Source organism: Ischnura elegans, chromosome 3 (genome assembly GCF_921293095.1).
Source record: "Ischnura elegans chromosome 3, ioIscEleg1.1, whole genome shotgun sequence".
Taxonomy (NCBI): Eukaryota; Metazoa; Arthropoda; class Insecta; order Odonata; family Coenagrionidae; genus Ischnura; species Ischnura elegans.
In genome coordinates this window covers 11,137,694-11,209,782 of record NC_060248.1, presented here as the reverse complement: position 1 = coordinate 11,209,782, position 72,089 = coordinate 11,137,694, and the positions used below count along the sequence as shown (strand labels likewise).

Sequence of the window (72,089 nt, the reverse complement as noted above, 5' to 3'; positions counted from 1 at the left end):
TTTCCATAAAATAATAATTGTGCAGTTGTTATTTAGGTTTACTCCTACAAATTCAATCTCATTCTCTTCAGAGAGGACTAAATCACTCACTTTGTCCATTGAAACACTGTTTTCATTAAAACTTCCACTTGTACTAGATATGCCACAATCTGAAAAAATATACATATCAATCTATCTAAATTAATGATGAAAAGTTTAAAATTCCACGAAACTATCTGTTTAAGGTAACATGATTTTTAGGAATGCCAGTTTTGTAAGACTTACCAAATGAGGTCAATGCCTTATTTTTGTTAGAAGCACTCGACTTATTTTATTTAACTGCTATCACAAAGACATAGTGAATGATTAACATATAAAAGCAATCCCTAACAACCAAACAAGTTTTGGTTGTTAGGTTGCTAGGGAACCATGTGAACCGTATCCTGCAACTTATGCAATCGTACTATAATGATGATGTCCCAACAGTGGCCCAATGATAATCCATTTCGTAGGGCCATCGTTGGGGATTTCCGTTGGGCCAACAGCATAAACCGTTTCGTTGGGCCGACGAACAATATCTGCGTTGGGCCAACAGTGGAATTTGGTAGGCATATCCACCCACAATGAGCCAACCGTGACTACGGTTCCCCAACCGAGGCCCAACGGTCAATGTTACTTGGGCGTACACTTATTCAAGGCGTTGACTGATCAGGTATCCACCGCTCTGTTTCATGTTGAAGTAAATCTCTTATTGCTGTCTAATCTTTCATGTTTTGTGCCCATGAACATTTTCTTCTTCCTCTTTATCTTCTATCCTTAAGATCAGACTGAGGATTTCGTACTTTTTCCCTCTCTTCTTTAAAATTTATTCAATCATGAATTTTAAAATTAAATTTGTTTTTTTTTTTTGATTAAGTATGGCCTTTAGGCTGTTATCTGTCAAGCAACGCTAATGCGAATTAAGATTCGTAATATCAGCTGAAAATCCATACTGTTAGTGCACGGCCATTGATGATGCGAAAAACTACGTTCCTTTGTTTCTCTCGTGCGCTCGTACCGGACGTCTTATCCGCCCGTTTTCTCAGCGGACGGAATCGTAATGAATACGCCATCCGCATGTGCTCCCACTGGTCAAAATGAATGGCCGAATCTCGAGGCCAGGACGAGTTTCACTACGACAACAGTTACTCGCTGCGAGCGTGACCTCAATTCGAGTCTAGGAATAGTTTTTCGGGGCGGCTGCAGCTTTTTTCTCTGCATCTAGCGGTGCACAGCTTTTTTTTCTCTGCCAGCTTCATGTTCATAAATATATATAATATATAATTCCGCAAGATATAAGTTTGTATGCATAGTTTCTCAAATAGAGCTTATAAATATAAATACACTTTTTTTAAAGTAGAATTGTGGTCACCGATAAGGTAGGTCGGCGGAGCCATAAATAATTTAAAGGTCAGTTTTTTTTAATACGGTGCAGCCAAATTCGTTCCAAAATGCTAGCGTGCCACGTATCTAGGTCTATTTTGATCCAAACGGCGCCTGTTGCTTCTAGTCTCATCTATGAAAGACCCCGATGATTCTTTCGTTATCAATCAAAACTGGCAAATATGTGAAAAAATATGGATCACCGCGACGTTTGTAAGAGGCAAGAAGTTTAAAAGAAATAAGCACGTTTTCCTGAAATAATTAACTAGTATACGTGCCCTTCATTTCGTCTTTAAGCCATTGTGATGAAGATTAGGTGCTGTAAGTAGCTCATGCTTGAGATATAGTTTATGTTCTATCATAAATAAAAGCACTTCAATTTTACTATTTGACTTTAATTTAATTGAAAGTATTTTACCTTAATGCTGCCACTTTTGAACTCATATATTCTCGATGATTCTACGGGAAGAATTCATTTGAGCAGTCATCGAACGACATTGTTAATTTAATTGTTGATTCTGAAGGAAATGAGATTAAAAACGTCACGTTTTTCACTGCTTTTTCTGAATGCGTACTGGGTGTCTTCGGCTACAAAACATAATAAACATCGTACAATAGCTTCAAACTTTGGTCCTTTATCTTTACGTGAATTAGAATGTAAAGTTGCATATTTTCATATAAAGGTACAGTGTAAAATATATGGACGCATGTTTAAAGTGTTATTACTGACTGTTCCATGGCGTGGGTGAAAACAACCCTAGAATAATCCGATCGTATAATTTATCGCGCTAAAGAAATATGAAAAACAAATTAAAAGTCAACTTCAAATAAAATTATAGGACTGTATTAAAAATATAAATTAAATGTATAAGCTGACTCAACAAAGACACATGAGCATCTTACTATTCTGCACTCTCTGGTTGCCACCAACAATTGATCAACAAAACACAAACGAAAGGTTCGCTCCATCCAATGGCAGGCAAAGGAGCGCAATATAAACATCTTGATGCCAACATATATATCATACTGCATATGAATATTACAAATGTAGTATTACAGAGGTAAGTCATGAAAAGGTCGTGGTGAAAATGAAATGATTTTTTCACGAAACATTCCGTCTTCGCTGCATGAATCCTCTGCTTTCCCATGTTGGATAGTATGTCCGTCAGCGACGAGTCAGTAGCAGAATCTTCGCTGCAGGCGATGTGCATTCCTATTACTTTCACTTCCTCTAGCCCACTCCCACCACTTTCTCTCTAGTTTTCGGGAAACGTCTCATACACTCGTCGCAACTATGATTAGCGCGGACGCAAATAGAAAATCTTCCGTCCCAGAAGGCCTCTCAAAACATGAGCACGTTCTCACAATTTAGAAATCTCCGCCGCCCATTGCAATTTACTTTATGCCTTGTTATGACTCCAATTTTAATTTAAGCGTGTTCCAACTACTTCTTCCTGATCGGAAACATTTGGTGAGTGATTCGTCTGTTGCGGATAAAAGGTCGCTGTTTTAAGTGCTGCCTCGGGGAAGGGTATTACATGCAACTGATGAAACTATTTTTTTAATGAAGTAACCGTGGAATAGTGAGCGTTAAACTACTACGGAGCCATCCGCATATTCACTATTGCACGTACAGGGCGCGAAAATTCTTAATAGGAAAGATTACTTGCCTCTAATAGGGAGTCTTTTCTGACTTAATGTGGTGGAATTATAATATATATAGGTAAATTAAAAGTTAATGGCAATTATCTATAATAACTTTAGTTTCAATCCACGATCTGTTTTGATCAATTTTAAATTGTCCCCAGGTTTCATTCTGTAATTCAAAGACTTGTTATGAAGTAAATATTTAAGGACGCATTACGACTGTTAAGTTTAGGATTCGAAATTGACTACTCCGAATTGCTGGAAGTACCCCATTCAAAATTGCCTCACTTATGTTTGGAATTACAGGAATAAAATGTGTGAACTTTTATCAAACCACTCCGGTTTGTAATGATGGACATACAATTAAGTATGATAAACTCTACGTTTTTCGAATCACTGACGTATCGAATGGTAACACGGACTTCAAAATCCTTACTACAGGTCGATTAAAATAAAATCTTTTTCTTTTTTTCATTTTGAGTCTTATCCTCATACTTTCAAAGCATGCGGGTAATCTATATCTGAATGGAAAATGTATTGGTGTGTAAATCTTTTTTCATAATTATTACCAGTTCATTTTTTTACTTGAAAAGTCTAATTCTGAAAGGGATTAAGATATCTTATCAGTCGCATTAATTTTTTATTGATATGGTACTTTTATTGTATTTCATGTTGATTCCGCCATTTTTTCAATTTTTATTCTGTTTTTCTATATTCTGTATCGATTAATGTAAAATTACTGTTAATTTACGAGAGCAATATCAAATGCAAAAGTTTTGGTAATCATACTACAATGAAGGAGTTACAGTGTACTCCATTTCAAAGCAATCAATGGCCGTCTTTGCATCGTGAACTTAATGACGCTCCAAATGCAGTTTTTGTTAGCTTTGTCTTCACCATTCTACACGAAAATAATCAGAACATAATTGAAGTCGTATAATGAATAGTCTTTGTGAACTCTGCATTTCATTTGTGCTACTAAACATATCCCAGTTAAGAGGAATAGTTGTTGTCAATTGCTTGGATGTTAAAAAGAATTGAATCCTCCTTTTATCTGGAGATAACAATTGAATGTCTTAAGCTACACATTCTTCAATGGCAAGTAAATTTTCGGGGCTGCGAGTAAGCATGTGTAAGTCGCCATTCGTCCGTGAAATTGATGACTAAGGTTTGAGATTTCGAAAGCATTTTTTTTTCGATTTTCGAGGAACCAACGATTGATCTTGATGATAGTCTCTGCTGCAATGCATTTTCCGCATTGTTTGAGATATGAGGGAGTTGTAGAATCAACGTTCTTATCTGCGCATAAGAGTTTCATAACCACTGACAGGGCAGTCAAAACATCTTTATTTGCCGTGAAAAAGCACAAGAATTCTTCATCTATCGACTGGAAAATTGCGAGCGTTACACCCATATTCAAAAAGGGAAACAGACATGACCCAGGCAACTACCGTCCAATTTCATTAACATCAATTATAGGCAAGATACTTGAGCATATCGTCGTTAGCAATATCATGACTTTCTTGGACAGACATAACTTCCTCCATGACTGTCAGCACGGATTCCGAAAAGGTAGATCATGCGAAACTCAGCTCGCGCTCTTACCTCACGATGTTCTAAAATCTGGAGTGTCGAAAAGACAAGTTGACGCATTACTTCTAGATTTTAAGAAAGCTTTCGATACTGTACCTCACAACAAACTTTTATACAAATTACAGCCATGCGGATTAAATGTAACAGTGGTTAACTGGATACGCCACTTTCTCAGTGATCGTAAACAAAAAGTAGTTCTTGATGGAAACAGATCTGATCTAGTTAAAATGACATCTGGTGTTCCACAAGGAAGCGTAATTGGCCCCCTTTTGTTCATCATATACATTAATGATCTCTGCTCCTGTATTAGTAGTGAAATACGTTTATTTGCTGACGACGCTGTCATCTATCGCGAAATTAGTGATCACTCTGACTATGAAATTCTAAACGTTCCTTATTTTCCAGCATTTTGACAAATTAGTTTGATTGAAAGACCGCGGGGAAATTTCAATTGAGTTGCATGAAAGTTAGGTCGATTTAAATAATTAAATTTCATGAAATAGATGTCTTTTTATTTTTGATGTCTGTTATAAATTTTCCATTTCGTTGTATATCCATTATCACCTTATTTATTCAATGACTCTTTGTTTATCTCAATGACCCCCAAAAAGAGCCTTATCGTCAGGGGTTTCAGCAACGACTAACGATGGACGATCTCAAATTACTATGCCCTGGATAGGGAAAAACCTATCTAGGCGGGACTCGAACCTGCGACCTTTGGTATGGTAGACGTAGACTTATTCCCGCCACTTCTACTATCTTTTGTTATGTTTAGAATATCATGATCGTGTGGAATCCTTTGCCATAACACCCACTTGTAGCCAAATGTATCTATTATTTCACATTATTTTGTTTAGGTAAATTGCCTTCAATAAACTCATCCTCGTCGAAACGTAAATAGGGAGATCGTCTTGGTGTGGTGGCTAGATTGTTGGCTTCCCAACCCATGGGCTCGGGTTCAAATCCTGGCGGCGGCAGAGAATTTTCATAGACAGCCTGATCCCTAATCGAATGTTGTGTGGAGGAGATTTTTAAGCGCAATACTACGTCCGTCGGATGGGACGTTAAGCCGTGGTCCCCTTGGCACCATTCGTTAATAGTAGGCTAATGCCGACGCTGGGTTTCTCTCCACCCTTTCTTGCCTACCCTTCCCTCATGGCGCAAACAACCTCAGCTGTCGGTCGCCTCCTCCAAATATCGTAACATACCTTCGAAGCATAATAGTATACGATTTTTTCAAAGCTATTTGATATATAATTGGATGCCTGACTGCAGTGATTGTTTGAGACTCACTATCACAAAAGTCTCTAGTTGCAGTTATGAAAAAATGCTCAATAATTTCTGCCAAATGGGTGGCATTTTTCTCCACCCCTACACGAGGAACACCACCCCACGAGAGGTTATTTGAACGACCCCTGGCGCTTAGGTAACCTCGCATTGCAGCTATGCCGGGCGAGTCGGTGGCAGCAAGGCTCGCAACACAGGGTTCTCTAGAATCTATGCGACTATAAAAATATGTAAGTATTAAGAGAGTGGTAAAATTGGTAGGGCGAAATATTACGGCATAGGAGACCATTAGTTCTATGGCATTTGTTTTGGTATTGTAACTCAAAGCCTGGAGAATCAGAAAAAGTTGACAACAAGAGTGTTCGAAATCCGGGTCCAGAATTCAATCAAACTTATTCAAGTCAAAGCCGTAGCCAGGGGGGGGGATCAAGGGGGATTGATCCCCCCCACCCGAAATGAAAAAAATTATATAGATAATTTATGCTCGCTTGATGCTCACACGACGATATTATATTGCGGCGCAGATACATCTAGTAGTCCAATGCGACTTAAGTCAATAATTATCTAAGCGAATTTGTAGGTACAGTGTGTGTAGTTGTAGGCGCAGTGTGTGAAATAATAGTGCTGTGAATTAGTAGAGAGGTGAGTGACTTATGAGCCTCTTGAGGGACCGCAGAATTGACATCGACACCCAGGAGTCAATTCATTTGTTCGCTGCAAAGAAAGCTAGAAGGCTAAATTCAATTTTATAATAATATTTTTATATTTTCCTTTAAGGGTTTATAATAAATATGTATATTTAACCGTGTACGCTATTTTGTTCATCTTATAAAAATAATTTTATGTTTGTCAACTATTCCATAAACCCCCCCCGAAATTATTTTCTGGCTACGGCCTTGTGTCAAGTTATGGTTTATCGGGAGGTGTCCTCCAATCAACTCACAAGTGGGATTATGTGACCAATATTACAAACAAAAAACGCGTTTAAACATTTGCAGTTTGTAAAGGCAAACTTTATTGCCTTTTAAAAAGAACGAACGACTTCTAACAGCGATTGTTACGCCACGTTTGGATTTTAATTGAATAACAGTTTTAAATACTGAAAATGACGGAATAAGGGATGGAAAAAGGGACGGTGGGAATGACCGTGTGATTCAGCAAATGACGTGTCGAGCGATCACTCTTTTGTTCCCTCAAAACCTATCGCCAGAGCTTTCATCTGAGGGACGGAAAAAATGATCGCGTGATTCAGGCTCACGTAAAAATAAACGCGACGTCACTTCCGGAAACTGTTGAAATACAAATACGTCTGGTATACCACCAATTGGATTGGGATTTGTCAAAAATCCAACGCCTGGTTTCTTTCCACCGTTCCTTCCCCACCATGGCTCAGATAAACTAAGCTGTCGATCGCCGCCTCCAACACCATACCTTACCACGAATGAGCACTGGCGTAACTAGGGGGGGTGTCCAGGGGTTCCGGACCCCCCCTCCACCCCCGAAATATAAAAACGCAATTACTTTCGTTCATAAAAGAAAACAAAATATTTAAAAATCATGAATTTACAAAATATTTCTTTAACAAATGAAGTTTTTTCGATTATGAAAAGTGTTGAAATTAGTTTATAACCCATTAATTAGTACTTTACTGTTTTTCAAAAATTTCCCCCCCTGGTTTTGAACCCCCCCGAACGAAATTCCTGGCTGCGCCACTGCGAACGAGTAAACAAAACGGAAGTCTACTGACGTCACCAACTCATAAAAAAAGCGGAAGGAAACTCTTTCGTTTTCTTCATTTAAACTTGCGAGAGAATGGCTGAAAGGGGAAGATTCATTGTTTCTTCGCAACATTTTGTTTATATTTTTTAGATTTCGAAATTCCACGCAATCAGCAAATAACGGCCTTATAAACGGGAGTTCCGGCATTAACAGATCACAAGACAAACACCCGTGCCCAAGAAAATAACCACCTATCCAGGCGGGAATCCATCTCACGACTATCAGTTTGGGAGGCGAGGACTTCCACCGAGGCCGGCCAGATAGAATTATTCTTTCTTCTCCGACCACCGACCGAATTCTTGTAATAGGGTGGTTTCCTATTATTTTTTTATTGCCTAAATTGAAAGATTATTACTCCTGCAGTACGTATTTCACGCTTTTAGATTTTTAAATTACGATATCTATTTTTCTCGATTAAATGAAAAGTGAAAATTTTCAAGCGCGTGAAAACGCGACGGCTAAGTATGAATGCTGGGAAATCTCCGTGTGACGTCGTTCTGGTTCCCGCTGCCGCCCTGTGAGGTGACCTTGGGGCGAGGTTTTGAGCGCTGATACGACGCAGGATGCTAGCAGGTAGTAGATTACCCTGCTAGCAGGTAGCGCTTGGCTTAAATAAGGATTATTTATACCTTATCAAACGAAGAGAACTTTCCGACCTTAGCCAGTTTTAATAGGTGATTATTAAGACATGTTTCCCTGAGCTCTGTGCCTCATGCATGCATTGGTAACCTCAGACGATGTATAACTCCTATCTACTCGTATAGAAACTAGGTCCCTGTGACGTCAGGTGGAGTGGCACCGCATGGGCGCCAATCTGGCCTTTTTCAAATGAGGATAAAAATTGACCATTGCCATTCCTCTGAACCGGTATTTCTAAAACCAAATGATTTGTATATTATGAATACACTAATGGTGGGTAACGAATCGCAATCAATGCCTTTCGTTTTCTTTGATGAAGGAAACTACCCTATTACTTGCAATTCCGGGTCTAAGTTTACGATCCGGCCCTGTCTTCAACGTTTTCCTCTGCCTTGCCATTACACGGCACGAACTTCTTCCTCTCGGCGAAATTTTTTGGCGAGCGTGCGTCGGTTGGATGTCGAAGTGGCACCTTTATCCTCCGTGGAGCAGCTGCCGCGTTCGTGCCCTCGGGCCTTAGAGTGGAGGCCCACGCCACCCAGAGGATGGTACGCTCAGGCGATGGCCCTGTCAAAAAAAACACCTCGAATTGCGAGGCAGAGGCCCACACTTGTAACAGAGATGGGGAGTGGTCAACCATAAAATGGAAGTGAGTTGCCAGCAAACTGATACTCTTAGCACTGCAGCAGTAGCGACTGCATGTTGTTGTAAAATAATATATTTTGAGGGAGTGACGAGGGACAAATGTCACTCTTTCATATATTTATTTAATAGATGAACCCTTTTTTACATTTATAATACACAAAAGTATTACCATATTAAAATTATTAATGATAGCAACATAAAGTAAAGTGAAATCAAATAATGAATACATAATTAGGTTGATCAGTTAATATAACTGCAAATAATACAATATGCAAATCGTTGTAAAAGTTAATTATTTGGAAATAAACAAATTTGATTATGAATACAATATCATATAATTGGTACATTATATTTACAATCATGAGGTAAAATAAGGATACTAAATATTAAATCAAAGAGAAAATCACAGTAGTCAACGAGAATAGTCTATCGTAGCACTTTCTATTTTAAGATAAGGAATTTCTAATATCCCTCAGGAATTTTCCACGGGAGACTATTTCCTATCCCTAAGCCATGTCGCACTTCGAGGATAGTTTTTGGGTGTAGTAGGCCTTCACTTGGGATTTGAACGCGGTACCCTCCAGTCGCAACCCAATCGCTCGCCCAATTTATCTACCACACTACCCTGATGGTTTATGGTCGATTTATATAAATAGACTGAAGAAGGTCGAAAAATAGTAGTAATTTACTTTACAGCACTCCGTCCGCCGGATGAGACGTTAGGCCGTGGTCCCTTGGCCCCTTTCGAATAGGGCAGACAAATGCCAACGTTGGGTTTCATTCCACCCTTCCTCCCCAATGGCGCAGATGACCGTAGCTGCCGGTCGCCTCCTCCAAATACCATTCCATTTCGAAGAACTCGAGCTTTTTCCTCTCTGCTAACTAGTAAAAGAGTAATACGGCGTGAAAAATAGGTTGGTTGTGTGGTAGTCCCTTGAAAATACTGAGCAAGTCGTCCTTATCTCGTTGAGGAGGGCCGCTTAGTGTGCCAAAATAAGTATTCCATCTGCCCCTAGCCCCCTTCTGGCCATCGACCACGCTCTCATTAGAGCTTATTTCTCTTGAAGTGTAGAAGCCACCCGTGTGTGAGTGAGTCATTGACTGGTTCAGAAGAAGACACCGGCCTCCGACGGGGTGTATCAGAGACGGGCGATACCACGGATCTCCATTTCATTGACCTGAAGAAGCCTGCTGCAATGTCGGCGAAACTGTCGTCTGCAGAGATGAATCTACGCGGTAGTAACCCCGGAAACCTCCACGCCGAATCCTCACCTCACCGCGAAAGCCTACACAAGTATTCTTCCGCCATCATTGGAGCGATAGCTCGGAAGGGACAGAAAAAAATATTGTGTGATTCAATCTTAGGCTTTTCATCGCTCTTTGCATTGAGCTCTATCGTAGCACTTTCTATTCATCTACTAGAAAATAATATCACATTTTTATTTAAAAAAATTATAAAACTTAACCTTCACTGATCATTCCCTCCCCGCTCGAAAGTATATCCTCCTCGCGCTACCTGCTGTCTCACGACAAGTCCACACTTCAGGCATGGGCCTGTGCACTGATTAGGCAGTAGTGCCTCGTACAGATAACGATTGTGCGAGCGATCGTCCAAACGATAATTGGCCGAACTAGCCGTGTGAGTGCATGTCCTGACAATAGTTACTGTAGTTCTGAACGTAGCCACTTTACGATGGTTGGAAGCTGAGAGAACGGAAGAGGAAGCGGCAAGAGAAAGACGAAACGTTTGAAAATCTTCCCTTCCAGTGGCGTAGCCAGGGGGGGGTCCGGACCCTCCCCCCCCCCCCCGAAATATGAAAACACAATTATTTTCCTTCACATAAGAACACGAAAAATTTTAAAAATCATGAATCCACCATATATTTTCAACAAATGAAGTTTTTTCGATTATGGCAAGTGTTAAAATTAATTAACACTAGAAAGACGGCAGGGGTCATTTGACCCATTTTCAAAATTCAAATTTATTTTTCTCTTATTAAAATATTTTTTTAAATTTTGAAACTTTTTGACTTTGTTCATTTTGGTCTATATTTTGATAAATTAGTGAAAAGTCAGCAATAATGTTTTGTTTTAAATTTTTATGACGTGTTATACCTAGAAGGACGGCTAGGGGTCATTTGACCCACAACTGGTTTTTGCGCTATTTTCTTACCCGTGGGCACTTTAGTGCCATGTATATCATGTAATCAGCAAGAGGCTAGTGTGGTAGATGATTTGCTTCATTTTGAATATGAAAGTACCCAGGAAACATAATGAAATACACTTTTGTATGTTCCACAAGAGTTTTTAATCCCGACCTAGGTTTCGGCAGTACACACTGTCATTATCAAGGTTATGACAGTGTGTACTGCCGAAACCTAGGTCGGGATTAAAAACTCTTGTGGAACATACAAAAGTGTATTTCATTATGTTTCCTGCGAACAAGTTCCACCAAATATCGCCATCCAACCTTAAGCTGATGAAAGTACCCGGTTCAATGCCAGTTTCGTCCCAAGGGCTCCTACCTGTATTCGAAAACCTAGGCATAGCGACTTGTTGTGCACAATCTTTCGATATTTTTTGGGCAGCAAAGGGAAATAAAACCTTTTCAATCCTTGATTTGCGTAAATTCATGTAATTATGATATTTTAATTTTGTTTTATTTATTGTTCAATAATTATTGTATTACCCACACCGGAAAATCGCCACGTATCCCAAGAATTGTTTTCCGTCGTTCAAGATTCAGAGCTCTTAGAGACATTATTTTCAATATCGACTCATCAGGTTAACGAATAACTTTCATTTTTCTGGCCTGACGGCACTGTCACTTGACCTAGCCCCTTTGCCGTGTGTCCAGCATTAGTGCCGCCTGACCCCGTCGGGGTTTGGGGCGGGTTGACTGCACGCTGCGTCCTGGGGAAAAATTCTGTCTCTTTTTGAGAGAGCGGAGGAATTGGGTGGACTGTAAAATTCTACTGTAAATCCTACCCTTGGAATCCGCACGTAGGTCGGAAAAGAAGCATTACTGCAAGTTCCTGGAAAATACTAATCAGGATACGGTTGGCGGTTGAGTCCCTGCTTTTCGAACGGCAATTAGCGTTACTTCTGAAAATTTTGTCCTTTTGTATGAATTTCCAATGCTCTCCAGCTCTCTATACCTCCAATGCAACTAGAGAAGATTCTGCCATAATGCGGTTTCGTTTGAAGATTTTTTTGCATGCATATCAGTAGTGAGTTGAGGAAGAAAGTAAGAAGTCGAGAAATATATCAAGAGAAGAGAATCGTCGCGATTCAAATAGCTGTAGGGAATATTGAAGATCAGTCTGGAAGTGAATCGTAAACATCAGTTCAAGGACATTCTGACTAATCCATCAACATATGCGTGTGATGGAAGCGACGAAGTCCAAGATAGTGAATCCGATGGCGGCTTTGGTGGGATAGCAAATGCACAGCTCTATCCAACAAAATGCAGCTGTCCTTTTATGAGGTAAAATCCAAATAAACCAGACAAATTTGGAATCGAGTACTGGGTTTTGACAGATGTGAAATGAAAATACAGCCTAAATGAATTTCCATATTGTGGCAAAGATGATGATTGGCCATCAAATCAAGCGTTAGGGAAATAAATAGTTACTGAAGTGACCGTAACATACAAGAATTCAGGAATAAATGTAACTTGTAACAATTATTTTCCATCCATCCAGCTGGCAGGAAGTCATAAAAAAAATGGAAAACTTCTCTTGCATGGACGATCTGAAAAAAAACAGGCGTGACGCACAAATATCGATGACCCCTAAAATAGCCATGTAATCCATTCAACGCGAATGTTCAAAAATACCTTGGGCCACACTCTTACGTAGAATCAGGCAAACTAGAACAATAATGTACTTTCACTCAGTAGCATGATCTCAGACAACACTATTTCCGAAACGAATAAAAGAATACCAGAGACCATCCTATTTCATTATAAAAACAAAGTGGGAGTAGATATGATGGATAGCATGTATCAATTTATTTACACGTCTCCAAATCCAACAGCCATATCTCCACGGGCACAAAAAAGAAAAAGGTGCCAAATACCATCAAATTGAATCATTGCACCAATTTCCTTTCCATTTTCCAAATTCCTTTTCATGTGCCAATGGCTGTTGTGCGAACACCCCCTGCCACACGCTTTTAAGCGGCTTGCGGGTTAGTGTGTAGATTTAGATGTAGATGAATAAATTGTCAAATGAACGCATTCAGCGCAAAAAAATATTTTGTGGAAACAGCGCTGAAAAACAACTGTCTGTCTGAGATTTACAACAAAGTAATAAGGTTTTAAAATTTTAATGCAAATTTTGTAAACCCAGTACCCCTATTGTTTAAACATGTAACACAACTTTTGAATTGAGTGCATGTGTTTCCATTATTTGATTTGCAATCCATTACTACATACGGTTTAATTCATGATTCTTTAAAATAATTGTTATTAACTTTTGACGATGGAAATAAAATTAAATAATGTTAAATAGTGTTTTTAATGAACTGATTTAACAATTAATACGATTAAACTGAATATTGGTTGAAAATTAGGCGCTTTATTCGAAAATACATTTTAGGGGTCAAATGACCCCTAGCCGTCCTTCTAGGTAGCGCGAAACTCCCGTCCTCCTAGTGTTAAAAACCCATTGCTTAGTTCCCCGTTTTTCAAAAATTTCCCCCCCTGGTTTTGGACCCCCCGAGCGAAATTCAATAAATTTAGGAAATTTAAGGAAATGTTTTTCATAGCTTTTGTAGTAAATTTTATCGAAAAACTATTGGCACCAACGAATGCAGCATCTCTTTCTACATAGGAATGCAATTTTTAATCAGTCTATAGCGCAACATTAATTTTCGTGCATTGACAACACCGCGCTCCCGGCCTTATGGAGATTATTAACATGGGAAACGATTCTCCATAAGAGCCCATACTGTCAACTAAATGTGGAACGCTCTATAGCCACTGTTCCCTTCGCTCTATTTTTTTCATGGATTTTTCCAAACAAGGAAGAATATGGGCGGTAGAAAAATTATTCGTTATATACACGTCGAACAAAGTAATATCGTAACCCTGCATCAGGGACGCAGCCAGGAATTAAGGCTGGGGGGGGGGGGGGGTTTAGGTGTAGCTAATACCGGGGTGTTTGGGGGTGTGGAATTTTCACCAGGATAAGCGGTAGGTGCGAGATTAATAAATTGCGGAATTCTAAGATAAATGGTTCAAAATGGTGAGTTTTACGGCTTTCTAAGGGATATTTTATTAATCCTTACACAATTCTATTGGTAATATCAATCCAATTAAGTAAAATGGATTAAAATTAAGCATTTCTCTGAGCTCTGTGGGGGGAAGGTTAACCCCCAAACCCCCCCCCCCTCGCTGCGCCACTGCCCTGCATATCTCAACAACTTTGCTAACCGTCAATTTCTCGCTCACTTTAGACGTCAGCACTAGAGGGCAGCACAGATTTTAACCATCGTTGTGTGAATGCACGATAGTTCCAACGATTGCTGGAACAATGGTAATCTGAACGAGGCATAAAAGACTCGCAGTGTGTCACTGCCTCGCCTACACACTCCCACTCAGGAGACCGCAACGCCGGAGTCGAGGAGGACCTTGAAGTTCTCTCCTGCGCGGAATTCCACACGCCCGGGCACTTGGGCAACGGCGTCGTGCATCGTTTTCGGCGGCGACGCCCAAGTTTCACAACGCAGCGTGACCGCATATTAATCACTTAACACTCGCGAGGTCCGCGAGCACATTTGCTTTTCGGAATCGCCCGGTCATTGTGGGAGGGATTCGATTTTACGCTCATCACCACTGCACCGCCGGAACTCGATGAAAAAATTGTACCTACCAACCTCCTTCTCCGAATGTGATGTAAGCTCGTTAGGTGCACGGTTTTTTTACGCAAGTGCGCGGATCGAAAATGACAACGCCCGCGCGAGATTTCGCTGTCGAAGGCGAAAATATTTGGCTGTCAATTGAAGTGAAACCGAAAGTGAAGTGAGCATGCTGCGGTGGCGGAGAGGTGGACCAAAATTTTCAGAATTGGCTCTTGCACCGCATTTACGACTTTTCGAGATTGTGATAGAGTTAAGCCTGAAACACGCGATAATTTTTTTCGCACCGCTTCAATGATCGCGGAAAAAAATTACCACTTCACGAAATCATTTTCTGCGATTGATCCGGGGTTGGAAATGCCATCCCTTTTTCCGTCGCTGAAATCATCGCTGGTTCTGCCTTACAGCCAATCGGAACGAACGACCGCTAAAAGCAGTAGCGGATACAGAAAAAACTCAAGGTGGGGGGGGCGCAACATATCTTGAGTTGTCTTTACTTTTATCGTAATAAGAGATGATCAAGTACAGGTAAAGTGTAAGAAAATTTTATTTAAAGTGATTATAAACATGTAAACGACAATGCCATCTTATGATATAAAAAAGTTACAATTGTGATTTGCAATTTTCGGCAATACAGCCGGATCCGCAATGGGGGGGCGTGCGCCCCCTGCGCCCCCCATCTGTATCCGCCACTGGCTAAAAGCGATTGTAAAGGCCGTTTTACACGGTACACGGAATTGCACAATCTGACGTACGTGCGAAGGCGCAATCAAAATTGCGTCATGTAAAGCGGTGAATTGCTAGAACACACGCGAGAATGCGAGACGGCAAATAGCCACTGTTCTAATTTCGTTCATGCATTCGTGCAATTCCACGCCATTTTAGATATAAATGCAGCTCTAACCTGTGCAAATCCGTGCCCCGTGTAAAACGGCCTTAACGCCACCCTTGGCTTCAAATCAATTGCAGTTGCAAATACGGAATGAGTCGGAATAAGCGATGGAGTAAGGGAAGGTGGGAATGACGGTGTGATTCAGAAAATGATGAGTCGAGCGACCCACTCTTTTGGTCCGTGAAAACCTATCGCTGGAGCCCTCACTCTGAGGAACGGAAAAAATGATTGTGTGACTCAGGCTCTAGAAAAATAAGGCCACCGGTGTTTCTATCCGTTGCCTATACTTCTCGAACTATTCGCCACAAAAATTCGGCGACGATAACCCTTTAGCAGATAATTTGATAACGCCACGATCTCTTCGCAAGAAAGTCATCGCTTCTCAGCCACTCGCCTTTGCGCGAAGTCCTCCCGTGTAATGTCGTAATTTTGTGGAGCGGGGGAGGGGAGGGAATAGAACCCTCACTCGCGTTGACCCCCTATGTAGTCTAGTATCGCCTATTCTATCATATAAAATGGTACGCCTTCATTTTCGTGAGATAACTACACAATTTTACATTATGTAACAAATATTGAATTAGTCCATGATTTTCCAAAAAATATCCAGTTTTTAAGCAAATTTTCGAGCATAATTAATTACCCGGTATGGCGCGCTGTTCAATCAGACCCCAAAGTCAAGTCCTAATTGCGCCAATGCTCCCTTAGTTCGTTGCTGTTTACACTCGTGAAAGCGATTCTTTTTTTCCCAACGAAAGCTTCCCCGAAATAATGACGTCGCCCTCTTTTGCGATTTGTCATTTCAAGATTACGAGAGATTGGCTGAATGTTTTCTTTTGTCAACGCTCACCTTATCCTTCCATCTACCAAATTATTTTAATCAACTGCGATTTCAGGACTGTATGAATGATCCCACAGGAGATGGGAGAATTCCATCTCCTAAGGAATCGTTCTCTCAGTATGTGGCTTCAAACAAAGCAATTATAACGCAGGATAGGCTCCATATTTTTCATTGCATTTGGTTAGCATGCACTCCGGGCCCGTGGGTCTTTCGTATTCACGATTTTAAACTGATGAGATTACGCACATATGCCGCTGACTCCCGTGATCCCAATCCCTCGCCCTTATCGGCCTGTTTACGAAAAAAATGATTTTTTTAGTCAAAGCCTCCGTTTCTAGTGCCATGTTATTTTTTTGTGAACAGGAAACTTAACCTTCTACAATATCTACATTTTGAACAAAACAATTTTTTTTACGAAAAACTGTCATTTATAAATGAAGTTCTAACTGCCATTCAAAAGCTTTTTTTTAATTTTGCCATACTTACATGAAATTCATACATTTGAGGTTTTGTCGATAGACAGCTCTCCTATCAGCTAAAATGAGATTTGCCAGAACCCCTCAGCACTGGAAGACATTTTTCTCCTATGGGGTGGCAAACTACTCAGTCCTCCTTAATTCATTTGACTCAGAGTACATGAGACAAGCATCAAAATGAAGGTCACAATGCAGGGTGCAACCAGGAGAAAATCCTCAGGAGATTTCCACATCTACCCGTAACTACCCTAGATTAATTAGAACCTTTTAGTTGAAACACTCAGAGTGATCATCATAAACTGAATCATTAATGCTTTTTGCACACATCACTTGCACCATGCAGATTAAATAACATTCAATACAAAATCATAAATGAACACAAACCCTTAAATGCCAAATGCTGTAAGAAATGGCAAAAAATTTGTATGGGGGGCATCTGTTTTCAGGAGGGCATCAATTTTTTCCTAAAACATTTTGATGCTGGTCTATGTATCATCTGCATGAATGAAAAATCTGAATGAAGGAGAGGCTCATTCTTCACCTCTGAGAATAGAGCAGTAGTCCACCATCAAAATATAGAACACAACAGAGAACCTGAACTAGTGGCGATACCAAGATGATTTTCTCAACTACATATTATGCCGGGATTGCATAAAATCGTATTTTGTTCGAAAGTAGACATCTATGTATCCAGAGGGCAGCCATGCAGTGATAACCACAACGATTGATTGATGCAAATTCTCCAACCAAAACATGACAGAAATCATGATGCTCAAGCAGTCATTATTTGTGCCTTCATAGCATAATCAGTGGTAGTGCACATTTCACCACAGCAGAGTGAATTATTTATGGCAGGACAACATGTGAGTTAGGGATGACCAAAATCACAGACCAGTCATATTTTTACTAGTTTGTCATTGAAACTTGACATTAAGGACAGGCAGTAGCTTTGTTACTGCATGCCTATCCTACGACTCTTCTGTGTCCAATGGTTACCAATTAGAGAAAGTATGAGTGATAATGGAGAACTTCAATCAGACATGTACTGTATAAGTCATAAGGGTCAAACCAATTGCACTGCTATCACAACTGCAACAAGTTTTCTGTCCAGGATAAATCAATGCTCATTTCTTTGATAAAAATGGGTCCCATTTCTAACGAAGTAGTAACTTCAACATTTAGCTACTGGCAGCTACGTTGCCTTAATGAGAGTGCAAGGTTGTCCCTTCCTGAACCTATAAGAACCCTTTGCAGTCCAAAGTCGTGGCTGGATCTACAGAGCTAGTGCTTGCAAAATAGAGTTGAGCTCGACATCACAAGGTGTTAAGATTATGCATGGGCTGTTTCAAGAGAGATCACACACGGAAGAGTTACAAAGAACAAACACTTAGATTGGACATACATAATATTACAACCAGTGGATTTTTATTTAAAATAATGAGAACGTTTAAAAGGGTCTACAATCAATCCCATCTTTTTCCAAAAATTAATTTGGACCAGTCTACTTGAGTAAAAAAATGGCTCACAACCGGATGACCCTAGGGTGTTCATTTTTTCCTTGCAGCAAGAATCCCATTTTCGGATTTACTAATCCAAATGACAGTCCTTTCAATAGGGCAGAGGTAAAATACAGATCCTTAGGTCTGTATCAGGGTTGGATTAAGGTCATTGCGTTTGGTGGGCCTCACAATTTTCCATGGTGCCTAGGTGGTATGCAATGCCTGTCACCATAAATGTGCCTGCTTACAGACAAGTGGCTTTCAGATGGTCTCCAGTTATCTGCAAACATTGTTCACTGAACTAGTGAGACAAAAATGTGCGTTCGAGTAAATGATCATTACCTTTCCTATTTTTCCACGAATTATTGGGGGTTTAAATATGCCACTGGTCTGAATGATATGTATAAGGAAGCGAAAATTCCAGATAAAACATCATTTGCACTGACCAGGCTTCAAACCTGAATCTCATACGAACTCGTAATTTGCAAGCCTTAAGTGGTGGAACATCTGCAATAGATTCCAGAGTCTGGTTTAGAACCCTGGACAATGCACATCTCTCCTCCATGGAATTATCTCAATGGAAGAGCATTAGCAAGTGACTGTCAAGGCTTCTACACAAAGTGAATGATAATGCAAATGAAATCGTTCAATGTGTATAACAGAAACTTTCGCAAATGAACAGTCATGCGCATAATCATTCAGTGAAAATTTGAACATGTTATATTTTGCTTGCATGATCTCGTGACCATTCACCATGCCTTTGAGGAATGCCACAAGCTAGTTCACAGCTATTCCTTGGATAAACCTTATAGTGAGGTTTAAATGATACAATAATATACACTCAACAATGATCAAAGCGGGATGGGTTACTCAGGCTTGCTCTTCAGATAACTATATCTCTCATTTTTTTTGAATATTCATTTGTAGCAATATCTTCAATAAAAGATGGAAACGTTGGTCCCCATCAGTTATAGGTAAAAGAGTGGTCAATAACTACAACATAGATATTTAGCAATGAAATTGGGAAAAAGTACTCCCAATATAAAAGGCAAGGAATGCAGAACTACAAGACCTGATCAGGATCACATAACCTTTCTCCAAGCAATGTTTGTATGGTTATAACATTTTTCCTGGTATACCTTCCTTTTTCCAAGAACACTTAGGCATTTTCACCATTCCTTTTGACCCTCGTGAACTACATTCAAGCAACACAGCAGCATCATGTGAGTCATTAAAAGATTATGATAAGGACATTTCATGCTTTAGAGACCTGTGAGGACGTTTCTCCTCATGGACCAAAAAATAAAGAGATCTTAGTGACCTGCTATGAATATCATTTCAAAGGCTGACCTACCATACGACAAACAAATTCAGGAAGGAACTAAAAATGATTTCAATGTCAATGAGGTCATTGTACAAGTAACAATTCCACGCTCAATTAACCAAGCCGCTAATGGCAGGGATAATCAAAAAAGGTTTTAAATCAAAGACCAACCTTAGGACGGAGTAACGTAAAATGTCTATATTCATAACGTAACCTCCAACTGGACCTTCAATGCAGCCAAGCATTATCTTTATGACCTAATTTATGAAAACAAATAGTAACGTAAATAACGCAAAGAGGAAGGATATGTGTAGCCATGAAGCTCCAAAACACAATATTTACTCAGCTAATAAATAAAATTTAGATCACATTAACTTTATTTGCACAAAATTATCCTCAAAGTTAGGGGTTTCACACATCAATAACTTGAACACTTGCAAATAATGAACTAGTATTCCTTTTAAAGACAAATTAAAGCATAGGTGGCCAATAGTATCGCTTCCATCGATTATCCCCAGCAATTACAATCTCATACCTGCATTTCCATCAACAATAATAATTAAAAGAAATTCCACGCCACAAATTTCTTGAAAAAAAAACCACAGGGGTTCAAATCGAAAATTAGCATAGCACACCCACATTCATACAGACACCCACACTTGACAACAAGGGTAGCAATATATATGTTACAGCAAAATATATAATACTACTTCCGATTCGAACCAAGGAACAATAATCGTATTCCTGGCTCATCTACACAAAATCATCAAGACAGGATAAAAGTCCAATCACTGCATTATCAATGCATGAGTTGTTTATTTACAATATAGGCACGTACATACCTCATAAATAAGTTTTCCAACAATTTCACTATTAAATAATTTCCTATCCACTGGCAGATTTTGTCTTTCCAAGGAATACCGGAATGGCCAAGCAGAAAACTAATTAACCTCTAAACAAGTTCTCTTATTCAGGATAGGTCTTTGGTTGCCAGTAGGAATTTTCATCTAAGATCTTTAACCTACAATCAGCAAATTCTCCTCGGGGAACTCGTAGGGTGGTATTTCTAAGTTAAGAGGTGCAGGGCCTTTGCGGATACGGCCTGAAGCATCGTAATGGGAGCCATGGCATGGGCAATAATATCCACCGAAGTCTCCTGCATTGGCGATGGGTACACATCCCAAGTGAGTGCACACACCTATCAAGACAAGCCACTCGGGTTTCTTCGTTCGGTCATCGTCGTGCTGAGGGTCTCGGAGAGTTGAAATATTCACAGACCTCTCAGTTTCGATCTCACTGGAAGTTCTGCGAACACAAGAATGTTTATCGTGAATCACCCTCATTTGCAACTTAAGACACAAATGCGCACTTTACCACTCAATGTTACTCAAATACATGCAGCAATGAAATAATGGTAAACATTATTATTTCTCACCTGTGCCTTATGAAAAGGGGCTTTCCTCGCCACTTGAAAGTAACACTTTTACCCTCAGGGATATCAGACATTTTGATTTCAATTTTGGCTAAAGCTAAAACATCAGCCGAGGCACTCATAGAACTAACAAACTGCGTCACGACAGCTTTTGCAGCATATGCCGAACCAACTGCACCCGCTACAAAAGAACAAAAAGTGTATCAGCAACAAGGCCTTTGGACAATAACGAAACATTAATATTGAAATGTCTTACCTCCCACAATGAGGTACGTAAATGAATGACGGTTGGCAACGCTATCCTTCGCAACTGCATGGGTTTCCTTCACCCCATCTCTCCTATACTTAGTGAAATCAGGAACTTGGATATCGGAGTGAGCATATCGTACTTGGGTTGGCACTAAAATTGCATAAAAACGAGGGCGTTACTTACGGTTGCCTTACAATATAACTTCGGCTATGTTTTAGAATTATTAAAAACAAACCAGTGGGTCCAGATGTCACAGACGGAGAAGTTCTCGGCAAAATTTGATTCCATGAATGAGCGGATAATACTTGTCCAGATTGCACGACAATTTTCTCAGTTTCCGTTACGACCGGAGCAAAGGCGGATTTAAGCTGAGACGCAACTACTTGCGTTGTGCCTTTTAAATAAGGCGACAAATTACTGGATTTTGATATTATACTTAACATTTTATCAAATTATTTGTATACTTCACCCAGCACCTTTGCCGTAACCAATATGGAGGCCAAAAGGATAGTGACGTAAGCGTAGTTCATTTCGATTCCACCAGAGGGATTATGAAAATTTTATGTTCCAAGTAATTGCAAAAGTGCATTATTTATGCGAAATAAATGTAGACAGAGGATTAAGCTATCAGGAAAACTGCCTGTGAAATTTTAATTTGTGGATCAACAGACAATCTTTGGCTATTGGTTAGGATTTGCGGTGTGCATATCTAACAGTGCAAAATGTTTGCTATAACTTTCATACCACATACCTAACGGTTTCCGGCTGCTCCTCAAGAATTTCTTTTTATGCACAGGTTGGAGATTTTAGTTATTTATAAATATATGTTTTTCTTGAATTGCTTGTTGATGCTGAATTTTGGTTTTCATTGATATTTAATTGCCGCAGTGACGGCTTTATGTGCTAAATTGGGACTTGGCTTCTTAATTTAGGGCAAATTCCGAAATTTTACAGTACCCATGTAGGGGGCAGAATGTTACATCGCAGTTGCATGAATCGTGTCAAGATGGTTGCAAGTGAATGCCTTTCGTTAATATCAAGTGATGGCGTTTCGCAATAGTTGTTGTTGTCCTCAAATGACTTTAAATCTGAAATAAGAAATTGTGCATTACGCAGTGCAACAGGCTTTAGATCGATAGCGAAACGTATGGAATATTCACTTCGGACGTATTGGACCGTGCAATTTTTTTATGGCCAGGTGATTTGCCAAGGAGACAGAATGGTACGGTTGCACTTGACATGAAATATATGACTCTTAATGAACTTTACTGAATGGAAATATTAGTAATTGGTGTAATTATATTATTAGTGTTGGAAATTAGGCTTATGTGTGTTAAATGAATCGTTTTTCGGAAAATATTTATTTTTGAATGCTCTATGCAATTACTTTGCCGTTCGATTGAAGTTGATTCCGTGAGTGGGTGAACTCAGGCTCCATATTGAGGTTTTTATGTGTTAAATGTTTATTTTTCAGCTCTTAGGATCCTATATGTGCACCAATTATTGGAGTATTAGTTGCAAACGCTTTTGAAGGTCATTCAGCTTTATGTGCATTTACAGTGGATATTATTTTTTTGCAGCTTAAACATTCCATGTAACACCAGGAATGGATTCACAACAACAGTTTTGTTTGAAATGGAACAGTTTTGGCAGTAATTTGGCAACAGCATTTGGGAACCTTTACAAATCGGAAAGCCTAACAGATGTGACATTATTTTGTGAAGGTGAGTTAAATATGTATTTTTGCTTTGTAACTTAATTGTGGAATGCCGAAAAATATGTTGGGTTATATTGAAATACCTGGTGATGTTCCGTTAATCTCTAATTGGTGATCGAAAATTCGCAATATTGCAATCGAGTCTCCCTTCGCGCCTCATATTATCTCCCGATTTCATATACTTATTAAGAGGAGAGGCATTAATTTTTTTATATTAAACGGTATTTATTTAGTTTTTTTCTATGCACTTCAGTGTTTTGCATGATTCTAAAAATTGCACAGATATTTGCAACATACCCTAGTGACGGTACGGTATGCACGTTATAGTCCTTACCCAACCTCTGTGACTCGGTTGTATATGATGCTCGCCAGAATAGCTATTTTAGAATTATGAAAGGCGTTGAGGTGTTTTATTAAATTTGTTTATAGCACATGTTACACTTTCATGCTCGTAGAGATTACTTTGCCTCTTCTCGCATCTCACCTCTAGTTTGCGTCTGAGGTATTTGTTTTACTTAACATTTGCCAGCTGTTTATCTTTTAATATGAGGCTTTTTTAACTGTCTAATCGGTATGAACTGATGATTATCGTTTAGAACGTGATATTTTGACTGTGCGCGCATTGCGTGCCCTAGTCTGCTAATGTTTCTAGGTCACATAGAGCGTGCCTAGCACTTACCAAAAACTCATTTTCCTGCCTTTATACTTCACTAATTTTTGTCAGGAATTGAGCCTTTTTAAGTCTCAATCTGTAATATTCTGTTCGTTGTGTTTGTGCGTAATGATCTCGGTGACTTCAGTTTTGAAAAATAGCTTTTCGTGATGATTTGGTGGACACTAATTCTCGTTTCAAAATTAATAGCCTATTTTTTGTTATGGAATCCTCGATTGTCATTTATTATGGCCATCAGAAATAACTGCATTATTTAGGTGGTTCATCTCGTTGCTAAATTAATAGCGTGTAAATACAGGTTCAAGCCTCGGAAATGCTTTTCTTAATACTTTTGCCTTTTATGCTAGGCTTAACCAGTCATAATGTTGGTTTTAATAGTGTATTCAAATTTTCTGAATAATACCTCATGCAATCCTGTGCATCACTGGGAAGGTTATACCGAAATTGCAGCAAACTGGAGTACTTTGAAATTAGTGTAGGTATTTCATTTGCCAATTTGCAAGTCAAATTCCGTATAAATGCCACTTACATTTCATTTTGTAGTATGAGTGAACTCAGTATTTAGTTTCATTTTGTGTAGATATATTTAGGCACAACATCTTATGTGTCTATTCTTCTGCAAAATGGACGTTAAATTCTCATGTGTCACTGTAGATGCTTATATGTTTATCTTAATCTACGCTTTCTTCTGTTCTCCGTTATGAAATCTTTTGGCTGTGTGACTTCTGTCTTTAACCATAATGTAATGTGTGCATTTATATCTTTCGTATAATGGTTGCATAGTGATTTGATGTGATGTTTCAATTGTGCCAGATGCAGTACTCCTTTTTTTTCTGACATATTAACAGATTTTAGTGAGCTGTATGCCCTGAAGTTCTGTGATAGAGGTACAATAGTCTTTAAATAACTAGTGCGAAAAACTCGGGTGACGGTTGACTCGGGTGCGGGTGACTCCGTAAAAAGTTATCACCGTGGCTAGTCCCGGTATACTGTCATAAATTTAAATAACTAGTTTGTTTAGGTCCTCCATGATTTAAGGCTTAGCCAGTCTGAAGGCAGGTTGAGCAATCATTGTCATTCACAATCTTTGCTTGTCAAACAGCATGTATTAATAGTAATTAAGATTGGCTACTGTCCCTCATTTCTCATTCTCAAGTCAGTTTCTTTGTGTGCGTGATGTTCTTCCTTATGTCCTTCATATTTCCACGTTCGACTTTCCCCTAGGGGCTTTATCTTAAATTTTTTCCTTCATTACTATTACAACTCTATGAATGAATTACTGCTCTCCATCTGTGCCTGTTTCTATGTCCTACTAAGAGCATGCTTACAAAGTGATGCATTGATCACTGCCCAGGAGCATTGGCTGATTAGTGGGGTGTGAGGCTGTAGCCAGAGAGGGTTTTTTGGATTTTTTAATGGGACAGAGACATATAATGTATAAGTGGGCAGGTAGGAAGAGGAATGATCTCCCATACATTTTTGGAGCTTAAGGGTTTTAACTCCTTGATGCCCTCCCCACTTGCTACAGCCTTGCTTGCTCTCACACTATTTGTTGCGATCCTTTGGTGGTTAGAGACTAGCAATTTACTGAGGACTCTTTCCAAATGTGCTTGAATAAGTCACCAATGAAGGTAATTGCCAGTGTATTCTATCAAAGGTTGAACCTACATATTCAAATCCTGTGGAATCTATGTTCTTGTTGCGTTTATTTATTACTTCGCCATTTAGAATTTGTCAATGCAATCTCATTTTTAGATTTACTCCTTCATTGCAAGGGTAGCTAATTTTCTTTATAGTGTTATGTAACCAATAATGGGCCAATTTTTTGTTGTTGTGCATGGTTCTGCTGCTCTATATTTTACCGCAAGCCCATCTTTACTTGACAAATTTTCTCTCTCCTATTTTTACTAAAACCCTTTCTTTCAATTTAACTAATGATCCAGTGTATTCCATTTTCATTCAATTGCTGTGCAAAATGTTGATTTTGCTTCATAACTTGACTCTTTGCCTTCATTAGAGAATTAATTTTCCTCTTCCTTTTATAATGTTTTATATTTTCTCCTCTTAATGTTTATTTAGCTGGAATCAGCAAAGTATCCAAGTGATAACACCTATTTCATGCAAGCACTGCTTTAAGAAATTTCTTGAGAAATGGGTATGATGTGATTCTTTTTTTTGGGTCCCATAGTTTGGTTGGAACCTTACTTTGCATAGGAATTTGCTTTCCTTGCCTCAACATCATTTATGCATCTTTCAAATGAGCCATCTAATGTGTTTAAAACATTAATCTAGTGCTTCATGGGCACATGTGGCTTACGAGTATGTCAAACAGTTCAGGTGTGCCTGCCATCAGATATATTTCTCAAATTCTTGTGACATCATTAATCTCTTACTAGCCGGTGAACGCATTTATTTGTCTGATTCATCTTTATCACTATAAACATTCTGAAGAATGGAAACAGTAAGTGGCTAGAATAGCAGCAAATGAGTATAGTGGCGGTTCCTTCATATGTAAGTCTGTGAGCTTACGTGAAATCGGGGAGGGAGCTAATAGTGTATTCTCAGGCATTTATTCATTCTTTAGGATGCAAAGTACATGATATAGGAGCTGAGGGTGCGTAATCCTAAGATGCCAGTGTGGGAGGTGGAGAAATTTTGTTCCTGTAAGACTTTCCAATGCAAGGGATTGCCATGAAGTCTCTTCCATTAAGGATGACCGTAACAAAAAATCTTGAAGTGAACATTGAATAACTGGCTTTTTAGATTTTCCCAGGAATATCTGAAAATGACTGCAGTATTTACTGAATAGTGATTTCTCCAGTGCATCCAGAGCACATGCGCAGGATAGGGCAGAATGGCCCCTCATGTGAGCCATAAGAAATTCAGAAAGTGGTGAAATACTGATGAGTTGCTTCGAGAGTTAATTTTGGCTTAATGTGGTGGTATTCTAACATATATTAATTAAAACAGGAGCAATTTTCTGCTACATAACAATTGTATTCACACAGTCAGTGTCAGTATATGTATTTCGTATAATCATCAGGCAGCTCCAAAGCTAGAATGTCTGCTGCCTGAATCAACTCTCAATACTTGTAATGCTGGCATGGAAATGAAGACAGAAATTTTCTCAAAATGACTACCAACTATGGTAGTGCATCTTTCAATATTTACTTTCGACCCAACGATAGTACGAAATGTATTGAAACGTCCATGTGAATAAAATTGTTCTTCGTAAATTGCTCGTAAGTTTTGATTTACATGATGATTTGATATTAATGAAGTGCCATTTGTGATTTTTCATGGTGATGGTGGAATTTAGTTGTGTAATTCATAATTTGCTGGTTTAAGTCGTAAATTTCAACCGCAGAATGGCAAAAATGTAATGTGCTGGCATTAAACTATGAACAATTCCACCAAGGTGAATTTATTAGAGAACCCTTAAATTCATCACGATGTAGATGCTGCTTATGCAACTGCTTTTGATGTGCCAAGTCAAAAGCTTTTCTGCAATAGAGTGAAAATTTTATTTTTTAAGAAAAGCATCCCCATATTTTGGCTAGTACTGCTGAGGTAAGCGAATGCATTGACCAGGAACTTGAAAATGACAGTGTGCAGATAGAAGTCTGTGCTGGTGGATTGGCCTAGTGGTATCTACTTCTAGAATTAATAGATGTTACTCACCAACTAGCCCATAGTGATCAGAATTCGTTATCCTAAGGAGCACCCTGAACACTCAAAGGTCCATCAGATTAATGAGACATGTTTCATTTGTTACTGAGGTCATCATATCTCATCACTTTGAAGTACCATTCGTTAGGAGTCCACTGCGTCTACTTCATTTGTGACTTGCAACTTAAGTCCACATGAACTGTTATTTCATCCTATGAGTACGCAACCTGCTTAGCGCTTCTGTGTAATGTACCCTCATACTATTAAAGTCGTAGTGAGGTTCTCTGGGATCCTGAAGCCAAGGTAAATGAAGGCAATGGACTATATTGCCTAAGTGGCTGTCTGGCAGTGGTAATGATTAGGGATGGAATAGGTATATGAATCAGTATAAAATATATTGGGAAGAACCTGATGTATGTTTAAATACATGTGAATGTATGTTTAAATAATATGCAACCCAATCTTAAGTGAGTGCAAAGCAGGGAATTTCAATGAAGTTAAAATTTAAATAGTAAGTCATTTTTCTTGTTCAATTTTTTTGTTTCTTGAACAAGAGACTGGGCTCTTTTCATGTACTGATCTTAATTTTAACTAGCCCTTTTGCTTTGAAATGGAAATAGTATCACTGCCTCGCTTATGGAGAACTTAGTGGATGTGTGCATTGCGCTGATATTGTTAAAGGGTTGCAATTTTATATTTGCTTTTATTTCTAGCCTTTATTGAGAAAGTAACTTTGGAGCATTGGGCGACCTCCATGGAAAGCATGAGGATAATAGTGGTGGCAATAAAGACTTATGAACCCATATATTATAGAGTTCCAGGGATTTACCTCATGATGCTATTCAATTTTTTGTAGCTGTCTGCCATCTGTGATTGAATTGTCACGTTCATTATTTGGAGAATTTTTCTGACTTCATGATGCCCCTAAGCTAAGAAATGCAATTCTGAAATAGCGATAGGTAGGGATGCTGCCCGGACAGGTTCATTTTTCATGTGATCCTGCCTTGGCAAATAGAACATTATCTGTAGAAAAGGTTATCCTTGCAGTGGATAAAATTTATATCAACAACTTGTGGACTCAGCTTACCAGGCATAGATTCTTTCTAGATACAAGGATTGGTGTAACACCTGTCATCTATATGAACACTATAATGAGAGTATTTAGCATGGTTTACGCCCAAAACTAATTCTGGAATTACATTTATTTTCAATTGCTTTAAAGTGTGGAAAGTATAATGCGATTTAGATTTTTATTTACGACATTATTTTACTCTACCCTCATAATGTCAGTACACCAGCTGCAACCCAGCCTAAAGGCCTGGTTACGCAGCACATTAGCACATACAAGTTAATGTATGCTTGCGTGAATGATTTTGATGGACCCGGAACGGAACATGTACAAATGCATGAATCAAATTAGAACGAGTTCTATTTTCTGTGCATGTATTTGCACAAGGTGGGTGGTTACTCAGTGCATTTTGGCATTCATGCATTTAGACATTAACCCGTGCGTGTTCATGTATCGTGTAAACAGGCCTTACGTGACAGTTTGTGTTTATCCACATGCACTTTTGCTGGTAGATGGATGAGACTTCATTGATTGTCCCACTAAAAATACAAATGTAACTGGATCACCATCATTGGTCAGCAATCAGGTTGGACTGATGTAGCTTTGTACTAACTACTCCTGTCACCTAAACTTTTCATGCATATGTATTTCTTTTCTTTCACATCCATCTTTACATGTTCCATTTATTATATCTGAAGTATTCCTTTTCTGTTCTTGCCATCCACTTTTCCTTGGGTGATTGTCTGCATTAGGCCATTTAAGTTGTTTCATCTTCTTTTAGTTATCATATGCATCCTCTACTCTTCAAAGGACTTCCTCATTGCTCACAACAGGGTGGTTTCCTATTATTTTCTTATTGCCTAAATCAAAAAATTATTACTCGTATAGTACGCATTTCACGCTTTTAAATTTTTAAATGACGATACAGCAAAACCTCTATATGGTGAACCCCTTTACATCATTTACCTCCATACTTCATACCACCCCTATGGTCCCATCAGATTTACATGGAAATTAATAGCCAAACCTCTTTGTAGCAAACCTCTTTATCTCTTAAAACCTCCACTTATTATAGCAAGGAGACACACGCAAGACGGCCTAACTACCTCCGCAAATCTTACCGAGAAAACTAGAGACCATTAATACAGCAGCGATATTGTACATGGAATGACATTTTCAGCGATAAATGTTTCACCCATTTTTTTTTCTTATGCACCATTAATATTCTGTAATTTTCATGTTATTCATTAGTTGTGGCCATTTTGTTTCATATGAGAGCATACCTAACAGTAAATAAGAAAAAAGATATCCAACTATCCTAATCATTTTAAGTGACTGTTGAATTGAGAGAGATCATGTAGTTTTCTCTCGAATCATGGTAAAAATCATGCTATAACGCTTGCTTTTTGTTATCATTAAATAATAAATGTATGTTCACTAATGCATGCATATTTGTTTAAACGCATAAATATAATGGTTTAAAAGACACTAGTGGCTTACATTTCCGAAGGATATGAAAAAGTGGTGCCTGTCACTGAAACCTCACTATACTGAACCTCCATACATCAAATTGCCCAAATTTTGGTCCCCTCCATTGCGATCTAAAGAGGTTTTACTGTATCTATTTTTCGCGGTTAAATTAAAAGTGAAAAATTTAAAGCGTGCGAAAACACGACGGCTAAGTATGAATGCTGGGAAAAGCCTGTGTGATGTCATTCTGGTTCCCGCTACCGCCGTATGACTTGGGTCGAGGATATATGCAGGCTGCTAGCAGGTAGCGCTTGGCTTAAATAAGGATTATTATACCTTTTCTAACGAAGGAAACTTTACGACCATAGGCAGTTTTAATAGGTGATTATTAAGAGATGTTTCCCTGAGCTCTGTGCCTCATGCATGCATTGGTAATCTCAAACGATGTAAAACTGCTATCTATTCGTATAGAAAGTAGGTCCTTGTGATGCCACATGGAGTGGCATAGTATGGGCACCTAGTATAGTATGGGTATGAATACACTAATAGTGGGTAATGAATCGCAATCAATGTCTTTCGTTTTCTTTGATGAAGGAAACTATCCTATTGTCGAAACTTGCAGACTGTAGAAAGCTAGGAGAAAAATGGGTGGAGTCATTAATGGTGGACTGCAGTAAGAGCCTGAATTCTACAGTTTAATTCAACAGAATTTTGTTAATATCATTTATTTTAGAAGGATTGCTTGAAGCATCTTAAATGCTTTGCATTAGCCTTTATACAATCAGCCCTTTCATGCAATGTCAAGGGAACCAATGCCGTTGTTTTCTGTGCCTAAGTCGGTGCAAAATTAATTTCACTTGTTTGAATCTGTCTCCAAATTTAAATAACATAGCTGAATTACATATAATCTTTTCATAAAAGGTATCTCAATTGAAATAATGTGCTTGATCTTGGTCCTCTTGGAACTTTTAGTGCTCACCATGTAATTTGGAACATTTTAAAACAATCTGAATATTGTTGTTATTTTGTGGTCTACGAATAACTGTTTCTAATAATTCAGCTGTTAATATTTTTCTGAAAATATTTCTTTGTTGATTCATGACCTAAAATTCTTTGTTATAGTTACAACAAATTTTGTGAAAGCTTAATTTGTAAAAAACTTGTTCTGCTATGGGCTGAATCCTGAGTGTTGAAGACAATATTCTTAAGATATAGTATCTATCTTAGTGAGGTGAGCTTTACAGAATTTTGGTGTTGGTCAAATAGTGGAGACTGTAGTTGTAAAAATCCGGATAAAAGAAATAATTAGGGGTATGTATTAGTATTCATAATTGAAGTTCGTCCCTTTTGCTTGCAAATTAAGAATAGTAGTCTTTTTAAACTTAAAATTTCTAAGTCTTGCAAGTTAAATCAGGGGTTTTAAAAGTCTGGTGAAACAGGGAACTGTGGGAGACTGAGCATGTTGCAGACCTCATATTTAATTCCAATCTCTTCGTTTGGGACTGGGCATTTGAAGGATTTTTTACCAGAATGATGTTGATACATGAAAACCATCATTACATGTTTAATTTAATGTATTTTAATATCATTAGATGCATTTTACTTATCAGAGATTTTAGTTCTTAAGTTTTCATATGGTATTTGGTGAAATGTAGCCCTTTTGGTGAGGGAAACCTTGCAAAATCTACAGGTATACCAAATTTCCTTCTTATGTTTATTTGCAAAACTAACTTGACATGTCCGTGATGCATTTTTCTTCTTCCCATATCCCACTACCCTCTGTTGTGTGTTTCACCATTCCCCATGCTAGCTTTGCTGGGTTATCTTGACAAGGCAATTGCTGAGTCCGCCTTTCTCTCTTGTTGTCCATATTATCAACTTTTTTTGTCCACGTCATAGTTTTTCCAAGCACGGAAAAGTAAACCAAGAACATATATGCTCTATCTACTCCTCCTATGTATTTATTGTTTTTCAAAATGTACGTTGGTTTGTTCTGTATTTCTCCCGCCCACCTGTTTTGTTTTCCTTGCCTATACTTGAGTCGTGAATTGTGGAAATCCTCCTCGCCTCTCTCATGTCCTTCCACGCAAGCAGCAGAACTTCCCTCCATTCTACAGAGCATGTAGTCACCTTTCTTCATACTTTCGATTTCATCTAAAAATTCAGTGGAAAGCACTATTTGTCACAAATGGTTTCACTAACACAACTTTTTCCACTGGAAGATTTTCAGCTATTTGTACACTATTTTAATAATTGTGTTGGAGCACATGATCCCAACGGTGTAAATACTGATCTAGAAGAGTCGATATGGTTTCCTCTAATTTTTTTCCTTAAGTTGTGTATATTTCTATGTTGCAAATATGCCCAGTTTTACTCTCACATACCATTCACATCAATAATCTGTGATATGCCAATTTCCCAGAGATTGCATTTAGGCATGCATAATTTCCCCCGAAAATCTTCCAAACTAATTGAATGGTTAATTTTATTCCATGTCACAGAGGTGTCTTTCACTAAACTACCATCACAGTCACTTACTTCTGAATCACTGTTATCAGTGTAAACTAACTATGCAGCTTTTTTTCGCCTGTCTTCCATCAATATCAAAACTAATTTCACTATCCGAGCCCTCACATTTGTCTACACTATCATCTGGCAATTCCGACTATGCAACAATACCTTCGTATATAACCTTCTCTGTCATTCCATAAAATGCTCCACCACTAGTTGATGCAGTTATTATAGATAAGGGCTTATTACTACAGGAGTAATATTTCACTAGACAAAATATACAGGAATTATTGCTGAAAATTATCTAAATCTACGTAGTCGATGCACTTTCATAGGGTAAATGCACAGAACATTTCATCCAAGGAAATGATTCTTCTGTCGACTACGTGACTTCAGACCTATAATGAAGAGAGCAAAGAATACAAGCACATTCCGTAGGAGACTAATTGTATTCTAAGCAGGGGAAACATAAGAGGCTAATGAAGACAGGTGTTGTGGCTATCTGGTCTTTTTCTATCAAGGACTGAAGAAAGGGTGAATGTTGAAAGGACCCTCAGATTCTTCGGCCCTTGGAGACTTATGCGTTTATGTTGAGCAGTGAAGATAGGATGTCTTGTGGGAATCCAGATAAAAGTGCATGTGAAGGCCAGTCGAAAATATGCATCTAGTGATGACATATTCGTTAGTCACTTTACGCCATTGTACATTAGGCGATGAGAGAATTTCCAACTAATAGATTTTGTATTAGTACTGATAGAAAAAGACATCTGATTAGAGCTCTTTCTCATTGGCTAAAAAATATGAATCGTTATTAATTACTTAATCGTTAAAAAAATATGATTTCAGAACTCAGGAGAATTTAATGTGCTAAGAGTAAGAGAAATTAATAATGGTGTTTTTACCAACCTAAGTCTGCCTTAAAAAATATTGTGTGTCATGGGGCATAGTTAGAATGAAAGGGAAAATGATTATTTTTGGCCAGGAAACTTCAGGAAAATGTCAGAGAATTCATTTCCATGATATTATGACATCAATATTTATAAATATATTGTTCAATTCCCAATCAAGGTGAAATTTTTCCCATTTGTTTTTACTAGTTGCCTTTGTCTTATCTTGGTGCCATTGTCTTATCTTTGTGCCACCACTGTGTCCTATGTTTTTGTTTTATCTATTTCCGTTAACTTCTATTTGTGATTATATTTGCTTACTGTGACGGTTGTGATTTAGTATTTGATGTACGTTTAAATTTAAATATGCATTACATTGATTCAATTTTCAATTAACATTTTTTTCCAGGAGTTACATTTAGGGCTCATCGAGTGATTCTCGCAGCATGTAGCAAGCATTTCCAAGAGCTGTTTGAGGGCGCCTCAGGATGTGGCGCGTGGGGAGGTGGGGGAATGGGCGGAGGTGGAGGGGGGGGGTTGCCCTCCTGGCCTCCTCGTCATCCTCGATGGTACGTCCTCAGCCAATCTAGCTGCCCTTCTTCAATTCATGTACAGGGGGGAAGTACATGTCTCACAAGACTCCCTCTCCAGTTTTCTCAAGGCAGCAGAGTGTTTACAGGTGAGCCGTTTGTCTTGTTTCATCTTTCTCTATGGATATATTTTTTTTGGTCATATATACATATTTTGTGTAAGTGATGTCATTAATATTCTGAACCACGCTAGAAATAATTACAATGATAGTTTGTGCTCCAAATGGAATTCCTCTACCCTCTGTGAATTACATTTCTCTTTGTAAATTAAATTTTACTTCATATTGTACCATTGTAGAATTTTTACAATATATCTTTTTAAGTCTCTTGAAATTTGCTGAATTAGTTTTTGTTTAGTCTGTTTTTGAGCCAATTTTTGAAAAGTTGGCTCATTATCAGCGGTTTTCAGGAAATTCATTTTACCACCTATAGACAAACCAAAGATTGAAGAAATAAGATACTTCAGTAAGGTCATCCAAATTAACCCCATAATTAGGGAGCAAAATTTCACTAATGCATCACAAAGGCTTCACACCCTGTGGACTCAGGTTCATGTCCTGGCAGAGGCAGAAAGTTTTCAGAGATGGCTATTTCCCTGCTTGAAAGTAGTGTGGAGGGAACTTCCAGTGCAACACACTGTCCGGCAGATTAAGCCCTCATTAAGCATGTTGTTACAACCTGGCTAATTCCAGCACATGGTTTCCATCCTCCCTCCCTTACCTCATGGTGAAAATGACCCCAACTGTCGGTTTCCCCCCTCAAAATACTATTCCATTGATAATATGGAGCACCCGGCAGTGGCGTAATTATGGTGGGGGATGAGGGGATAATCCCCCATCCCCAGGAAGCCTCAGAGAAATAAAAAAAATTGTCTAGCTTTGATTTACAGCAACTGCATCTGCTTAAAGTTAAATTTTAAGTGCCAAAATGATGTAAAACATATTTACAGGCATGCCTTTATTTTTCATTTTGCGGGAATCCCCGTTGCCTCAGGGGGGGGGGGGGGGGAAGCGGCCCCCCAACCTGCCGCCTCCCCGGTACTACCATCCCCCAAAGCATATTCCTAGTTACGCCACTGGTACCCGGGATATTCTGTGACTAAGATTTTTCCGGTGCTTAGATCACTTCTTTTAAGTGAGCATTTGAAATAACCGTGCAACTGCCGTCAGTGATGAATGAGCAAAAATAGAACCCAGAAAAATCTCCTCTCTCATAAATGTTTACGCACTAAAAAAGAATTTTCCCATAAAACTTATGCTATAGTAGATTGAATCTACCGGGAATAGCTTCTATATCGGCATTCTTCCGCGAATTCAGTTCCGGGAACTTCGAATAACAAGCCGCGTGATTTGTCGTCAGAGAATAATTTTATGTCCCATTTTTTATAACAACACCAGACACTTTTTGTACTTCGATATAATGGTTTTAAGTCATTCCTGAGTCAAAAGGGACTGCCTTATCTTTCGCGTTTTGAATATGACTTTAATGATTACGTTACGACTGATGATGCGAGTTATTCTCAGAGGGTATTCACACTAACTCTTGTTCAGTTAAAAATATATGCTTGCCACCTGGCAGACTCAAGCTAATAGCTATTCAAGGTCCATTTATGCTTCATTTAAACCTTCTGAGATACACGTTGGGTCAGTTTTGATCTGCACGCCGCGTAAGCAACTTACCCCCGGCTCAATTCATCCCGCGGATGTGGGATTTTTACCATCGTATCGAATCACCATTGACTTACGTCCATACTGTAAATACGATAACCTTTTTTGGATGACCTTGGAAGCCAAAATTTTGGTACACAAGGATTTTTAACGGCTCATTTAGGCGTTATTTCACTGGGGCAACGGAAAACATAACCTGGGAAAATTCTAGACAATCTTCCGTTAGAGATAGATATTCCGGACTAACGATCATATACTGCAGTTAAAATTAATGTCTAATAAACAGCATGCGCATTATTAAAACTTATTATTCTTTATTGACATATCTATGTAATGAGCACATACTACTCCCACTCCTGTGACTAAAATTGGCACGCGTACCGCAATCTTCTCGTAGAGCAGTTATGTGATGAGCCGTATAAGTGAGGTATTTTATCTCATTGGACTGGAAAAATACGTTTCGTAACGGAGGTAGTCGTATAAGTGTAAAGTTTCATAAGCAAGGTTGGAAATACATGGGTTCATATGGGGTTATTCACTGGACCAAAAAAAATCAGTGTATAAGTGAGGTCATTATATAACTGAGGGTTGTATAACCGAGGTTTTACTGTAGTATATTGTTCTTTATGTACATAGTCTGTTATTTAGATTGCTTCCAGGACTCATCACTAGGACTATCCACTATAACCATTTTTTTTACTTCACATAATTATTAGCTAGTATTTTCCACAACATGTCACCACATACTTTTGTATCTATTCATTTTAATATTCTGTTGCATTTTATTACTGTTGTATTTTATTTCAACCTCAGTGCTTAAGGTGCGTAATTGCAAAACCAATCTTATTGTTTTCAACTCCCTTATTCTCTTTGCAGGTTAAGGGCCTATCAATTGAGCATGAGAGGCTAACAGTCGATCATGGAGCGCAGTCTCCGCACCCACCCGCACCGCAGCACCACCAGCACCATCCCCCATTGACCCACCACCACCACATGCCTCCCCAACATGCCCACGCTCCCCCTGAGACCTCACCCACTACACGTAAGCAGCCCAGGCTGTCCACATCGCGGCCCGGACCCCCCTCCTCACCCCCTGGCTCCCCACCATATGATTCCGAGCTGATGCACGCTCCTGCCGCGCCTGCCACATCCAACGCCACCACTCCGTCATCCACCGGCCCACCATATTCCGTGATCTCGCCCTTTGTCCCTCAGTACCGCCCTTACGACCGTGCCGGCAACCCAGGGTCTTCCCCTGCCAACACAGCTACCCTCCCGCCCCCCTCATCTTCCCCCTCTTCATCATCTTCGTCCTCTACCTCATCGCCCCTTGTGACCTCAGCGCATGATCGCAAGAGGCCCCGTGGCGTGCCACCCCTGCAGACCACATCGGTGGACCACCACCGGCCACGCCCCCTGTCGAGTCCTGCCGGTGACGGTGGGAATACGCCGCCTGCGGTGCCGGCTCCTGCACCGTCGCCAGGAGCGGACGGAGCGTCTCCTGGCATACGAGCTTCTGTCCTCAGGGAATGCAAGACGCATGGCGCGTCAGACGACAAAATGCCCATGGCTCTTGTCTCGCCACATCGGTCCACGCCACTTGGCTCAGGGGATGGCGGGGGAGGGCAGAGGGAGGAGAGGGGAGGGTCCTCATTCAGTGGGGGGACTCAGCCGAGGGCAGTGTCACCCCCGTTCGGGTCGTCTGCAGCTGCATCTCATGATCAGGGAGATAGGGGTAAAAATCAAGCAGCTGAAATGGACGGTGGGGGGAATAGCTGTCCAGAAGGTAAATTTGAGTGAAAAATTTCTCTATTTGATATGAATTAGCAAAATATTTCGTGAAAAATGCACTTATTGGGTTAAAAAATAATTAATTGCATGAGCTGTGAAGAGTAAGGGCATGACGAAGGTGTTACTTCATGAATGCACCAAGTCTTTTAAGATTGCCAAAGGTTAGCAGCCCGAGTTAAAGGGGCAGAATTTTCATTTTTTGTGTATCTTTTTTGCTCTTGGATACTCAGTTTTGGAACTCATTTTGTGTTTCTGATTTAGGAGTGGCCACAACTATGCTATATTTGAAAAAAAACCATCTAATATATCTTTCAAGAGAGGATGTTTTGAGTCTGACTCTTGTGAATCTAGTGATTTTCTTCCCTTGAAATTCTCTCTGTGGTTCTGAAAGCATGTGGTAGGATAGCAAATGTTTTTGTGTCTTGTTTGGGCCTCTTCACTGTTCATTTAGTATTTTTCCTGGGACATAGATTTCTTCTAGTCTTCCCTGTATGCCATCTTAATTTTTTTTCTTATTTGATACCTCTCATCAATTCTTTGGAAGGCCTCTGTCTTCTGAATTAATTCATCTCTTTTACAACTGAGCTTTACTGCAACGGAGAAGGCTTTGTGTAACAGGGTCTTGATGTTGGGGTTGTTATGTTGAGGGGAGTGATTTGAATCATTATGCAGGTAACAGTCCAGTCTGTATGCTGTTACAGGGTGATTTTTCAGAATATGAAATGTTATGGAGTTACATCTCCTTTCTGCTCAACCAGTGCATCTGTGAAAATAAGGACGTTCAGCTTTGTGATCTCTTTATGGCATTTAATCAAAGTGTTGGGCCCAGTTAGATGATGGAGAACTTCTAAGGCTTTTTCCAGCCCATGACAAAGGCATTGAATACATTGTTTTGTTGTGTTATATGACTTTAAGGCTCTTTGTTCAAAATATTTGTTGAATTGTTCGGCAATTGCTAGAGAGAGAAATGAGGGGGGCAGAGCCATTGTATTGCCTTGATTGCACGTAGAATCTCCCATTCCTGAGGAATTTTCTAGTTAGAACTTAATCTTCATCAAGATGTCTTTCAGAAGGTCCTTTAGTGTGAGTGCTCTGGTCAATACGTCTGCTTCTTCCTTAAGTGTGCTTATGACAGGTGAAAAAATATCAAGTCTCACCCAAATGCCGACGGTGCCCATCTCTACATCTACATAATACCCCGCCAGCCACCTAAAAGGCATGTGGCAGGGGGTGTTAGGACACCAGCCATTTGCAGATTAAAAAAAAATGAAGTGCTCTAACAAAGGTGGGACTAGCGTTTTTAAAGTCCTTTATGGTTGGGGGAAAAATGAATTCCCATATCTATCCATTCGGCAAAACATCTCCCTTAATTTTTCACTTCCATCAGACCTGGAAATATAGTATAGTAGTCTAATATTACCGTATATCTCCGAATATAGTCCCCCTCTGAATATAGTCCCCCCCCCCAATTTTGAGACCTCAGTTTTGGGAAAAATTTTAAAATGCAAAGGAAGGCAATTTTTCTGTGGTTAGCAAGTTAAGATTCTAGAGTCGATAAAAACTATTATTTTCTGTGAAGATGAAGAACAAATCTGTTCACATATTTTCCATCATAACAAAATAACTATACCTAAAACATGTTGTGATCCATTGCATGTATCAGTAATTTATAGTTCCTTAACCAGATGTAATGGAGAAAGGAGAAAACTTTTTTAGCATCCAAGGCTATTGTATTTTTTAATTATTCACAAATTATTAATATTTTTGATTTCCAAATGACTACAGACAATGTCAATATATAAGCTTTAACTTAAAGCCCATAAACAGTATTGCATTTGGCCCTGAAACTTCCTTAGATCCAGTGTAACACACCCATCAAGTCATCACAAATCCAAGTGACCTGAAGAATTTAGGAAATCTAAATAAAATTGTGTTAAATAAATTATAAATATTATAAAAATATTGCCATCAAATGCCTGCTAAGCAAAATAATTAAACTACAGGACTTACAAATATCAAAGTAATAAAATTAAGAAATAAACTTTTTCCAACAAACATTAAAACTGAAAAAAATATGATATCAATTTTCAATGCCTCGTCGCGAATCATTGCATAAGTTACACAAAGAGCTTCTGCTCTGCATTTGCGCATAAATTCGACGATATTTTCCTCTAATTCTTTGAATCTGCCGCATCGAGACCCCCGAAATGACTTCCGCGATGTATTAGCGCTTTGCAAGCGCTGTGAATACTATGATTTACAGCGTATTCTGCAACGGGTATTTTGAAATTGGCATCGAAACTCCGTCTTTGATGGCCTCTAATCCAATGATGCTCTAATCTGCCGCAGGATTGATCCTCATCTTTCTACTTGATCCATCACCTCACTGTTGAACGTAAAATTATTTTGAATAAAGAAAATATCGTGGAAATAACTGCGAAACGTTATGTGACGTAATTAATCGATCCTACTTACCCTGGCGAATTGAATAGATTCCTCAATAAATTGATAACACTTTAGATGCTGAGTCGCTGGATTTCGATCAAATGCAGTAATGCCGGCGCTTCTGGTTTAAAGACGTCGATTATTGCGCCTTTTCAGAAACAAATGAACATCACCTATTGCGCATTCTTGTTCTGTGAAGGCGGTAAAGGCAGTGGTTGTAAACACGAACCGCATGGGCACATAGCTACGGACGCAATGAAATGCTAAATCGTCACGAAAGGTTCACTTTATCTGTTTATTTTTCGCAATTATTTAAATCGTGTAACTATTAAATGAGCGACGGGTACATATATTATTGATTCAATTCTAGTGCTCGATTAATGTAATGATAGTGTGTGTTTAGTTTTCATTTTAATTATTTACTGTTTTGCGTCATTAAGTGATCAGTGTCGATTGAATTATTCTAACAATACTTTTCCAAGAAAAATTAACGGCTACGCGATGTATTCCGTGAAAACGCATATTCGATATGCTATTTGAATCGGAAGAATCGTATCATTACAACATTTGTGGTAAAAATTGTCTTAATTTCCGGTAAAACGTGGCAGTATTTACTAATATTTCCGATTATAATCCTCATAAATATACTCAAATAGAAAGACTACGAGAACATTAGCCATTATGCCGTTATTTATAACTTTATGGTCACCTTTAGTATGCTAAACTGGATTACACTCGATTAAAGTCCCCCCCCCTTACTTTTCCGCGGCCATTTTTGGATAAAAAGGGGGGACTATATTTGGAGATATACGGTACGTTCTCTGTGCTGCTTTTAAAGATATTGATTCTCAATTGTTCAAGCAATCTAAGCCTAGCGTGCAGCCTCCCAAGTCTCCAGCGGCTCCCAGCCTAATTCGCTTAACATCTTGGTAATGCTCTCTGTATGTCCGTTGCAGTTTTTTGACAAAACGTGCAGCCTTCCTTTGTATTTTATTCAGTCTGCGGATTAAGTCTTTCTGCACCAAATCCCATATGCTCGTTGCATATTCAAGGTGCGGTCGGACGAGTGCAAAATAGCACCTTTCTTTTACTTTCTCATTCGAAAATCTTCCCACAATACGCTTGACGAATCCTAATTTCTTCAGGGCTGTGCCTCAAATATTCCTTATATGTGGTCCCCACGTGAGGTTCGAGGTTATAGTAACTCCCAGGTACTTCACTCTTGTCCTATCCAAACGATGCTTAATGAAGGTCATGTTACAGGAAATGTCGTATCAATGTGGCTATGCCCTTCCCCAAAAAGTTGAGCTAAACAACAAAGGAATAGATGCGATTGTTTGTTTTTGTCTTTGTGGAATGTATTTTGAATGACCATGTTGCCCTCTCTCCCCTGTAGATCTACGTATAAAGAGCGAGCCGGGGGTGGGTTGGCTGAGAGGAGTGGGCCCAATGGACGAGGCAGCTGTCAAAGGGGAAGGGGACGGAGGAGGGCGGCACGACGGAGGGAGCGCTCAGCCGTTGCACGCCACTGCGGGTCCAACATCAGCCGCTGCGGTGGCTGCAGCTGCTGCTGCCCTCTGGAACTCGGGAGGAACAGGCGGGGGAGCAAAGGGCAGTCACAAGTCGGGGAGCACAGCTACTGCTGATGGTAAGTGCCTTTATACTTCTCTGGCCTTCTAGATTAAGGGTGACCTCTCCTTTAGAGAGTCGTGTCATTACATTTTGTCTGTGAAAGCTTGGAATGGCCAAAAAATGTTGAAAAATTATTCTTGGTTGATTAAGTCAAATGGTAATTTTTCTTCTAACATGTACGTTTGTTAAAATTTATGGACAAGGGGAAAAGTCCATGGACTGAAATCAAAGTTATTGGGCAGTGGCCGGACAAGCCAAAGGTTTCCTTCCTTCAAAAGTGTTCTAAAAAAACCTTCAGCTTTTCAGGCTACTTGTCAGACAACTAGGCTTTTCAGGATCCTGTATCATCATGGTAATTGGGTTCCCAGTCCTGGGAATTTTTTCTCATGGTAATTATGTAATGTGAATTTGATCACTTTTTATGCAGGAGGAATGAAATTAAGCTCTTCAATGATGTTGGTTCATCTTCAATGTTTACACTTTTCTAACCCAACGTTTCATAGTGGTGGTAATCCGTAGATGCTGGAATACATTTTTATTGGGGGTGGGTCAGTTCGGTTCTCAATTCTACCAGTTCTAGTCCAGAGACCTGGAATCTGAAGTAAAGCTAAATAGAATACCGGTCGAAACAATTTTTTGCTAAGCCCAGTTTTAAATATTTTTTCGAGTGTAACATACATAGCATACTTGATCAATAATTGTAGTGTGATGATATGGAACCTATCATTTGAGATAGCTTAATGCGTCATTCTATGCAGGGTGTTTTCATGATGCTGTAATGAAAATCATCAATAGCTTATGAAAATTTAGCTATCAAAATGAAACACTTGATTAAGAGCCAGGACAGAACCGATTCCATGAACAAAGTGGGAGTTGATTCGTCAAAAAAAAATCGCAATTTTAATGTGATATGTTGAACAATCATTATTTAACTGCCATAACTTACTTTGTTATCTCCTGTAAAAGTGTAAAATTCAGTAAAATACATCTTTTCAGCCTATTTAATTTTGTGAATATTGTCAATAAAGTATGGAAAATTCAGGAAGTAATAGATTGATGTTTGAGTGTCTACCCTGGCATTTAATTTATTTGTTTTATTATTGCTAATGGTATTGTACTGGTAATTGTGAGTTTAGATGGAGCTTTTTGTTAGTCACCTTGATCTGTCATACCTTCCCAATTGAACTTCCTTCTTTAATTTGCAATCTTCTTTAAGGCCTGTCCCCTTTTGTTCAATCTATAAACCATATTATCTTCTACCTGCATCCTTGCTTGCCTAACGGTCTTTCCTTTGACACACTTTACAGCATCTCCTCCATGATTAGTACTCACTCTACCCAAACCCTTATCATTACAATTCATGTGAAAGTATGGCTGCACTCTCATTGTTGAAGGTACTGCTCAATATCTCCATAAGAAATCAAAATCTATCGTTTGTTTACTTTATGCCATTACACTGAAAGTAGGACACTTCTTGATCCAGAATAGGATTCTAGTATCAAAATACAATAACTGTTATGTCAAAGTAAGTGTTCTCATTATGAATTTTAGCTTAAAATTTTTCCTACCATCTATCTTTGCTTTTGGATGGCACTGTTACTTAATGCCTGCAGTTTATAGCTATACAGTGGAACCTCGATCTGTCGTTTTTCAGGGGGAAGGATGAAAAAAACGATGAATGCGGGAAAACGATCGATGCGGGAATGTTTGTCCGGGTTGCCTATGTCCCTGGAAACGCTGGATTTTTGCGAATTATGATATTCATTAATGGATTCAAACAAGATTTTAGCTGATTACGGGAATATTATTACTTTATTGAAACACTTAGGTCATATTGTTGATTCGACTTATCTCTCTTTCAAATATCCTAAAGGAACAAGCCTAACGTTGCTAAAAAATGTTTGCACTCCACTCGGAATTTTCACTGCTATTATGCATTTCTTTCTGATGTAAAAATTCTCATCCATCAAATGCCATTTCAAGTACACGTATTTACGAGAGAAATGTGCGTGTTATGCCTCAAACAACTGATTTCGCTGTCGCAGTGATTGGTTATGAGATGGATCAAGAAGGCCAAAAATAGTTTATTACTTGAAATGTTCCTTTCTAGCAATTAAATTTTTAATATGATTGAGGCAATGTGGTGTTAATCGTCAGCGGCCCCCCCCCCCGTCACCGTCTACCCCCACCCCTGCCGTTAAGTTCTTCCGGACATACCGAGGCGTTCTGCAATATTCACGTATTTTTAGCCCGGATTCTTTTCTTCATCATCAATTATTTTCAGTCCATCTTTTAAAGTTCTCACTTGTGTCTTTGGAAGGGCCATGGTCCGAAGACGAATAAGAATAAAACTAATAAAAATGAAACCGGACTCCATTGAGCCCACATGGAAAACACTCGCTAGTTTTAAGTCAACCCTCCCCGGAAAGTGCAGAACCACTCGTACGAGGTGAAGTTCGGCACTAATGCTATCGCGTACTGCGTAAGCAGAGCTTACTGCCGAGGGTGAAGCATGACCATATGACTGTGCAATGAAATTTTTTATCCTATAGAGAAGACAACTTACCCACTCATTTCTAACAATAAGTAGCGTAGCTCTAGATGAGCAGATGAATTCAGATTGCTAGTAGAGAGAAACAAAATATCCTGAGAAGACTTCGCTTCGTTAGCTACTCAGACAAGTGAGACTTGTAGCATAACTCATAAATCAGTAAATGTTTTCGAAAAAAAATCCCATCAACTGCCGTGAAGCTCACTATCAGCTGCGAGGATATCGATATTCACCAGAAATCGCCATTGTATTATTCCAACTATTTCCTTGCTTAAAATGCTTAAATAACGTTAGAAATAAGTCGTGTTTGGTATCATTCTTTACTGAATTACGTGCACATCACTAATATCTCAATCTAATAAAAGTATAATACCAATTACCGAAATTCATTTTTAGACAACTTTTGGGCTAATTGGTGATTCATGCAGCAGTTGACCTACAGAAGTGGGGATCTTTGAAGCGATTCGGCTAAAAAAAAGTCAGCGGTCTAGAAAGGGGGAGGCGTGAAAAAGGTTTCTACTGTTCTCGAGTAACTTGATATTTTCTTTTGAAGCTAAGGTTTATTTCGGAGAAGAGGAAAGCTTCAACCGGGGGAGGCGAGTGCTGAATGGAGGGGGATACCGGATCTTGGGAAATGCGCTAATGTAATTATCCCACGGCACTCTGCTTCTCCCTATCGCATTTCAATCTCCTGGGGAAGATTCAAACTGTGTCTGTCGTTATTAGCCATAAATAACACGTTGTAAACACTTCGTCTCATTTTTATCAAACGATGAATGCGGGAAAATTATTCGATGGGGCCGCGATCTTCAAACGATCAATGTGGGAAAACAATACTTCGGGGAACGACAGATGCGGGAAAAAATTACATTGTCTTAATGGAACTTAATTTGGGACCAGGAGCGGCAAACGATGAATGGGGGAAAACGATGAATGCGGGAACGATAAATCGGGGTTCCACTGTACTATCTTGTAGCAGGATGGGTGAACCACATCATCTACATCTTATGTAAGGTCTCTTGTGATTATTTGAAGAGAAAGTTTTTTGCTGGAATCAGATTTTCATTTTTCTATTAATTATAATTAATAGATATCGTCAATTTAAAATCAAGCAGTAACAACTATATATGTATAAAATCTTGGTAGGTATTGGAAAAAAATTAGAATGTACCCCCTTCTTGATATTTTATAGTTGTTTTTTGGAAATTTTCCTCAACTACCAGAACCAAATTGAATCCAATGCTATTGCATCTTATTGGAAATACATCCAGTTCGAACACAAGACCATCTCATCTCATTGGATAGGTCTTGCGCATGAACTGGAAGAGTAAATAGTTCAGGATAACGCTCATCAATCTTGTTGGAATAGTTTGATGGGTACCTGCCTGCTCTGACATTTGCCTCCGGACGCCACTGGGGTGTAATGTTAACCTAGTGTGGGTGCTAGGGCTCATGGATTATTTTGAATTCCACCTGGATGGGATTTTCAACACCCAGGCCATGCATGCCTGTGTCATTGAAGAAGTTTGCTGTGAAAAAGGAATGAATACAGGTTGCTTAGTTCTCTAGATATGTGTGTTATGAAAAAGTCCTGTATTAAGTGAGAGTTGTATTGCAGGTGTTATACTTAACTCTTAAGGCCTCATTGGCTGCCTTTTCTGGGGCTATTTTGACGTTGCCTTGTGCTATCTGAATCCCATTAAAAAAATTTCATCTCTTTTCAGGGATAGGTCATATGGCTGAAATAGTCAGATTACTCTGTAATACTGAGCCTAGTTCTCATTTTTGAATTTGTGAATTATTATGCATTCTTGCTATTCAAAACAGTTGATATAGCACGGTGATTAAAAATCTTAGTGAAAATCTTTTGAGTGAGTTTATTCAAGAATTTATTAAGACCAATGATGACCTTCTTTTATTTGCTTTTCCCTTGCTTATGAAGAAGTGAAAATATGTATGGTATGCGGTCATTGACTGTTTCTCACTAATATGCCCAAATACCTTTTATGTTAATCTTTTTTACTGGTTCCAGGTGTTGGAAAGAGTTTTGTTTACTTGCATAATTAATTTTCAGTGAGGCAATTGAACTCAACCAGTCATTTGTGTACTAATTCGCTGATGTAAATGAGTCTGTTTTTGGCATGCGCATTGGTATTACTATTAAGACATTTTTTATTCTTTGAATCTCTTGATAGTCAGAATTATTTTCTGTTGCTTTCACACTTGAGCTATTCATATTCTATTATCATTTTTTTGTGTGTTTGTCAGATTCATCATTTCAAATTATTTTATCATACATGCCATTGACTGTGATTACATGCACATCCACAAGTTATCGCATGAAACCTTAAAATTTGTCTTAGTAGTCTGTTATTCTTTACAGGGAAGAAACTGAAATGTCCCTTCTGTGAGCGCCTCTATGGCTACGAGACGAACCTCCGAGCCCACATCCGTCAGAGACATCAGGGAATCCGGGTCCCCTGCCCATTCTGCTCCCGCACCTTCACTCGGAACAACACGGTGAGACGGCACATAGCCAGGGAACACAAGACAGAGCTAAGTCTCAAGGCTTTCCAGCAAGCGGCAGCAGCTGCGGTTCAGCAGCAACAACAGCAGCAGGTTGGCAACCCTGGAGGGCAACAGGTGGCCAACCACAGTGGGGGAGGAGGAGGAGGGAGTAACCAGTAAACAAATGGGGTCGGAATAATGGTGGATTGTCCCCGAAGCGTCTTTGCCCAGGGAGAAAGTCAAAGGGGAATGTGGTGCCCTTTTTTTTTTTAGGAAAAAGATAGAAAAAGTGGGGGACAACCCACCATAAAAGTCCAGCCTCTCAAGTCTTCTTGGGTTCAACTTTCTGCTGAATCTTCAAGCATCGTGTCATACTCTCGAATTGAATAGGAGAGAGTCTAAAAAAATGTTGTACCTCGGGACTTCTAGCATGGGGCGCAGACGGGTTCCCATGTCTCAGGCAGGTGGCCCACGCATGTAGGTTTTGCCTCAGTACAATTACGATGAGGTTGCCTGTGAAATGCTAAATGATATATGTCACAATTTTTTTGCCATGCAACTCAGCTCAGGTTTCAACTTACTTTTTTTATCTAATGTGTAACAAGGATTTTAAATGGTGAAGAATCGAAGGGACGTGTATTACTTAGGGATATTATGATCCAATAAGGAACAGCTTCTGTTATCATCGCATCTACCTCTGCTGTGTTTGAGAAAAATCAGGTGTCGCAAATAAAACCCCCACGTTTCTCCTTTTTCCTCACCCTTCGGCAAAAACCTCCCGGCCGCCTACTTCGTCCCACTTCCCACTGTAAATAAATTGTCCGTGGTGGTTTGCAGGGATGTTAAAAAAATTACCTCCATGGCACAAACCTTGTGGCTGTAAATTCTGTGGGAAATTGGGTAAAGGGATGGATGTAGTTCTTCAAAGTAGCGGCCGTGGAACCATGTATTATTTTTTGCCTGATGTTGGTGTTGGCTCTAAAAGAATTCGTGGCAAGATGAGAGCAGGGGAATTTTGGGATTGTGAGGTGAGACGACGGGGCACCTTTTGTGTGAAGCAAACTACCCTCGAGTGCCCGTTTCGCTCACCTTGGTAGCAGTCCCGTTCTTAGACGACAGCCTCCTGTCTCAGGTTTCCCTTCTGGACATCACCTCCCAGTCATCATCCCTTCTGCTGGCCTCATATCCCAGGAATAACCTCTTCCAAGAGGAGAAGACAATATCCGGAAGAGAAAACGGAATCTCTTATTATCTACCTCTAACTAATGCATGAAATACCCTCCACATTATTATCCTCGTGCCAGATCACGGAGCTCCACTGCTAATTACCTCAATATTATTATATTGCTATATATTTACAGATGCTTACAGCGAAAACTCAGGTTTATACATTATTTTTTTCCCTTTTTTTACCACATATCACAGTAAGAATAATGCGGTCACTGCATCCAGTGATTATGTTGCCCCCCCTGCATCACTTATCCAAATTCCTAGACCTCCATTACGTCTCATTGTTGCCAATGATATTGGATTCCCAAGCACACATAATCCTCACCCCAGTCCGTACCTCGATACCCTCCCCTTCTCCCGACTCCCTTTCCTCGAGCCCCCATTGACCAGGCTTGTGGTCGAGAAATCCCTTTACCCTAGTGTGCTGTCCCACCTAAAGGCATGGGGAAGTAATTTTGGCAAGTGACAGCCTTGTGCGATTTTTATTGAGAAACCGATCAGGATAACAGAAATACCTCAATGGATCTTCTATATATATACATAATATAATATATACACAGACAAATATATATAAATAAAGTAAATATATTATATATATAAAAGTATTGTTAGTGGACAAATATGAAATGGATTAGTGTCCAGTTAACAATCAAATTTACATGTATGTTCAACTGTTTTTTTATGATCTACATTATTATAATTATTATTAATACAATTCTTTTTGGTCTCTTGACAATGCACTTCGTTTTCTCCATTTGTAGGCACATGTTGGTGGTGAGCAGTAGCTTGCTTCCCACTTTCTTCTTGCTCTCTTTTTAAAATGATTAGTTAAGAGAATATTTTTAGTTTTTCTATTGGGGTATGGGTCATGTAAATATTGTAATATTAATGGATTTATTTTCTGATTGCATCAAACGAGGGGGGAGATTACAAACTCATTCAGGGAAAATGCAGGGGGTGAAAATATATATAGATGAATATATATAGGTATTATTTTCCTAAGCTTCACTCCCCTCTGCTTAAGTATACCCCTCCCATGCACTTGCCTCCTACCATTAACTACTGTAAAATGTGTAATAATGACGTAGTGTTTTTTATATTTGGTTGGTTGAATTGGAAGGAATTTTCCCATTCCTTGAAAAATAACAGTTATTTTAGTCGTTATATCAGAGCTGCACTTTTAAAAAATTACGGTTGCAAAGGATTTTTAATCCTTCATAGGAAAATATTATTTGGATTTCTTAATGTCTTCCAGCCATATGATTTCACTCCAATTCTGTTAGGTGCTACCACTTGGTTTTTAATTTTTAGTTCTTCAAAAAGACATAACACAATGCATCAAATGCATTTTTATTTTAATCGTAAGTGCATGTTGTTGTTTATATACAGTTGAATTGTGCAGGGTTAAAGGGATTCATAGTGGTATCTAATACCAAATTGTTTGACAAATTTTTGTCGCCTTTTGTGAAAAGGCTTGTGTGTTTTTAAGTTATGTTGATAGCAGAAAAAAAATATTTTATGGTCGTCTTGATTGTTGAAACAAGTAGCGGTGTAAGAGGAGCAGGTGGCATAGGAGAGGGTGGGTTGTGGAGTTCATAGTGATTGAGGAATATAAGTAAAGTTATTTTTTAAAATATAAAGCTAGTCATTTGAAGTGCAACAGGTCTCATCTCTTTGACGTCTCAGGAAACATTTTAGCTGAAAAGGACAATTTTTGTGTTTTCTCTCAATGTGCTCACCCTCCCCCCTCCACTGTTTGTTCTATCAGACACATACACACATGCATATGTGCGCGCAGCCATTGGACAAATTCAAGACCGCCTCCCCTCTACCCTCCCCCTTTTGTTGGGAGCCAAGAGCGAGGTCGGGCCAGAGATTTTTCAGGGATAATTTGTTTATATATATACAAAAATATATTTAAGAGAGAAAACCCTTTATATAACCCCAGTGCCAAATCAGAATTTATGACAACAGTGAATGTAATAGCATTTTATTTTTGGTATCGGAGGAAAGGCTTCTAGGGGAACTCAGCTCAGGCATGAATTTTAAAGCTGATAAAAAATAAACATGTTGAAATATTTTGACGTGTGCTAAAGCTGGTTGATTTTGTTTTGATTAGCTATCATTCCCTCTCAGTGTTAGCTATAGACTCATCTTTGATGCAGGAATTTTTCTCCGAGATTGGTTTATCTCGCTGTCTTTTCCTCTAAAAGCTACTTTACTCTGTGCCATTCTGATGGGACGTTGGTTTATCTTCACCAAGGTCTCTCGAGCTCCTCTCCTTTCATAATCACAGTGAACCCACCCAGTTGGGATAATCCTGCTTGCTATATGATTTGCTGTTATCAATTATCACACTCATTTCTATTTTATAAAATGTTACAGTTTACAGTTGCCACTACCTCTCATCATCTTAGCCTTTTTGTTTTGTAAAAATCTATACCTGTTTGTTCGGAAGGATATCCAATTCTATCCTGAGCAAGTCTGTTGATTTTTCTTCCTCGAAAGTTTTTCTGCCCTCACATGCTTTTCATAGTAAAGTTTTTTGGTGGCCTGCAAAGTTATCTAAAGTGCTTTTCCATGTTTCTGCAACCAGCTTGAAATAATCTCAAGGATTTTGGTGATATACAGTGGATCACTTGTGATGAGCCTACACGCCGTGCTGTATTTTCGCAAGGGCATGCTTCAGGGCTCTTCCCTCTTGGAAACCCATTGCGCATGCAGCTAACGTCTACCTCAAGGGCATTCATTCCCCATATATTGCACCCCAAGTTTTTTTTATAAACGAAGAGGCTCCTCATGTTTTCAGATGATCATCCCAGTATTTACACGAGTACTGCTAGGGCAGTGCTGAAATAATTTTATTCCTTTTGCGTTGCAATTCCTCAGATCTGATACAATTACATGATATAAAGGCACATATTATAGCATAACACTTTATACAGTCATATTTAAATAATGCATTTTTAGAATACACATTTTTACCTGCAGATACGTATACATTTACTACGAAGTGAATTGGCATATTTACACTTTTACACCTTTTTTCATAAACAAATCATTCAATTAATAAAGAGAGTTACTTATTTTGTCGGTCACAAATGACGTCTCCATTATACTACAGTTCTCAGGTAGTGTCTGGTGGTTAATGAAATCTGCCTAGCAGATCCCGGTGTTCCAAGATGATTTTTTTTCTAATTTTTCGTATTAATTCATGTTGTTTGTCACAGTTTTCATGAATGACGTAACATGTTTGGCTGCTTTGAATGTCGGTTGTTGAGGAGAAATTTGTCTCTTGTGGGAGGAGTAGTTCAGGGAAATTGACCCAATGTCTGGGATTATCTTCTCTGGCCTTCTCAAGCTCTTCACGGATTCTTATAAAGATTCGACTGGTTTCCTTACTGTAGGTGTGGTTTGGCAATGAAATTGTCCCTATGTGGTTTTTCGATGCTTGGTTTCTGAGCACAATTTTGGTAATCTTGTAATGAGATATAACTTTGAACGGGCTTAAATGTTTAGCACCTTGTTGCCTGGTGTCCCGATGGCATGCCATGCAGTTTATAAGAGTGATAGGGAGGGCGTGGGAGATACAGGGCTTTAGCCATAATGGTTATGTATTTGCTATTCTTAAGAGGCTCTGATGGCCATTAATGTTTAGACAAATCTTGAATGTGTTGAATCGGCATTGCATCTCGATGATTTTTAACCATGCTCTGAATGTTAGGTGTGCGTGTGGTGTATACATGTCTACTGGTTATTTAAGTGTGTACATATAACTCTTTACAGATTTTCGTGACTTAGTGTGCCACTGGTTTGTCGTTGTTGGAATTGTGTAAACTTTAAAAGTGTATTGAACCAACAACCGTGGGTACAACGTCTCAGTACCACTGTGGTTGTTAGAATCAAAATCTAATGTCACTTTGGCCAGTTGAAATGAATATCTATCTGTTGGTTTCATCAGAGAAACAGTGTTTTTCTAAAGCTAAGTCCTGTTGACTTTTTTTTTCATTTTGTTTTGTGAATTTATCTAAATCATCCATTATTTCACATTATGTTCGATAGTGATGAAATGTGGTGTTCTTATCGACAGAGTTTTTAATTGTTTAAAATCATTGACAACTGTTGGTGGAGGTTGAAATAATTTGTGAAATTATCCTTATGATTCTAAATTTGTTTGTAAATTGCTCATGTTTTGAGGATATCAGACTATAATTTTTATCGAACTAACAAATTGTGCTTTACCAAAATTTGTATTTTTCTAACAAGGAGCACTGTGAAGCTTGGCTTCAGTTGTTCATCTATCGGAAAATTTATGGTTTTAACAAATCTCTTAATGGTAGCCTTAACGTTTCAAAAACTTGAGGTAAAAAAAAATTCAGTGTTAATGCATCCATTTGTATGATTGTTAAAAATGATGTATTCAGTGTAACTGAAGTATTTGTTGGAGCATGATATGTTTATAATGGAATGCCTGGCCTGTACGTGAGTTGATTTTTTTTCAATCCAGTTTTCTCCTAAGCAACTCGGTTGAGTAGTTGAATTGTGGTGAAAGCTCTGTTTTTAGCCTCGGAGGGAATCATTTCTGAACGGAGTAAGGAATTAAGTTTTCCATCTACCACTCTTTTGGCATCCTTTTCTATTTTCTCTACACTCTTCTCTCATGAATTTGTTTTTATCACTCCTATCCTGATTTTGAAAAGTTCTTCATCTCTCTACAGGGATATTGTTTTTACTTCCAGGGTGCAAATAGCAAAGTTGTTTATCATTATTTTTGTTTTGGGTACAATCTTCTTCATTTCTGTTCTTGGCACTTCAGCACTTGTTTTGTCAGCAGTGCTTTTCGGTCTCTTGGTAATTGTTGTGCCTAACAAGAGGTGCTGGTGGAGTTAGTCATAGTTTTCTTTGTTTTTTGAAGTCTCGTGGTCCATTTAAAGTTCATGTAGTCCTTGCACCAGGGATTTTTGTTTTAATTTTTCTTTCTTTTGACTTGTAGTCATTGGTGTGGTGTTACTAATTTGATGAAGTAACTGCTAATTTATAGAATTTTCTCCCACTCCCCCTTCTATTTCATTAGATATCGTTCTTGACCAAGCTGGGTAACCTTTGCCGATAATGGAGCCTGTTTTCGAGATGTTCAAATATGATGCCGTTGCATTTGAAATAAGTCTCTAGTGAAACCTTTTTGGCACAAGTCTTCATTGTTTGCATTGAAGATGAAAAATAATGCGATAGTACAAACATATACAAAGTAACCTCTTTCTTGTGTGTTCATCTCCTCACAATGATCAATTTATTTTGCTATGATGGCCAACTTAAATATTTATCCATTTCATGGTCATACTATTTGCTTTGAAAACAACTCAGGTAATTTTTATGTGATGCCATTAAGTTGCTTTTCTCGATTAATGTATTGTCTAATGTTAAAAAGGGAGCAACGGAGGTTATTATCCATTTACTCACTTGTGTCTCCTAGTGCATGACGTACGTCGATCCTTGTGTGCTTGCTTACACAGGTGTACAACTTATATATATATAAATAGCTGGCTCTGTTAGCCTTGTGCACGGAGACAACCTGAAATGGAGGGAAGCAAACAAAGGGATTTATATTATAGTACAAAGCAGCCTACCTCCACAATGCATGCATGAATGGGTATAGTTTCAAGAAGCTCAGTTCACTGAATGATCTTATCTGTGTATTTGCGTAAAAGATTGCGTGTGTGAGATAGTGTGTGTGTGTATGTGTGTGTGCTTATATTTTCTCGACTGTTGCCGGGTAAAACAATTGAAATTTTTAAGGACGCTCCTCCAATGGTGGATACACTCATCTAGGATCGTTCTAAATTTTCCGGGTCTTTTTCTCAGGTATAAGCAACAGGCTAGAAATCATCATTATCCTGTGTTGATTTGTAAACAGTTTTTAAACACTCATAATGAAAGGGTCCCCCTCAAAGAGGGTTGCGTTAGCATTCATGTGAAATTGTATTCAGAATCGTCTATGTGTATTTACTGGTGAAAAACTCATTTTGTGTCTTCTACTCGTGATTGTTTTACTTCCTTTCCTTGCCCATTTGAATGAAGGCTCTCCAGATGTTTACCTTAAGGAATTGCGACTGTCATGGAGCATTTCCTGTCTTTATTTTGATAAGTTTTCTACCGGGTATTGCTAAATTGATTCACACCAAGGGTAGGGCTGGCTGGCTTCATTCATCTCGAGAATTCCTGCATTTTTCTTGTGCCATCATCATTTCCTCTCTCTGTAGGTAGATCGTTGGCCATTGTGTGTGCCATCTCATATTATTTAGAGTCGTCTACCTTTTTCACTGCGGAGGGCAGTGAGCACAGCCTGTTGACCCATAGGTCAGATCATTCAACTTGATGGACTAGTGTCCTTGTAGATTTTAAGAACGTACAAATGCATTGATGAAATTGCTTTTTTGTATGTTATCAAGTACAAAGTTCTCTGCTGAGAATGTTGTTTCCATTGGTGAATTGCATTTGCGTGCCAGTGCGTGTTGACCTCCGAGCCACAAGGAAGGGTCTTTCACCACAATTTGACTCCATTGCATTTCTGGACAGTATAACGTCGTCTCCTGTGTGTGTCTTGTACAAAAATATATCTGGTTCAGTTCAGTGCAATGTGTGCGATTATAAAATGCCTAATTTTTTGCTAGCATTTGCATTGTGTGAAGCATTTTTTATTGAATAATAATTTCCAACTTCCTTTTCTCTTTTCCTCATCTGTTTAATCCAGTTAGCATCTCAAGTCCTCTCGAGTTCTTATGTTCTTCACCCGCACAAGTGCCTCTTCAACCATTCTCCCCGAAAACCATCTTTCCTTCTCGTGAATTGTCCCAACCCAGCCTTACCCACATTAATTAATTTTTCCACTGCATGAAATGCTGGTGATTTGTTGAGTTTTTCCAAATTGTTTATTCCCTCTGAATGCTAGTGCATTTTTGGGTGTCTTAATGAGTGTTCAAATGTGTGTATGCGTGTGCGTGTATATTTGTGGCTTCACAAAACTTATTGTCTCTTTGAGAAATTATTACTGTGACAATGTATATGTTGTCCCTTGGACATTAAACTAATGAAACTTTCAGTGATGAACATTTAAAATGATGATTATGAGCTTGTTCTTAAGCATTTGGTTGAGATTAAAGTTTTTTTTTGTAGTCGCAACTCGTGTAAGTGATATATACTGACTGGAGAGAATGTCTTAGTGTGTGTTTATCTGTTTTTACTTTTATTGATTTTTTTGGGGGTTTGGTGTATTCATTATATACTTTTCTCTCTTTGGGGGATGCTCAAAACGAAAAAAGCCACTCTGTTGTTCTAAATTGTCCTGCACCTCTGTTCGTATATTATTATCACTAAATGTAGTTTGTGTGAGTGAAGTGTTGCACGATACTGACCAGTACAATTGATGGGATTCGTGCCTGCCGTCTCGATTGTGGTGACGGGGTGGTTAAGAGTGTAATGGGTTTTTCGGAAGAAGTGCAGAAATAAATAGTTGTTACATTTACTACTGTGCCCAAGGCGGTATCTAAGGAAAGATAATTAATGAGCTTTTTCGTGTAATGTTTGTGCAAGTGTTTGTTCTGTTTTTTATCTCGGAAATATATTATATTATGAAGAAAAATAAATGATAAACTATGGTAAATGTAACCCATTGAAAATGGGTAAATCAAGTCATAACTGGTCTGTGTATCATCATGAAGTGATTTTTATACCGGTATATTCAGTTTAAATTGTGAAAGAAAAAGATTTATGTATATGTTTTTAATGTTTTCTTCAATGCCTTCTTGTTTATGGATAATAGTGTGTAATTGTACAGTCATGTTATTAACCAGTTGCTGTGCATTAACAATTTTTATAGGGCAAATGAGAGGGATTAAATATCTTGTCGAGGAGATGAAATAATCTTAGGCCCTGTGCCTTACTGTTTGGCTTGCTTAGTGACCACGATTGTAAACTGCAAGAAGTACCAGAGGGAAGGGAATTGCCGTGTGAATTGTTAAGGAATTGCTCAATAATTCAAGCACCTTTTCTTCTGTCGTTGCAACAGTTTCCATCCAAGCCAGGAGTTCTGCAAATGAATTAAACACGGGTTTTGATGTCAACATTTATTTTTCTGAACTCACGTTGAGTGCATGCATTCTGGCTGCCTGCACTCGTAAATGTTGTCTGTACAAAAAATGGCTAATAATGGAAATAGAAGTTTCTTTCATGGAGTTCTTCGTTCCATTTATAGTAATTAACAAAAAAAATAAAATAAAATCTCAAATACATAGACTCATGTTAAACTGTTTTCACATTGGTGTGTTGCAAAGGTTTTGGAAGTGTTGGGAAGTCAATCTAATTACGTATGCCACTGTGGTTTGCTTAGAAAAGAGAATTCGTAGGGAAGTATGGTGAAACATAAAGTGTAGCACTCAAGCAATGCTGATTATTCTCATTTCCATGAATAAGGGGAAGACAAAAATCAGGCGCAGGAAGTAACACAGCGACTCTCTCATTTGGCCAGCTGCCATGTACTTAAGGTGCAATTGCAAATGAAGATTCATGGCTAGATTTTTAAGCGGCTGGTGTGTGTATTACAATGGTCAAAAATGTAGGCACTGGCTATGGAGGAATGTTTATTCCCACTCTGCCTCTAATGTCAGTGGTGTGTGCCTGTAATCACATATTGATATATGCCCTATATTGTCCCCCACTGGGGTCGTCTATTCAACGCCCCCTTTTAAAATATCTGCCCTCAAGTTTGGTGTGATATCTGTTGTTTCTGCTGCTCCTTCCTTGCTTTCTATTGCATTTTTTGTTGTTTGATAATTGGAAACTTCTTGTGAACAACTATAATCGATGATGTTTTGAATGAGAAATCGCAAACCTCTTTGTAGTACTATCATTAGTGTGTGTACCCATGTTTAAAAGAAGTGGCCAGTGAAAAATTTTTTGCTGTTTGTTACAGTTTTGTTAACTTTGAACCCAAGATGTGTGGGCATTTGCAAGGGAAATGAAGGATTGAGTTCTGCCCTGCTGTGCATGTTTAATTTGCTGGAAGCTCATTAAGTCTTGAACAAGCAATCCCAGTGTTGTATAATCAAAAAAGGGAAGTCAGTAAAGTTTTAATGAAATATTGTTTTGTTTGTAATGTGATTCATGAGTCATAGTTTTTATCTAGTAAGCTCCGTAGCTGACGGATGCCATTGAAAAGGAATTCAAGGGAGTTGAATATGGACTTTGGTCACAAAGGACATATGTTGCTGAATCATGATGTTCGAGAGCTGACTATTCTCAGGGTGTAGGATTATGTGAATCTACATTAAATTATATGATTTTTTCTCTTGGCTTCACATGTCTAGTTGATTTCAGAATCACGGGTATTTTATATTGTGTCAAATTAAGGATGGTTACAAGTAGAGCGTATGTGATGTTTTAAGCACATAGCACTTTGGTACAATTTTTATGGACAAAGTAAAAATTATTCTCACAAAATATATGTATGAAAGTTTAACAATAGAAAAAATCAAACAAAGATAGCTTTTTTCAAATTTCACATATTTATCCCTGGTTCTTTGCCTTTGCCCATTGTGACACTTGCATGACATTGTGGTGTTATGTCATCTCAATTTTGCTTGACATCCACAATATTGTTCTACACTTTCCTTTCGTATTTCTGGGTTTCTCTAATGAAACTGAACCTGAAAAATATCTTGTCAAGCCCTTTCTCATCTTGTGTTTCATCGATATAATTCAGCCTAGTAAGGAATATATGTATCATGAAGTTATAGAACTCGATTTTTTTGTTTGAGGGTATCAAAACTAATTTGAAACTTGGAAATAGGGAAATTTGGTCATATTACTGTTATTAAATTAGGTAGTCTCACTGAGGGGAATGTCTGGAAAGTCACTAATTTCTAAAACCTAAAAGCCAGTGTTTTTTTTTTTAAAGAAATTGCTGAGATTAAAAAAAAGCTATTTCTCTTTTTCAATTAAGTCGTCTTCATTCTCAATGCACTTAGAGAACTGAAGGAATTAACTTTAAAACCTGGTAAAAGTACACACTTGGCTCTGTTTTTGGCAACTTCATGAGTCTTTTTTTTCAACCATGAAACACTAGTAGAGTCTGAATGTCCAAATTCAGGGCTGTGAGGGATGTGGTTGATGATATCCCAGTCAGGCCTGTGCGCTAACTAGAATGTGATGGATGCATCATTCCTATTGTTTCCATGCTGATAGTCTCCAAGGAGCTAATTTGCACCGGTGAAAATTGTGGGTCAATTTTTTTAGAAGAGCAAAATAAAGATCAAATAGTGAGTATGCATCCTTGCGTAAGTAATGTTTTATAGGTGCATAATCTTATTTTGGACAGATTTGGAATTGCGGCATGTCTGCGGAAGTTGTCGGCATTGGATGTGCACAAGACTAAAGCCAGCCCAGTGCACCTTGGAGTTACCATATGGCTTCTACCAAGCACCACGCAGGGACACATTGATGCATTGCAAATGCTCTCAATTTGATTAAATTTGCCCATTTTAATTTTTTTATAGCCCTCAGGTTTCTGGGGCCATAGTGCAAAGATTTACTGTAACTTAGCATCATTTCTATCAACTATTCTATTTCATTTAAATCAGGGATTGGCTTGGTTAGATGCAGGTCCATAGGGCTTGACTCCACATTGGTACATTACTTCGTCTAGTGCAATCCCTGAAACACTGTCATCTGGAGGGGGCAAAGAAATTATGGAAATCATTGTCCTAAAATGAATTATTATCATTGTCTTTTTTGTTTGTCAATATGGAGTCAAAGCTTGGAAGAACTGTAATTTCTCAAACACCTCATGTGGAACCCTGAATAAGTATTCCAGAGAATGGGTTGTGAACCTGTGCCCAAAGAATTCAATTTATGTTCCTTAAATCACAGCCAGTACCATTTGGTATCTGGAAAATATTTCATCCTTGTGTGAAGTGTGTTCACCCAACGGTAACAAACATGGCCTCATTCTACCTCTCAACAGATTGATCCTGAACAGAGTTCTGCCAGTTGAATTATTTACGGTTTAAAAAATTCCTTTTGAGTTACAGCATTTTCATTACATATCCTTACTTTCTGCACATGTCTTGAGAAAAAGGTTACCAGAAATTCCCATTGTCCAGTACAAATCCTACGTGGGACAGGGGCCCTAGGAAATATTGAATAAACATTTCCAAAATGTCTCACAATTTGAGAATTCAAAGTTTGAACTGAGTGAGATGATTCTCCACGGGCTCCCCTACTGAAGTTTTTCAATTTTCACTGAACGAGCTGAGGAAAGGGTGCTCAGGAGAAGAAGGAATGGAGAATGAGAAAAAACCCTTGCAACATTTCGAGGGATTATAAATTGCTTTTAGCGAAGCCAAATTTTTCTCTTTCAAATGATTTTTATATTTTCTGGCCTTAGCCTGTTGAATCCTTTGATAGCATCATTTGCATTTAGCAGATTCATACTTAGGTGGTATTTTCTTGCATTGTATTTATTTTGATCGTTCTGCGATGGGCGTTGAGGTTGCTCATGCTTCACATTTCTGTATTCCTGTCACCCATGTGTGAGGTGTGTGCCTTATTTTAGGACAATGATTTCCTCTTCAAAGAAATAACTATTTGGGGTGATGAATCACTGTGCACTACACTACAACGCTGCATTCTGGGCCATTTTTGCGCTCCCTTCGTACTCGTGGATAACCATAGCACTTTTCCCAACTTCTCTGACAGGTCCCAACAAATGTAGCAAAGTTTAAAAATATTTTCTTTGCACTCATGAAAGCTGGTTTCCAGGGATAGTTTGAAATAAGGCAATTAATTGCCAAACATGATACAAAAGAGGTACATACCTAATAAATAGGAATGGGTAATATTAAACTATAATGACAAAGTTATACATTTTATATTATGTAGGTGTATCGTGACAACTACCAACAAATGCTGCTACACACATACTTCCTTATTATCAACTTAACGTTGAGGATCATAATAAAAGTTAATTGCTTCTGCCTTTGTGTTTTACAGTAATGTTCTCCAATTTCCGTACTCTGTAATAGCTTAGGCTTTTCTTTCCTGCATCTAAAGTTTATCTTATTCAAATTATTTGAATTCGTTTAAAGAAAATTTGTTGAATGCTTTCGTTTCAATTCAGTACTGATTTTGCTTGAAGACTATTACGATTTTTGCTTTTAGGGGCGGGGGGCAGCTGCCCCCCCTGCTCCTCGCTGGGTACGCCCATGGCTGTAACTGTTGTCTTAAACCAACAACCGACGCGGTAGCACCGGAAGAATGGAGACATTGGAACGTTGACACTGCAGAAACCTACGTAGTCACAAATTAAGGAATAATTTACATTGTGAACAGTTTCTCACATATTTATCAATAACCCTACCAATTTCAAAATTTTGTGTTGCGAGATAGTTTAGACATTGCTTTCCGTGGCACCCAGGTGTTTAGGCAATACCCCTGAGGACAAAGACTGTGGCTTGTAGATATTCATTTGCTGTTTTTTAAAACATTATTTGCTAAGGTGGTGAAGTAGAAATGTTCATTGAAGGGCTAACTTAAAGATTCCTATCTTTTCAATGTTTCCTGAACTTCTGGGGCAGATGAATGTGATTTTCACAACAACTATTATTCTTCCTCTTCTCATGCTCTTGACATTGTTCGCACAATGTAGCCTCCTTTAAAGCCACCCTTCACTTTGAGTGAAACAGCTCATCTCTGTATAACATATCCATGATTGTGAGTAATGAATTGGTTCCATAAGGGAAACAATTTTTCTCATGAATCGGGGTGGTTGAGTAGAAGTGGTAATTAGATTTACCTCCTCTACTGAGAATCTTCCACAGCTGAAGGAGATTGGAGAGAAATTAATAATTTTTCTGTTGTGTATGAGTAGTAAAAAGATTATCTGGAGTGGTGTGAAATTACGTACTGTCCGCAAGTTGGTGGCTGTGGCGTACAGACTTAAGGGGAAGGGAAAATTACTTTCCCTCCAAATCCATCAGAAATATTATTGTTTGGGGTAACGGTGCTTTACCCTTCCAGTGACCATGTATATAATATTTCCACCATGTATGTAGCCTCCTTTCGCGCCTCCATCCATTTTGAGTGCAATGGAACCTCAGTGTGAATGTAAGAATATGATGATATAAATGTGAAAGGTATATCACTCACTGGATTTCTACATGTAAGAAGAAGAAGGGAAATTAATTGTAGGGATTAGGAGTGTGCAGTTGCCAGGGCTTTCCACACCCTGGGCTGGCGTTCAAACCTCAGTGGCAAAGGAATTTGTTCACAGATTTCCCGATAACCTTGATTGCAGTGTGACAGACATTTCTGTTACAGCACTCCGTCCACTTTTAGTCACCTTTCGTTAAGAGCAAGGTAATACGGACGTGGGGTTTCTCTCCATTGCTCCTTCCTTACGGCACCAATAAACTAAGCGGTTGGTCACTTCATAGCTATCTGCGGAATTAATATGTAACTCAATGGCTTCATTTAACTCATAATTCTGGGTACATATTGCCAATGCAATCACCCTCAATTTCTCCCAAAAGCCAGGCTCTTAAAAAAATTGCAAGATTTTTAATACGCTCCCTTTATAATTGTGCTCATTTTGTGTCATGAGGTATCCTTGGGATCCCCCCCCCTCTTAACAAAATCCTGGATACGGCCTTGCTTATATATATTTATTGAATTTTCTCCTTGAAACTTAAATGAAATCTAAAAAAATCTCCAACTCAATCTTTCCGAAAAAGCCTTTTAAAAAAAGCATCAGATTCTCTTTTATCTTCTGGACTTTATTTTATTCATTTTTTGCATAATATTTTACAGAGTTCGTTGTAAATGAAGCAGCTTATGAAAAAGTTGAATTTTTTAATTACAAAAAGACTGGCTCAAGCATCTGAGTCTTTTTTATTGCGCCTTTCATAAATGCTTCGCGATAAAAGCGAGCGTTGTGGGGGTCCCTCTACTGTCGGCGTCAAAATGATATGCTGCTGTACTTTGCGAATTTATATCTGGGCTAGTGCGCATGCTAAAATAATAAATAATGCGTCATTTCTAAGAAATTTTTATTTATTCCAATGTATTTTTTGCTTCATGAAAAAATCAAAAATTATACATTCCTACAGTTTTTACAATTTTTAGTACAACTTTCTTTTTTCTTTTGGGGTAAACTGTAGGACAAGATAATGTTTAAACATTTTTGTTAATAAACGACAAAATATACGTTCAAAAAATACGCAAAAGCCAGTTTATTGATTTACATAAATGTTTGCAGCTCATTGTGGAAGATGAATGCTGTAGACATAGTAGTTTTCCCTAGGTTGAGTTACAAAGTTCATGAAGTTGACAAAATGGCTAATTTCACGGTGCGGGGAGTTACTTATTGCAGTGGCGCAGCGAGGGGGGGGGTTTTGTGGGATAAACCCCCCCACCCCCACCCAGAGCTCAGTCATTTTTTAAGTTTAATCTATTTTATTTATTTGGATTATTATTACTTATGGAATAGTGTAGGGATTAATAAAATATCCCTCAGAAGGCCGTAAAACTTACCATTTTTAACCATTTATCTTAAATTTTTTCTGTCGGAGGGGCCTCGCACCTCCCGCTTACCCTGGCAGGTATGCCATACCCCCAGACTTCCCAGTATTAGTTTCGCCTGAAACCCCCCTCCCCTAGCCTTAATTCCTAGTTGCGCCCCTGCCCTGGCGTGTCTATATTTTTTATTTTTTCACAAAACAAAAAATACAATGGAATTAAGAATAAAATTTTATTTAAAATGACATATTACTTATTATTTTAGCATGCGCACAAGCCCAGATATGAATTTGCAAAGTACAGCGGCACATCATTTTGACGCCGACAGTAAGCTTGGGGCCCACGGCCATCGCCGACCGCCAAACCTTGCACGTAGTGTCAGACGACGTTATTATCAAAACCTGTACGAATTCGGCGAGTTATTAAAAAAAAATATTGAAATAATGCATATCTGTACATTTGGTACATTCATTTTGCGCCCTAACTGAATAAGAAAGACCTATTAGACTTCCTTTAGTGCCCTTTTAGAGTTTTTGTGACCAAAGCATCAATTTATTTCGAAGAATATTTTTAAATTTTCTGTTAAAAATATGTAGACACTCTTGGTGGAATTTTTGCATTCGATCATTCAAGAACACAATGCAAGGACGGGTTGAGGTCGCAGTTTTCTTCGGTGGTGGCATTACGCGATTCGTTGGTGGTACGCTATGCCCCGCAGCAACAATACGTCTGCGCAGGGCTGGAACGAGGAGTTTTGTCAGGGGGAGTCAGAGAGATCAGTTTGTACCCTCCCCTAACCCCCTCCCCCTCGCTCCTTCGCTCACCACTGAAAATTAATAGATACATCCGTAAGCTAATTTTTTTTAGATGCGGTAGTTAATTTACACATCGCATATTTGTTAACATGAATTTTTATTAATATTGTTGTTTAAAAATTTATAGCTTAATAATTATCGCTGAATGTTTTCACGAGAAAAATTAAATAACTTTAAAAAATTAAATTTGCAAATTTTGCCGCCCCTTTGAAATCTGCCGTCCCCTCTCTGTTTCGCCCTAGTTCCAGCTGCCTGCCTCTGCCGTCTGATATTCGTAGATAAGTGACATTTTGTCATCAGTTACCTCCACGGGTCTACAAAAATGATTTTTGGTGCCTTTTTTTGCTGTTTTTAAACTGATTTGTACACATTTGTGGCGCTGAGTCTAATTAAGGGATCAGTTTTTTCCTATCGGCTCTAATTTTGTAGACTGCCATCCTTCAATCATTTTGATTTTAAAGATATTTAGGGTTTGACGTCATAAGCACTCACTTTCATATTATAATTACATTATTTTAGCACCGATTCCTGTTTACTTTTCCTTAGTGTGAAGTAAATTATTGCTAGAGAAACTTTTATCATCAATTAAATAATTTTTATAGACCAAATCAACAAAAAGAGCCTAAGGTATTACATTATTCTTGGTTGGCGTGTCGACATTTCTTCATGTATGAAGTATTATTGTTGATTGCTACGCTGCGCGCATCAAAAAGTAACTTATATTCGGAGTCTTCAGAAAGCTTCGTAGTTTAAATCGGGTGATATCATATTCTGCATAATTTCTTCCATCGCTCGATCGAGACTGGTGCAACCCGAGGTTTGGTGGTACATAAAGCGTGGGGAATGAATTTTTGCCGAGCCACCTTGCCATAATAATTTTCTAGATACATAAATTGAAAATACTCTGAATTTTTCATACTTTCGAGGAACCTCGGTAAAATTACATATTTCATGACGTAAGGTAGAAATAGGTCTAGAAGGTACGTACAATAGGGTGGTTTCCTATTATTTTTATATTGCCTAAATCGAAAGGTTATTACTCCTGTAGTACGTATTTCACGCTTTTAGATTTTTAAATGACGATATCTATTTTCCGCAATTTAATGAAAAGTGAAAATTTTCAAACACGCGAAAACGTGACGGCTAAGTATGAATGCCGGGAAAAACCCGTGTGACGTCAGTCTGGTTCCCGCTTCCACCGTGTGAGGTGACCTTGGGGAGAGGATATTGTTCGCCGCTGTGATGCTGGCTGCTAGCAGGTAGCAGAGTACCCTGCTAGCAGGTAGCGCTTGGCTTAAATAAGGATTATTAATACCTTATCAAACGAAGGAAACATTCCGAGCATAGGCAGTTTTATTAGGTGATTCTTAAGGCATGTTTCCCTGAGCTCTGTGCCTCATGCATGAATTGGTAATCTCAGACGATGTAAAACTCCTATCCTCTCGTGTAGAAACTAGGTCACTGTGACGTCTCGTGGAGTGGAATCGCAAGGGCGCCAATCTGACATTTTTCAAATGAGGATAAAATTGACTATTGCCATTCGACTAAACCGGTATTCCTAAAACCAAATAATTTGTATATTATGAATACACTAATGGTGTGTAGCAACCAATGCAGGAAACTACCCTACTAAGAAACTACTAAGAGACAGCTTTCTTTTGATCCACCGCTGGCATTTCTCTAGTGACCTGACATAGGAACCCTTCCAACGAAAATATGGTCTAAAGCCTGTATGACACTTCCCAATTTATTGTCCAATCTATTGGGTTGTGGTCCAACTGACACACAACAATTTTGTGCTCCAATATCCTTTTCACAAATTGGACAAACTTTCTTGCCCAATTTGGAATTTAGAACAGGTTCTATTTTCTCGCGGCTAATCTCCAATCAGAAGTCAGTTTTTTTGACTCCTCGTGGCCAAAACAAGAAGCTCTTTGCAAAATATCAGGTTTGACTGTAAAACATTGTTTTTTTTCGAAAATTCGCTCAAAGCTTCTAAAATGTGGACGGAAGAAGTTGCTTCACTATTGATTGAAGCGTACAAATCACGCGAATGCTTATTCAAACGTAAAATCATCGAAATACAATGGCGTTCTCTAGCGGGACATTAGAACACTATTATGGCCAACAATGGTGTAAATATTGATACGTGTCGTACGGTACGTAGCGCCCAATATTTTAAACAATTTTGCACGCCGATTTATTGGCCAATAATTTGGAAAGTGTCATATGGGCTTTAGAACTGAACAGTATGCATGTCCCACTGGAGCAAGTTTCTCGAGGCAGCGAGCCCACAGCACAAGGGTCCCACGGTGTCGACTCCTTCATCCACAGCCATGGGATTGAGGTTATAGGGTCGTTTTGTAGCACCGCAGGACCCTGTTTGCCGTAATTTGCCGAAATATTTGAGATAATGCTTTCTACTCTATAGAAAAATACATTTCGAAGCATTTTGCCTCATTTCTATGGCGTTGAAAAGCATTTGCTTTTTTTATACGTCTGATCTGGAGCTTAGCGGTTTATGGTACGGTAACATGAACACTTACAATTAGGAATGAGGACGAGAGAAGACTGGAGGTGCTCGAGAAATGGGTTTGGCGAAGAATGGAGACGGTGAAGTGGACGGAAAGGAGGAGGAACCACTAAGTGCTGGACATAGTGGATGAGGAGAGGCAGCTTTTAGATGAGAGACGGAGGAGAGAGAAGGTATGGATGGAGCGAGTACTTAAGGGGAAGGGGATGTTGGAATTGGTGCTAGAGGGTCGAATGTCAGACAAACGAGGGAGAGGAAGGAATAGAATTAGATTTTTCGTTAGAAAGAGATGCTACAAAAATTTAGAAACCTTGGATATAATATGGGCATCAAGATTCACTATTTACGTTGTCACTTGGACTATTTCCCTGAGAGTTTAGAAGACTTGTCTCGTTGTAACCGAAGAACAAGGTGAGATATATCAACAAAGAATGAAAACTACAGAGGACCACTGATAAGGAAGATGGGGCACACACATGAGGACAGATTATTGCTGGGGCCCACAGAGAGCCTATTTTTCCCACAATATTTCTAGAATTTCTCGTAAAAGAAGTTTCAGAGGAGCTAAATTATTCTTTCTGCTAATGTTTTTTCTTCAATTGAAACGTAGTTTTAAACATATTCTCCTAATACATTTTATAAAATATTTTCTTCTTCGGTTTGCTGGGAATATAGAAAAATATCAACAATCATTGAGTCTTTGTCCTACCGGGCAACCTCTTTTTTTCTTCATTTTCGCAAGGTTAATTGCCAAATTTTATCGGAAATAGTAAGATAATTAAGAAAACTAGAGCTGTAGTGCAAAAATGAATGCCGAATTTTGGTGCAGGAGGTCAATTACTGCAACGGAGAGGTAAGAAAAACTCTAGCACCAAAACCGATGTTATTTTTAAAAAATGCTTGTTCGTAGGGATCGGATAGGTGTGGTGTCAAGAGGGCTGGTTCCCTACTCCGTGGGCCTGGGTTCAAATCCTGACGGTGGCGCAGATTTTTCAGAGACTGCCCGATCCCTATTTGAGGGCTTTGTGGGAGGCAATTCAAGTACAACACGCGGTCCGTCGGATGGGACGTTAAGCCGTGGTCCCTTGGCGCCTTTCCTTGAATGTAGGCTAATGTCGACGCCGGGTTTCTCTCCACCATTCCTTCCTTTACCCATTCCCTCATGACGCAAAGGCCTCAGACATCGGTCGCCTCTTTCAGGTATCATGCCATTGTTTGTTAAGCTGGTGAAATAAATATTTAACACAATGAAAATTCTTGTCTATATCCGCACTTATTTATTTCTACCGACCCAGGTTTCGGTATATAATGCTATTTTCAAGGCAAGGGCGTACCCAGGATCAAAACAGGGGGGGGGGGGGGGGGAAGCCATGGTTGTTCAAGTTGTAGATAAGATTTAAGCATGGGAAAGGTGTATAAAATCGGCATTTTAAGAAAACTGTTACAGCAATTTATCAGTTTTTAAAAGTATTTTTTTGAAAAACATATTATTTTCCTTAAAGACCTTTGCGATATTTGCTTCTGGGGGGGGGGGGGGGAGGGGTCAGCTGTCCGCTCCTGCCCCTTAATGGGTACGCCCATGTTTTAAATCCACAGGTTTTTTGTCACCAAGAATCATAAGAGACTAATGGATATAGGCAGGGGCGGATCCAGGATTTCTTTCTCGGGGGGCACAAGCAAGGCCGTATTCAGGATTTTGTTCTGGGGGGGGCACAAGGATACCTCGTAATACAAAACGAACGCAATAATATTAGGACCGTATTAAAAGTCTTGCATATATTTGAGGGTCTGGGGGGGGGGGGGGCCCGTGCCCCCGTGCCCCCCCCCTGGATCCGCCTATATCATATAGGGTCATTCCATTTCAAATCACCCAATATGAATAAAATTCGTTGCTCGACATTTTTAATCATCCTAATTTTTTTTAATCATTAGTTCCCTCCAAGCACACAATCACAAAACACCATTTGAAAAAAATTTACAAGACATTCTTTTTCTTGGCAGCCATTTTTAAAAGGGCAGCTGGGAAAATTTTGACGAAAAACGTGGTTTTTGCCTAATGCTAAAGTTCGAAGCTATTTTAAATGAAATCAGGATAATTTAAAAACCAGTGTGTGTCATTAATCAGGAATTAATTAGTATCATTGTGTGCCGAAATGTGCTTGGGGAGGAAGAAATGAAGAAGTGTAGAAATTGACGAGTATTGCCATTGTGTTAACTATCAAAGATTTCCACCGGAAATTGTATCTTTAATGGTAAATGAAATACTGTATTGGAGAGCAACCTTAAAAAAATGATCATCTTTTCAATATTTCAAGAAATTACGGGGACGATTTGCCTACGCTCCGAAATACGCTGTCTGCCATAATCCGCCGCTTGATCCACCGTTCCATGCTCCATCCTCGCATCCATATCATGTGTCCAAGGTCTATTCTAATCTTCTCTCTCTTCCGCCCGTTCCAATTTTCTGCATCCCAATCCACCCTCTAGTGGGGAGTGTTGTGAAGGCATCTTTCTATTTTTTCTGGTCCATCGGTGCAGTGGCGCAGCGAGGGGGGTTTTGGGGGGTAAACCCCTCCCCAGAGCTCGGAGAAATTTTTAAGTTTAATCCATTTTACTTAATTGGATTGATATTACTAATTATCTAACGATTTGATCGTTGCATCCTTCTTCCTCATAGAATGATCCTCCAAGATCGTTAGAACATTAATGGCTTTGCCCAGTTTCGCTGATGGTAGGACCCGCCCGCCTCTGTGACGGTACGGGATTCCTCGTCCCTTCCCTTCCTTCCCTATCCACTCCCAGGAGGCGTCGTCGGGCTCCTATCGCGGCGGCGCCTCCTTCCTTTCTCCTTCCAGTCCTCCCCCATCTGTGGTGCAGAGGTGGTATGCTTCGGCTTCAGACTTCGGCACAGGAGTGTAACCTCGCGAGCCCGCCGTAGGGTTTCGTATCCACTGTTATTACTAATAGAATAGTGTAAGGATTAATAAAATATCCCTCAGAAAGCCGTAAAACTCACAATTTTGAACCTTTTATCATAAAATTCCGCAATTTATTAATCTCGCACCTACCGCTTATCCTGGTGGGTATTCCACACCCCCACACACCTCGGTATTAATTGCACCCGAGCCCCAGCAAGGGGCAGCTGCCCCCTCCTGCCCCTCGCTGTGTACACCCGTGTGGTCGTGCATTTGATAATATTAAGTTCGAGTCCCCAACCTTGGCTACACACACGATAGTCGTTTAAATCCGATGATAGAATATCACAATAATAAAATGAAAAAAATTTGTTTCACACCACCAACTTATTTAAAGGTATCAAGGTCGTGTCCAGGATTTTGTTCTGGGGGGGGGGGGTGCACAAGGATACCTCGTAATACAAAATGAACGCACTGATTATGGGACCGTATTAGTTGCACCAAACCCCCCCCCCCAGTCCCGATTAGTGCATAGCGTCCGATATATCGGACACGCGTATTTAATTTTTTTTCTGGGCTCCAGTTGACTTGCGCTACATTTTGATATTATATTACGTTCAAATGGATGTCTGTCTTCACCGCCCTGCTAATATTTTAGCTTAGTCCTTGAATTTATCGACTTGAGAAGCATTTATGTGAGACATGGCATTGAAAGAATTTTCAGTCACCCGCACGGTGTAAGAAATTTATTTTTTATTAAAGTTTTTTGCTCAATATGTTGATAACTTTTATCTCATTTTTCTTCTAAAGGTCGATATTTTTATTTTCTATATTATCAAGTTTTTCTGTACTATTTTGAATATGTAGTCAACACTCAAAACCGAACGTCCGATATATCGGACGGGCTGCATTATTTAAACTGTTGATTGTAAACATTTAAAAATGGCATAAATAAGTTAAAATGAACCTTATTAGCGAGAACAATAACTTGAATAGGCATAATATACATAGACATAATTACTTTCTAAATGAATATTTGACAAAAATAACTTTATGCACTATTGGGTGAATAGGGTGGTTTCCTATTATTTTTTTATTGCCTAAATCAAAAGATTATTACTTCTGGAATACGCATTTCACGCTCTTAGATTTTAGAATGACGATATCTATATTTCGCGATTAAACGAAAAGTGAAAAATTTCAAGCGTGCGAAAACGCGACAGTTAAGTAGGAATGATGGGAAAACTCCGTGTGACGTCGTTCTGATTCCCGCTGCCGCCAAGTGAGGTGACCTTGGGGCGAGGCTCTGTAAAACTCCTATCCTCTCGTGTAGAAACTAGGTCTCTGTGACGTCACGTGGAGTGGAATCGCATGGGCGCCAATCTCGCCTTTTTCAAATGAGGTTAACATTGACCATTGCCATTCGTTTAAACTGGGATTTCTAAAACCAAATAATTTGTATATTATGAAAATCCTAATGGTGGGTAACGAATAGCAATCAATGCATTTCGTTTTCTTTGATGAAGGAAACAACCCAATTCAATAGCTGCGCTCCTGTATCGGTGCATCCTTCTCTCTGGGGAGACTGGCACTCGGTCAGCAGCGAACTCGGCAGCCGTCCGCGCGGTCTATTTCCGTCGCCTCAACGGACAGCGTCGTCATCCCCCGCACCCACTCCCACTCCTTGAAAACTCGGTCCGCATTTGAGGGATGACGCGGCTGCGAATTACTGCGTTAGCATGTCCGGGCAAACCGCTTGAACGAGCGTGTTCCGAGTCGAAGGATGGGATTGGGTCGAGGCGACGCCATCTGATGAGCGTAGCATTCACCGTCACAGAAGCAGTAAACCAGTGGCGTAGCCATGAATTTCGTTCGCGGGTCGGAGGGGTCCAAAATCAGGGGGGGGGGAATTTTTGTAAAACCTGGCACAAAGTAATGGGTTTTAAACTAATTTTAACACTTTTCGTAATCGAAAAAACTTAATTTGTTAAAGAAACATTTTGTAAATTTCTGATTTTTAAATATTTTGTTTTCTTTTATGGAGGACAGTGTTTTTATATTTCGGGGGCGTCCGGACCCCCCGGACAGGGGCGCAGCTAGGAATTAAGATTGGGGGGGTTTAGGTGCAACTAATTCCGGGGTGTGTGGGGGTATGAAATACTCACCAGGATAAGCGGTAGGTGCGAGATTAATAAATTGCGGAATTTTAAGATAAATGGTTCAAAATGGTGAGTTTTATGGCTTTCTGAGGGATATTTTATCAACCCTTACACTATTCTATTAGTAGTATCAATCCTATTAAGTAAAATTGAGTAAACTTAAAAAGTTCTCTGAGCTCTGGGGGGGTGGTTTATCCCCCAAAAACCCCCCCTCTATGCGCCACTGCCCCCGGACGCCCCTCCCTGGCTACGCCACTGGAGTGAACGACCGACATGCACGATCTAGATCCAATTCGTGACTGATTGACGAACGGGATCACTCCGACCGACCGACTACACACTCACTATATGGTCTCCCGCGACCGATTTGGTTCGTCGATGTTTCGAAGTTGGTCGTCGGTCACTCGCTATACAGATATGTGAATGTCGGTCGTTCGTGATGGAGAAAAGGTTTCCGGTCATTCACAATCGAAATCGATCGCTCACGAATTAAGTTTTTACATCAATGCGATGCCTCGGACAAATGTGGTTTTTCCAATATGGTAGTTTCCTTCATCAAAGAAAACGAAAGGGATCGATTGTGATTCGTTACCCACCATTAGTGTATTCATAATATACAAGTTATTTGGTTTTAGAAATACCGGTTTAGACGAATGGCAAGGGTCAATTTTATCCTCATTTGAAAAAGGCCACATTGGCGCCCATGCAATGCTACTCCACGTGACGTCACAGAGAACTAGTTTCTACACGAGAGGTTAGGAGTTTTACATCGTCTGAGATAACCAATGCATGCATGAATCACAGAGCTCAGGGAAACATCATCACTTATAAAAATTGTCTAAGGTCGGAAAATTTCCTTCGTTTGATAAGGTATTAATAATCCTTATTTAAGCCAAGCGCTACCAGCTAGCAGGGTACTCTGCTACCTGCTAGCATCCTGCGTCGTATCAGCGCTCTAAGCCTCACCCCTAGGTCACCTGACAGGGCGGCAGCGGGAACCAGAACGACGTCACACGGAGTTTTCCCATCATTCCTACTTAGCCGTCGCGTTTTCGCGCGCTTGAAATCTGTCACTTTTCATTTAATCGAGAAAAATAGATATCGTCATTTAAAAATCGAAAAGCG

General features: G+C 39.1%; 2 protein-coding genes across 2 annotated transcripts; one reads left to right on the top strand and one right to left on the bottom strand.

The window, feature by feature from the left end:
* Nucleotides 1-20,659: 20,659 nt before the first annotated feature.
* Nucleotides 20,660-22,037, bottom strand: LOC124155435 (cytochrome b-c1 complex subunit Rieske, mitochondrial). The gene is made up of 4 exons (XM_046529248.1): nt 21,800-22,037; nt 21,571-21,714; nt 21,318-21,495; nt 20,660-21,187 (listed from the first exon to the last, which is right to left on the bottom strand). The coding sequence occupies exons 1-4, from the start codon at nt 22,005-22,007 to the stop codon at nt 20,899-20,901; spliced, it is 819 nt and encodes a 272-aa protein (XP_046385204.1). The 5' UTR covers nt 22,008-22,037; the 3' UTR covers nt 20,660-20,898.
* A 144-nt stretch (nt 22,038-22,181) lies between these two features.
* On the top strand, nt 22,182-57,327 carry LOC124155436 (zinc finger protein chinmo). Its single transcript, XM_046529249.1, has 7 exons — nt 22,182-22,786; nt 23,145-23,288; nt 33,970-34,040; nt 34,090-34,239; nt 36,694-37,603; nt 41,450-41,701; nt 46,620-57,327. The coding sequence occupies exons 2-7, from the start codon at nt 23,171-23,173 to the stop codon at nt 46,922-46,924; spliced, it is 1,806 nt and encodes a 601-aa protein (XP_046385205.1). The 5' UTR covers nt 22,182-22,786; nt 23,145-23,170; the 3' UTR covers nt 46,925-57,327.
* The last annotated feature ends 14,762 nt before the right edge of the window (nt 57,328-72,089 follow it).

Bases quoted from the DNA above. Each gene is read 5' to 3' on its own strand.
- LOC124155435 (XM_046529248.1), bottom strand. From the start codon at position 22,007: ATGTTAAGTATAATATCAAAATCCAGTAATTTGTCGCCTTATTTAAAA. The intron at 21,496-21,570 runs GTAAGACATTTC...GTTCTTTTGTAG, and splicing joins TACGTACCTCATTGTGGGAG to CGGGTGCAGTTGGTTCGGCA. The intron at 21,188-21,317 runs GTGAGAAATAAT...TTGTGTTCGCAG, and splicing joins CCCCTTTTCATAAGGCACAG to AACTTCCAGTGAGATCGAAA.
- LOC124155436 (XM_046529249.1), top strand. From the start codon at position 23,171: ATGGATTCACAACAACAGTTTTGTTTGAAATGGAACAGTTTTGGCAGT. The intron at 34,041-34,089 runs GCCTCAGGATGT...GCGGAGGTGGAG, and splicing joins TCCAAGAGCTGTTTGAGGGC to GGGGGGGGTTGCCCTCCTGG. The intron at 34,240-36,693 runs GTGAGCCGTTTG...TTCTCTTTGCAG, and splicing joins AGGCAGCAGAGTGTTTACAG to GTTAAGGGCCTATCAATTGA.